Source organism: Phyllobates terribilis, unplaced genomic scaffold (assembly GCF_046119375.1).
Source record: "Phyllobates terribilis strain yellow unplaced genomic scaffold, ASM4611937v1 Scaffold_2__4_contigs__length_985480577, whole genome shotgun sequence".
In the NCBI taxonomy this organism is placed as follows: Eukaryota; Metazoa; Chordata; class Amphibia; order Anura; family Dendrobatidae; genus Phyllobates; species Phyllobates terribilis.
In genome coordinates, this window is record NW_027362762.1 from 327,584,467 (window position 1) to 327,656,555 (window position 72,089).

Genomic DNA, 72,089 nt, shown 5'->3' on the forward strand with positions numbered 1-72,089 from the left:
GCGGCCTAGCCGGCTGGGCCAACCACCGTCTGCCCCATCTTGTGCATCCGCAGCCTCTTCATCCTCTGTGACTGGGGGGACAGCAGTCACACATGTTTTTGGACGCAGACCTGCCACCTCTTTACCCACAACAGCCAGTGTGATTGGCAGGTCGTCAGTTCATTGGGAAGTGGAAACACCTGCTAGTGTTGAGCGCTCTCCGATATCGAGAGCACCACTTTTGGATCAAGGCAACCTAACATGTCCGCCTACATCTTCCTCACAGACCGGCAGTTGCCGGGGACACCCTACTCAACACCGTCTAAGCACAACAGCCAGCCCTCGGTCCCTCAGATGTGGAAAAGTAAAAGACCATTTCCTCCTAGCCATGAGAAAGCTAAGAGGTTGAATTTCACCATCTGCAAGCTGTTGGCTACAGAAATGCTGCCTTTCCACCTGGAGGACACAGAGGATTTTCAAGACCTTATGTCCGTCACAGTGCCCCAGTATCAGATGCCCAGTCGGCACTACTTCTCAAAGAAAGGTGTGCCTGCGCTCCACTAGCATGTCGCACACAACATCACCGCTTCTTTGAGAAACTCTGTGTGTGACAGGGTGCACTTCACCACAGACACTTGGACGAGAAGGCATGGACAGGGGCGTTACATGTCGCTGACTGGGCACTGGGTAACTATGGTGACAGCAGGACAAGGGGCTGCTGTCCAAGTCTTACCGTCCCCACGAGTTGTGTGTTAATCCTCTTTATCTCGAACTTGCTCCACTGCTTCTGCCTCCTCAACCTCCTCTCGGTCCTCCACCTGCACCCAAAGCCTGTCTGGTAATGCCACCTGCTTTCTAACTGCGCAGAAGGAATCCTGCACACCTCCTTACTATGCTGGCAGCAGGGCTCAACGCATCAGTGTTTACTTTGAAATGTCTGGGAAATGTGAGTCACACAGCTGAGGAGTTTTGGTCAGCTCTGGAGACCCAGTTTCATGAAAGGTTGTCTCCACTGGACCTGCAACCAGGGAAGGCCATGTGCGACAATGCTGCAAACCTGGGTGCGGCACTTCGCCGGGGCAATGTCACACACGTGCCTTGTATGGCTCACGTGTTGAACCTGGTTGTCCAGCAATTATTAGCCCACTATCCCGGACTAGATGGCCTTCTGCAGAGTGCACGGTCGCTGTGTGCTCACTTCCGCCGTTCGCATCCCGCAGTTCAACGACTTACATCTCTACAGAAGTCGTTGGGCCTGCCAGTTCACCGGCTGAAATGCGATGTGCCGACACGGTGGAATTCAACTCTGCACATGTTGCAGCGACTGTGGCAGCACCGACAAGCCCTGGTGCAATACGTTCTGACGTATAGCCTGGGCCAACGAGATCCAGAGGTGGGGCAAATCACGCTGGAGGAGTGGTCTCAGATCAGGGACCTATGCACCCTTCTGCACAGTCTTGAAATGGCGACGAAGATGTTTAGTGCTGACGATGCCATTATCAGCATGACTATTACGGTGATTTACATGCTGGAGCACATGTTAAACAGAATTCGGAGTCAGGTGGTGGGACAAGAGGAGGTGGAGGAAGTAGAGGAGGAGTCGTATGCGGAAGGGATAACATCTCCAAGGTCCACACGGTTGGCAGCACCAAGGCGGCAGGCATGGGAGTGTGGGGGAGAGGGATTAACCAGGGCGCATGGTAGCAGCCAAACTGTTGAGGAAGGTGCAGGAGCCGAGGAAGAAGTGGAGGACGAACTGGCAATGGGCATGGAAGACTCATCAGATGAGGGAGACCTTGATCACATTTCTGTTGTGCAAGGTTGGAGGGAGAGGGCAGAGGAAGGAAGCATGATTCTTACCTCGCTACCAACACAACAAGGACTTGGTCCTTCTGGATGCGCAAGACACATGAGTGCCTTCTTGCTGCACTACCTGCAACATGACCCCCGGATTGTCAGAATTCGAAGTAATCCCGACTACTGGGTTGCCACACTCTTAGATCCCCGGTACAAAAGTATATTTGCCGAAATAATTCCTGCCATAAAAAGGTATTGACGAATGCAGGAGTATCTGTTGCAGAATCTTACATGTGCTTTTCCACAAAACACCAGTGGTGCACGTAGTGAATCTCACAGTTCTAACTTGCCAACGGTGGGACTGTCGAGTCTTCATCACTCAAACAGTAACAGTAACACAGTATCTGCTGGTAACAGCAATTTTGTGGAATCGTTTCACCACTTTTTTAGACCATCCTTTGCAAGGCCACAGGAGACAAGAAGTCTGACACATAGTCAATGCCTAGAGAGGATGGTACAGGAGAATCTCCAAGTGAACATCGAAGCCATGACTGTGTCACTGGACCCTTGCTCATTTTGGTATTCCAATCTTGAAAAATCGCCGGAGCTCGCCACTCACGCCTTGGAGATCTTGTCATGCCATGCAGCCAGCGTTCTCTCTGAACGTGTGTTCAGCGCTGCTGGTGGTGTGCTGACAGATAAGCGCACGCGGCTGTCCACTGAGAATGTAGACAGACTCACGTTCATAAAGATGATCAAATCATGGATTCGCAAGGACATTTCTACCCCTGTGTCATCCTTGGGAGACTAAAAGCTTGGGGATTTGGTAAAATCACCTCACCAACCGTTTTAAGCAACAGTGGGGCAATTGATGCCACTTAACCCTAGAACGCATGACCATAAAAATCTACACTTTCACATACCTGGGGCCCTTTAGGCCCGTGTGCAAATAACATGGAATAACTCAAACTCAAATGACAAACAACTATATACATGAAGAATACCTAGAGTTTCAAAATTCTAACTAAAGCAATCTTGCAGAAAATAGAAAACAATTAACTGGGCGGGCCTGCAAGGCCACAGGTATGCGTTCTAGGGTTAAGTGGTGTCTGTGCCACAATTTTGGGAGTCCCCTTGCTGTGTCTTACGTGACGTTGGCATCGTCAATTCCAGGTGGGTTGGGTCGCACCCCCCCCTTTTAACTGTAAGAAACTACATACACTATGGCTTGGGGTAACACAGATGGTTGAGTCTGAAGAGCTGTTTACTCAGAGGTCTGCTCCAAATCTTCAGTGTCTGCTAGTCAGCGTAGAATTTTTAACTGCATCTAGCCTAGGCAATACTTTGGGCGTAGTAGCCCAGCTGCGAAGCAAGCTGCACCGCCTGTGTATCTAATAAGAATTTTTAAATTAATCTAGCCTAGGCAGACTGTGGGGACCCCCAACCAAACCCAGATGCTCAGCCCCCCTACCGCCCCCCTTTCATGGACAACCCAATAATGTAACTCTTACAACTGGATGGGTGAGGATCGGTCACAGCTTTATTAACTCTTTATACTCATTCCATTAGAAAGGCATTTTATTTCTAAAATAATTCAGCTTGTTGCAGCATGCCCTGGGTCCCCACTCCGGCAAGTTGGCCAACAAGTGTAACTCTCCAACATGTCCTTTCTATTTCCAGGCCACGGAGGATCCAGCGTACTCGTATGCAGGACTCTGACCCCCACCCATCACTCTTAACGCTTGTTCCACTCCGTCCTGGAGTCCTGACAGGAATATGTCCAGTCCAATATCTATTAAATGAACACCGTCGGGCCGTATGAGGCCTGCTTTATCTCCTTCCAGTTGTCGGTGTCGTATCACTACACCACCTCTGACTCTTCTAAATTTTTGCCATCCGAATATTTATTACCCGCCTTGTCCATTCGATGGCCGTGATGTCTCGCGCACCTTGCCATACCGCTATCGGCACAATCTCTGACCATACTATAGCTAATTTTGTGAAAAATTCTCTGAAGCGCTCAGTGTCTAGTTTCATTATTGCCATTAGTTATGCGCTCTTGTGATAACCTAGGTTGTTTCCCCCGGCCTGTATAACTAAGATGACCGGACCTCTTGCCTCTCTCCCTACCTTGATTACCTCCTTTAGTACCTGTGGCCATAGCAGGCCTCTAATACCTCTCCAGTTGAAATATGTGTTATGAAACTGTAATTTCCTCCCGCCTGGGCGGACTTTCGCCCTTTTCTGTGCCCAATATGTATACGAGTGGCCTATCACTCACACTGTTGGCTTAGCGTCACCTGTAAAAGAAACAAACCACGTTAGGATAACAAGTCCGGTCTTATGTATCTCGCCAAACACGTGGATCGCCATCTCCCTATCCTCTGAACTTCCGTTTCTGACAGTCCTGCTCTTGCTGCTTCCGTGGCCGCACCTATGCGGAATGAGTGTGTCCCGTAATCTTTGGGGTGGTTCCCTGCCGATGTTATGCATTTATTAAATATAGCTTGGAACAGGTATCTTGATAATGGCGTTCCATCAATGTGTGATACGAAGAAATTACTTTGTGATCTGATGGTTAGATATGTTTTTACTATTGTTACCCGACTCAGTGTACCGTTTGTGGGTTGTAGAAGTACCCAAGTACCCCTGCCCGCTGGAACCGTTTTCGATTGGTGTATGCGTACACGTATTGCATTATTGGCTATGACTACTTCCTGGTGTAATAAGCGTCCACTGGTGGTAATATTGGATTGAGGGACTAATTCGCTTATACATAGCGCCCCGAAGAAGGCGATCACAAATGCAGTAGACATTAGTGTTGCTTCAAATTGTGAGTGTCATGTTAATGGTGTTAGGGATAAGATGTGAGAAATCAGTTTTAGTGACACGGGACGGGACGTCTACATTCCTGACTTGGCTGACCCCTTTTCCACCCTTTTATGGATTGTCTGATGATGAATCTTTGTCACATCTCCCCAATTCAGTAGTTGGAAGTGAAATGCTACTCCGGTCAGACACCGCTGTGCTGACGCCCCTGATATGCCCCTCATCATTAGCTGGTGGAGAAATTCTATGGTGACTTGTGATCAGGCTTGTTCACATTGGTCAACCCGTCTGCCTGCTACTAGTCGTGTCCACTCTTCCCATGCCTTACCGTATGCTTGCCACGTTGACGGGGCAACTGACGCTCTGATTAATGGCATCAACTATTCGCCACTAGATCCCATAGGGAGGGTGGGCAACTGTTGCCCGATGGGTGGGCGTTGTGGAAGACCTCTGTGAAAATCTGCCAATTGAATTGTTATAAAGCGTTAGCAGCAGCTTTAGACCCCTCAGCATAGTGGCTAGCGCGGACCCATACATTGTGTTTTAGGCACAGGAATACTAGCCTGCGTAGTAGGCCTAGCACTTGGAGAGACGATGATGCCATCTTATTAATGCAGTGCGCTAGGCTGGTGTTTTGTGTTATGAAGCGTATATTTTTGTTAGCCAGGCGCGCGCCCCATATTTCTATTGCTACCACTATTGGGAAAAATTATTTTCAGGGCTAGATGCAGCTAAAAATTATTATTAATTTCAAAGCTGGTGGAGCTTGGTATAGATGGCCTAATACAATGAGTCCCACACACTGCTAGAAGCCCAAATATTTTTTCAGAGGTAGATGCAGATAAAAATTATTTTTAATTTGCAACCTGATGGAGGTCAGTATAGATGGACTAATAGAGAAAGTCCCACACACTGCTAGAAGGCCAAATATTTTTTCAGAGCTAGATGCAGATAAAAATTATATTCAATTTGCAACCTGATGGAGGTCAGTATAGATGGACTAATAGAGAAAGTCCCACACACTGCTAGAAGGCCAAATATTTTTTCAGAGCTAGATGCAGATAAAAATTATATTCAATTTGCAACCTGATGGAGGTCAGTATAGATGGACTAATAGAACAAGTCCCACACACAGCTAGAAGCCCAAATATTTTTTCAGAGGTACTGTAGATGCAGATAAAAATTATTTTTAATTTGCAACCTGATGGAGGTCAGTATAGATGGACTAATACAACAAGTCCCACACACAGCTAGAAGCCCAATATTTTTTCAGAGCTAGATGCAGACAAAAAATTATTTTGAATTTGCAACCTGATGAAGGTCAGTATAGATGGACTAATAGAGAAAGTCCCACACACTGCTAGAAGGCCCAATATTTTTTCAGAGGTAGATGCAGAAAAAAATATATTCAGTTTGCAACCTGATGGAGGTCAGTATAGATGGACTAATACAACAAGTCCCACACACAGCTAGAAGCCCAATATTTTTTCAGAGGTAGATGCAGAAAAAAATATATTCAGTTTGCAACCTGATGGAGGTCTGTATAGATGAATTAATAGAACAAGTCCCACACACAGCTAGAAGCCCAATATTTTTTCAGAGGTAGATGCAGAAAAAAATATATTCAGTTTGCAACCTGATGGAGGTCTGTATAGATGGATTAATAGAACAAGTCCCACACACAGCTAGAAGCCCAATATTTTTTCAGAGGTAGATGCAGAAAAAAATATATTCAGTTTGCAACCTGATGGAGGTATGTATAGATGGATTAATAGAACAAGTCCCACACACAGCTAGAAGCCCAATATTTTTTCAGAGGTAGATGCAGAAAAAAATATATTCAGTTTTCAACCTGATGGAGGTCAGTATAGATGGACTAATACAACAAGTCCCACACACAGCTAGAAGCCCAATATTTTTTCAGAGCTAGATGCAGACAAAAAATTATTTTGAATTTGCAACCTGATGGAGTTCAGTATAGATGGACTAATAGAGAAAGTCCCACACACTGCTAGAAGGCCCAATATTTTTTCAGAGGTAGATGCAGAAAAAAATATATTCAGTTTGCAACCTGATGGAGGTCTGTATAGATGGATTAATAGAACAAGTCCCACACACAGCTAGAAGCCCAATACTTTTCAGAGGTAGATGCAGAAAAAAATATATTCAGTTTGCAACCTGATGGAGGTCAGTATAGATGGACTAATACAACAAGTCCCACACACAGCTAGAAGCCCAATATTTTTTCAGAGGTAGATGCAGAAAAAAATATATTCAGTTTGCAACCTGATGGAGGTCTGTATAGATGGATTAATAGAACAAGTCCCACACACAGCTAGAAGCCGAAATATTTTTTCAGAGGTAGATGCAGATAAAAATTATTTTCAATTTGCAACCTGATGGAGGTCAGTATAGATGGACTAATAGAGAAAGTCCCACACACTGCTAGAAGGCTAAATATTTTTTCAGAGCTAGATGCAGATAAAAATTATATTCAATTTGCAACCTGATGGAGGTCAGTATAGATGGACTAATAGAACAAGTCCCACACACAGCTAGAAGCCCAAATATTTTTTCAGAGGTACTGTAGATGCAGATAAAAATTATTTTTAATTTGCAACCTGATGGAGGTCAGTATAGATGGACTAATACAACAAGTCCCACACACAGCTAGAAGCCCAATATTTTTTCAGAGGTAGATGCAGAAAAAAATATATTCAGTTTGCAACCTGATGGAGGTCTGTATAGATGAACAAGTCCCACACACAGCTAGAAGCCCAATATTTTTTCAGAGGTAGATGCAGAAAAAAATATACTCAGTTTGCAACCTGATGGAGGTCAGTATAGATGGACTAATACAACAAGTCCCACACACAGCTAGAGGCCCAATATTTTTTCAGAGCTAGATGCAGAAAAAAATTATATTCAATTTGCAACCTGATGGAGGTCAGTATAGATGGACTAATAGAATGATGCTATGCCCAAAAGATTTTACTTCACTAGGTGCAGTAAAAAAATTGGTATTCTATACACAGGTGGTATATCTTGCAACACAGATAGGCTACTCCACTGAGTAACACACTCTGCAATAGGCCAAAAAGGATTAGCTTTGCTAGATTCAGCCAAATGCTGTGAAAAAAACTTGCACAGCACTGGCACAGACCTGCCAGGCAAAAACTGATAGGAACTGATGTAACCTAGTCCTGAAAAGGACTCCAATTACAATTAGTCTTTACTCCCACAACCTATCTATTTAAGAGCACAGACCTGCCTTATAAAAGTCATAGGAAATGCTGTAACCTAGTCCTTAAAAGGACTGCAATCACAACTATTCCCTACTCCCAAGCTATCTGTAGATTTGTGCGAAAATTGGCTTGAAATTAACAAGGTATAGTGCACACAGCAACAGCGGTGCCGTCTAACACGCAGCTGCAGCAGTGAGAAAATGGTGGCGACGGGGAAAATGGCTTGGTTTTATAGGGCAAGGACATGTGACATACACTGCTAATGACACATGCCCTTGCTTGTGTGAAAAAAAGCACTTCGCTCCGTATGTGCGCTGCTGATAGGCTGACAGATTGCACCCCCCACTGTAAATGCGGGAAAGAGAAAAAAAAAATGGAGATCTTCATTGTTCCTGCAGAGATCCATCCCCTGCCCCTCCCCCCACCCCGCTGTACACTCAAACTGCGTATTAACATTAATTTTCATCATTACTGAGAAAAAATCCAGTTATGATTTTGGTGCACGAACATTTATCGAACATAACCTCGAACAGCCGAATTTTTCTCAAATTGTTCGTGTTCGCCGAACGGCTCGAACACCACCCAAAACAGCTCGAATTTGAGATTGGCGAACAGTTCGAGTAGAACAACGCTCATCTCTATTAATGATTGAGTATGACGATTTGAACTTATGGGTATTTGCAAATAATATTGCTATTTCTATTTTTTAGATCTTGAATCCTGACTGTATGATGAATCAGTATAAATGAAGAAAATACCTTTGAAGCAACAAACAATACACGATATATATATATAAGTCTCCTGTCACTTCCTTGTATGTAATGTACTGTATGCGGTCATAAATGGACACTGGGGTAACGTTGCCCTAATGGCGCCTTGTGACTTCTCATATGGTGCGTGTGTGCGCCTCGTCATCGTGACCTCGCCTCCACCGCCCGGCATCCATTCGGAACTCTGGCTTTGCGGACATGCGCAACTGGACTTCCAGGACGCCGGCCGCGGGAGTGCGACAGGCGGAATACACGCGCCCGTGATCATGGGATGCTCCAGGTGACCTGAATTCATTCACTAGATAAAAACCCGGGTATGGCACTGCCTCAGTACCCCCCGACGAAGCAGAACGCGAAACGAGCGTTGGGGTACGAGGCAGTGTGGTTTCCAATAAGATGGCACATGGTCTGTATATTTACTGCTGACTAAATAGATCTTCATAAAGCTGTGGGGGGTCACAGCAATTTTCTTTCCTGATCTATCTCTGGGTGGCTTCTTATATCTTATAACTATATGACCCATATGACTCTATATGACTTCTCGACCCATTGAAATAATGATCATGATACAAAATTTAAATTATATGTGATACATTTACTAGTTTCAAAAATCTATTCTAGAATCATGTATTGCAACTATAATCACTGTTATAAATGGTTGTTATCACTAAGCTGTAAATATATGTAATTTATAATATATGTTATCTGTGTAACCCTATCTTTGGAATATATGAATTGAACTCTTGTATCATGTTCACCACTTAATTTTTGATGACATAATCATGATGCCAAATAATACTTTCATCTAGAACCACACTGCCCAAGTCTTTTAAATGGGTCTTATTAGGTGCTATTTTATATAAGGGTTTTGTCTGTTGGCTGTGTAATTTTGTATTCTTTGATGTAATAAACTTTCAAATTTTGATAGCATAAGAATTACTATTTTTTTATTTATTCTAATGAGGTATGAGAATTAATATATGTAATATTGGGTACCCTCATTATCTTCTTAAATAGAATAGTATATTGGAAATGAGTCTGATTATCCGTTTATGCATATTTATATTTGCTCTATATTAGAACCCTGTAGGATTTCTTTGGGAACAGTTTATGCACGCTGATGGTTTGCGTTTACCCTCTACCTATCTTTTCCATGTTGCACTCGCCACTTCAATTCTCTTTCGGAATTGTGAACATCATATACATACCTATATGCCAAATTTCTGAACTTTGTACGTATTCAGGTGTTGATTTAATATTTCAGCTGAAATATACTGAGTGTACAATCCTGATGCACTTAACACTTTATTTGTTTAGAATCATGGACAACAATGTATACACCTGTGTGTGTGTTAAACCTATTTAATTATTTACCTTATGATAACATATGGTTTTTCTTTGCACTTGCACTATTTGGCAGTCCATTTAGATTGTGGCATAATTTTGTCTAATCGACTTTTTACATCCTTTGTATTGGTTCTGGATGTTTACTTGGGCATAATCTTGGTGTCGGGATTATCTTGCTCAATATTTACTTATATTATTACTTGATTGACATCATGGTATAATATTCTTGCAATTTTTTAAATATTTTAAAGAGTATCAATAAAGCATTTCTGTTTTTACAAACCAATCAACTGACTGCAGCACTACCGGCCAGAGCACTGCAGGAATAATTAGATTTACTTACCATTAGATACACTGCTAAACTTTTGCACTGAAGTAAGAAACTACATTTAAATGACTATCTACGGATGATCTCTATTCCTTATCGATTAACCCCTTTACCCCCCAAGCCTGTTTTCACCTTCATGACCAGGCCAAATTTTACAATTATTCCCAGTGTCACTTTATGAGGTAATAACTTTGGAACGTTTCAATGGATCGCACTGATTCTGAGAATGTTTTTTCATGACATATTGTTCTTTATGATAGTGATAAAATTTGTTGATATGACTTGCGTTTATTTGTGAAAAAAATTGAAATTTGGCAACAATTTTGAAATTTTCAAACTTTTAATTTTTATGCCTTTAAATCAGAGTTATAGCAAAAAATAGTTAATAAATAGCATTTCCCACATGTCTACTTTGCATCAGCACAATTTTTGAAACATATTCTTTTTTTTAGGATGTTATAAGGGTTAAAAGTTGACCAGCAATTTCCCATTTTTCCAACAAAATTCACAAAACCATTTTTTTTAGGTACCACATTACATTTGAAGTGGCTTTGAGGGGCCTATATGACAGAAAATACCAAAAAGAGACACCATTCTATAAACTGCACCCCTCAAGGTGCTCAAAATCACATTCAAGAAGGTTATTAACCCTTCAGGTGCTTCACAGGAATTAATGTAATATGGAAGGAAAAAATAAGCGTTTAACTTGTTTTCACAAAAATTTTACTTTAGACCCAATTTTGTTTTACTTTCACAAGGGTAACAGGAGAAAGTGGACAGCAAAATTTGTTATGCAATTTCTCATGAGCACGCTGATACCCCATATGTGGGGGAAAACCACTGTTTGGGCGCACATCAGGGCTCAGAAGGGAAGCAGAGCCATTTGACTTTTTGAATGTAAAATTTGCTGGAGTAATTAGTGGATGCCATTTTGTGTTTGGAGAGTCCTTTATGTGCCTAAACAGAGGAAAACCTGAAGTGAGCTCCTTGAACACCCAGGTGCTTCACAGAGGTTTGTAACATTGAGCTGTGAAAATACAGAAATCATATTTTTCCATAAAAATGTATTTTTTTAGCCCCAAATTTTGCATTTTCAGTAGAGTAATAGGAGAAATTGCACCACACAATTTGTTGTGCAATTTCTTCAAAGTAAGCTGATACCCAACATGTGGAAAGGACCACCATTTGACTTTTTGAATGCAAAATTTGCTGGAATAATTAGCGCACTCCACGTCGTGTTTGGAGAGCACCTGATTTGTGCCTAAACAGTGGAAACTGCCCACAAATGACACCATTTTGGAGACTAGACAACTCAAAAATGTATTTTAGCCCAAAACATTGCATTTTTACTATCGTAACAGGAAAATGTGCACCATACAATTTGTTGTGCAATTTCTCCTGAGTACGCCGATACCCAATATGTGGAGGAAATCTACTGTTTGGGCGCACAGCAGGGCTTGGAAGGGAAGGAGTGCCATTTGACTTTTCAAATGCAAAATTTGCTGGAACAATTAGTGAAACATGGACCACAAAATTTGTTTTGCAATTTTTCCTGAGTATGCAGATACCTCATATGTGGGGGAAAACTTCTGTTTGTGCACACGGCAGGGCTCAAAAAGGATGGAGTGACGGTTTGGAATGCAGACTTTGATGCAATGGTCTGCAGGTGTCATGTCATGTTTGGAAAGCCCCTGATGTGCCTAAACAGTGGAAAACCCCCACAAGTGATCCCATTTTGGAAACTAGACCCCTCAAGGAAATTATTTAGATGTGTTATGAGCACCTAGAACCCACAGGTGCTTCACAGAATTTTACAATGTTGATCTGTGAAAATAAAAAAATATATATTTTCCCACAAAAAATGTTGTTTTAGGCCGAAATTTTTTCATTTTCACAAGGGTAGCAGGAGAAAATGGACCTCAAAATTTGTTAAGCAATTTCTCCTAAGTGTGCTGATACCCCATATGCGGTCAAAAACTACTTTTGAGGCACAGTGCAAAGCTCAGAAGGGAAGAAATGCCATATTGGAGTTCAGATTTTGTTGGACTGGTTTGAGGGGGTCATGTCACATTGGCAGAGCCCCTGAGGTGCCAGAACCACAGAACCATCTATAAGAGACCCCATTTTTCAAACTACACCTCTCAATAAATTCATCTAGGGGTGGAGTGATCATATTAACACCACTGGTGGGTCACAGAATTTTATGCCACTTGGCAGTGAAGAAAAAAACAATTACACTTTTACCACCAAAATTTTGTTTTAACCCCTGATTTTACATTTTCACACTGGCAAATGGGTAAAATGGCACCAAAATGTGTCCCACAATTTCTGCTGAGTGTAGAAATACCCCATATGTGGCTGTACAGTACTGATTAGCCACACAGTGAGACTCGGGAGGGACGGAGCAGCATATGCCTCCTGGAGCGCAGATTTTCCCAGAATAGTATGCGGACTCCATATCCAGAGCCCCTAAGTGCTAGAATAGCAGAATCACGCCTCAAGTGATCACATTTCTGAAATGATACCCCTTTGGGAATTTATCTACAGGTGTAGTGACGATTTTGATCCTATGGGTGTTTTCTAGAAACAAGCAGCAGTGGATGTTAAAATTGCAAACTGCCATTGTAGTGACCAGCATGTTGTAGTGACCAGTACATTGCAGTGACTAGTACATTGTAGTCATCAGTACGTTTTGCCCAGCTTGCTCTTGTAGAGACATGCACCCGTTAATTAGGCGAGCTCTCATCGCTACAGAAATGCCAAACATGAGAACACTAACTGCTGTTTAGGCACACTGTGGGGCTCAAAAGGGAGGAGGCATTTGGATTTGGGCGTGCAGAATTCGGTGGATTTATTTTTGGGGGTTGAGGAGCAATAGTACTTTTGCAGAGACTTTGTGCTACCAGTAACGTGGAAACCACCTATATTTCCATTGACAGTTGATGGACCAGAGTGGGGACTTTCTTTTTTTTGTGGATTGATTTGAAGCTTTTGTTAGGAATATTTTACATAACGTTCTGGGATCACATTTATCCGTCGCTCTACGCTGAGCACTTATATTGGGGTTTCCATCTAAATCTCTGAGTGACATGATTCAGATGAAACCCCCAGGGATCCATTCACTATGATGAGGCAGCAGAGTTACTCTGGACTGACTCCGTCTAGCCTCTGTTTAGTGGTGCTCTTTTTCTCCAGAGGCACACAAAACTGTGGCCGATGAGACTTTTATGCACGCTTAAAAAGACAGACACTGCCGGAGCACAGGTCAGAATCTTTCGCCGGGGCCTTTGTCTGAATCACGTATTTCAGAAATTTACACCGGTGTAATCACTCAGCGTAGAGCCCAGGATAAATGTGCGCTGAGCTTTACTGCAATATTTGGGAGGCAGCATGAATAAATCAACAGCAAGTGAAGAATTGATTTTATTTATTTTTTACGCCGTTCCTTGTGCGGTATAAGTGATTAGGCAACTTTATACTTCGGGTCGGTACGATTTCAGCAATACCAGAGCAATATAATTTTTTTATCTTTGGCTCCTGTCACAAACTGAAAGACATTTTTTTTGCAAAAACTAATTTTGAGAGCTATAATTTTTCCATATTTCTGCCAACATAGTCATGTGAGGGCTTGTTTTTTGCGGGACAAGTTGATGTTTTTATTATATAATTTTTGGGCACATGACGTTTTTTGATCGCTGTTAGTGTTTTGTTAACCCTTTCGCCGAGTATATTCGGTCGAGCACTGAGTATTTATAGCGTGCTCGGGCTTTAAGTTTTCGTCGCTCCGTGAACATGATTTGCAACTGTTCGAAAGATTTAATACATGTGAGGAATGCTGGAAAAACATGTCGCAAATCATGTTCATTGGGCGACGAAAACTTAAAACCCAAGCACGCTATAAATACTCGGTGCTCGCCTGAGTATACTCGGTGAAAGGGTTAACAAAACATACTCGCTGATCACTAATCGCTTTCTATTGTGATTTTTTGCAATTCAGGATTTTTTTATGCCATTCTACATGTGGTAAAATTGATAAGCCAGCTTTATTCTTCGGGTCAGTACGATAACAGCGATACAACATTTATATCATTTTTTAATGTTTTGTCGCGTTTACACAACTATTTTATAGTAAAAATAATTATTTTTGCATCATTTTATTCTGAGAGCTATAACTTTTTTAATTTTTTGCTGATTGAGCTGTATGGTGGCTTGTTTTTTGCGGGGCAAGATTATGTTTTTAGTGGTACCATTTTTATTTACATTGGTCATTTTTATTGCGTTTTATTCCACTTTTTGTTCTGCAGTATGATGATAAAGCATCTTTTTTTGCCTCGCTTTTAATATTTTTTTTACGATATTCACTAAAGGGGTTATCTAGTTGGACACTACTATAGTTCGAGTCGTTACAGACACTGCGATACCAAATATGTGTCCTTTTATTGTTTTTTTTTCACAAAAATATTTATTTATGGGTACAATACACATATATTGTGGTAAAGTGACAAGCTCGTCTGTATGCAAAGGTAGAAAAGGAACACTGTCTCTTTAAATTTCAGGTTAGTTTATTAAGCGTTATAATCTAACCTGGAGTCCATAAAGAAAAGAACAAAGCCCATTCGGCATTTAGGCAAAACAAAATACAAAGTTGCAGCACAGTCCGTATATCGGCCAAGGTCTGGCCACTCCGGGTTAACCACACATGGTCCAGCACAATACTTGCAAGCTCCTCTATGGAGCAAGCATTTCCAGATACTGACCACACCTGAGTGTAAGGGCTGGCTATTTAAAGCCCAGACCACTCCCTGGACTGGAGATATGGTGGATGGCGCCCTGCTCCACACTTCGCCATCCATTAAAAAACATGTCCTTGTAAACCTGGGTCGTTAACCCTCTTTCCACCTGATGTGCAGGAAAAACTTCCATGTTTCACATAACTGAGGCTAACAGCCTCATTGACACATATATCTCTTCTGACACACTGCCAGTGACTTTGCTACATATTCCCCCTCTCTGCCCAAAGCAGGGGGTTTTGGCACCTTCACTCTTTAGACAGGGAAGTTTGGACAGGGCATCTGCATTAACATGTAATTTCCTGTGCCTGTGCTCTACCGAAAAACTAAAGTCCTGGAGGGCCAGGAACCACCTCGTCACCCTGGCATTCTTCCCCATCCTTTCCATCATTCACCTTAGGGGAGCATGGTCTGAGACTAGTCTGAATTTGCGGCCTAACAGGTAGCACAAACTCTTTATGAAAGTCAGGAGCTATCTAGACCGGCTGGTTACACAGGATGTGCTTCAGTTCTTGGAAAACGACCTCCACCTCAGGTCAGTTAGGGGTACCACTATTGTGGCGAAATTCAGGATAAATCGCCTATAATATCCCACTATTCCCAAATAAAATGAATGAAAGACCCATACCTGTTTCTTGGAGGCCGGTTGTGGGCAATTCTGGATTACCTCCACCTTGTTCATTTGTAGTTTTATTTCACCCCTTCCAACAACAAGTATTTCGCCTGTTCTCGTCCTATGGTGCAATTTCTTGGGCTTATGGTAAACCTGGCATTTCTCAAGGCATCCAGTACCGCCTGGACCTTCTGCAGGTGGGTTCCCCAATCTGGGCTAAAAATCACGATGTCATCTAGGTACAGTTATATGAGAAACTTTGGGCACCCCTATTAATCTTAAGCTTAATGTTTTATAAAAATTGGTGTTTTGCAACAGCTATTTCAGTTTGATATATGTAATAACTGTTGGACACAGTAATGTTTCTGCCTTGAAATGAGGTTTATTGTACTAACAGAAAATGTGCAATCTGCATTCAAAAAAAATTTGACAGGTGCATAAGTATGGGCACCCTTATCATTTTCTTGTTTTAAATACTCCTACCTACTTTTTACTGACTTACTAAAGCACTTTTTTGGTTTTGTAACCTCATTGAGCTTTGAACTTCATAGCCAGGTGTATGCAATCATGAGAAAAGCTACTTAAAGTGGCCACTTGCAAGTTGCTCTCCTGTTTGAATCTCCTCTGAAGAGTGGCATCATGGGCTCCTCAAAACAGCTGTCAAATGATCTGAAAACAAAGATTATTCAGCATAGTTGTTCAAGGGAAGGATACAAAAAGCTGTCTCAGAGATTTAACCTGTCAGTTTCCACTGTGAGGAACATAGTAAGGAAATGGAAGAACACAGGGACAGTTCTTGTTAAGGCCAGAAGTGGCAGGCCATGAAAAACATCAGAAAGGCAGAGAAGAAGAATGGTGAGATCAGTCAAGGCCAATCTTCACACCACCTCCAGAGAGCAGCAGCATCAACTTGCTGCAGATGGTGTCACTGTGCATCGGTCAACTATACAACGCACTTTGCACAAGGTGAAGCTGTATGGGAGAGTGATGCGAAAGAAGCCGTTTCTGCAAGCACGCCACAAACAGAGTCGGCTGAGGTATGCAAAAGCACATTTGGAGAAGCCAATTTCTTTTTGGAAGAAGGTCCTGTGGACTGATGAAACCAAGATTGAGTTGTTTGGTCATACAAAAAGGCGTTATGCATGGTGGCAAAAAAACACAGCATTCCAAGAAAAACACTTGCTACCCACAGTAAAATTTGGTGGAGGTTCCATCATGCTTTGGGGCTGTGTGGCCAATGTCGGCACCGGGAATCTTGTTAAAGTTGAGGGACGCATGGATTCCACTCAGTATCAGCAGATTCTTGACAATAATGTTCAAGAATTAGTGATAAAGTTGAAGTTACGCAGGGGATGGATCTTTCAGCAAGACAATGATCCAAAACACCGCTCCAAATCTACTCATGCATTCATGCAGAAGAACAATTACAATGTTCTGGAATGGCCATCCCAGTCCCCAGACCTGTATATCATTGAACATCTGTGGGATAATTTGAAGAGGGCTGTCCATGCTCGGCGACCATCAAACTTAACTGAACTGGAATTGTTTTGTAAAGAGGAATGGTCAAAAATACCTTCATCCAGGATCCAGGAACTCATTAAAAGCTACAGGAAGCGATTAGAGGCTGTTATTTTTGCAAAAGGAGGATCTACTAAATATTAATGTCACTTTTCTGGTGAGGTGCCCATACTTATGCACCTGTCAAATTTTGTTTGAATGCAGATTGCACATTTTCTGTTAGTACAATAAGCCTCATTTCAAGGCAGAAACATTACTGTGTCCAACAGTTATTACATATATCAAACTGAAATAGCTGTTGCAAAAACACCAATTTTTATAAAACATTAAGCTTAAGATTAATAGGGGTGCCCAAACTTTTTCATATAACTGTAAGTGGCAGTGTATTTCTTATGTGAGCCAAGGATCCGGTCCATGGCCCTCTGGAAGGTAGCTGGGGCTCCCTGTAGTCTGAACGGCATCCTGGTGTATTGAAAACACCCGTCAGGTGTAGAGAAGGCTGTGTTCTCCTTGGCACCTGGGGACAGGAGAATTTGAAAGTACCCTTTGGACAGGTCCAGGGTAGTGATGTACCTGGCAGGCCCCAGCGTCTCAATAAGTTCATCAACGCGGGGCATCGGGTAGGCATCAAACTTGAACACTTCATTTAGCTTCCTGCAATCATTATAGAAGCGCCATTCTCCGTCCAGCTTGGGTACAAGCACAATAGGGCTGGACCAGCCGCTCTTAGACTCCTCAATAATGCCCTAGGCTTAACATTCTCCGCACCTCTTTGGAGATCACCTCGCGGCGGGTTTCGGGCATTTGATATGTTCTCTGGTTCACCTGTACATGTGGTTCTGTAAATATTTCATGCTCCACAACTTGTGTACAAGAGGCCAGTTCTGAGAACAGGTCTCGGTTTCTCTGCAGGAGTTCTCGGCACTGTTGTTTTTGGGCCGGTGATAGTGTCTCTGCCACTGTGATGTCCTCGACCCTGGCTTCAGGATTGGCCCCTAGACACATAGCTTCCACTGGTTCCCTGTGGTATGGCTTTCTTCTACCCGGCTGGTGGACTTTGTAATTAACTTCACTCAGCTTCTCGACCACCTCTTACGGCCCTTTCCATTCAGCCAGAAACTTGCTCTTGACCATGGGTAGTAACACTAACATGCGGTCTCCCGGCTGAATTGTCTCAGCCTTGCAGCCCGATTGTAGACCCTCGCTTGGGCTTCTTGAGCCTGTAGAAGGCTCTCTTTCACAATTGGCATCAAACTCTCTATCCGGTACTGCATCTGGGACACATACTCGATGGTGCTCCGGTGGGGTGTAACCTCTGTTTCCCAGGTCTCCTTGCCTTTGTCCAGAAGTCCCCGAGGGTGTCATCTGTATAGCAGCTCAAATGGCGAGAATCCCGTAGAGCTCTGGGGAACTTCCCTAATGGAGAACAGCAGGTATGGCAGTAGGCAATCCCAGTCTCATCCATCCTTCTCCATGACCTTCTTCAACATTGACTTCAAGGTCTTGTTGAATTTCTCTACCAGTCCATCCGTCTGCGAATGGTATACTGACATCCGGAGTTGTGTAATTTTTAGTGCCTTACACAACTCCCTCATCACCTTCGACATAAAAGAAGTTCACTGGTCCATCAGGATCTCCTATGGCAGACCCATCCAGGAGAAAATATGCACCAGCCCTGTGGCGATACTTCTGGCGGAGGAATTTCTCAATGGTACCCCTTCCAGATATCGAGTTGCATAGTCCAATACTACAAGGATGTATTGGTGCCCCCGGACAGACTTCACCAGGGGCCCGACAAGGTCCATGGCAATCCGGTCAAATGGGACCTCTATGATAGGTAATGGTACTAGGGGGCTCGGGAAATGGGACACTGGAGCTGTTAGCTGACAGGTGGGACAGGACCGACAGTAGTCCACAATCTCATGTTGACATCCAGTAGAACCTCTGTAGGACCCGCTCCCGAGTCTTGTCTAACCCTCGGTGCCCACACAAGATGTGAGAATGGGCCAAGTCTAACACTCTATGCCTATAGGGTCCCAGCACCACCAACTGCTCTATGACTTCCCCTTTTGGGTTAGTGACCCGATAAAGATGTTCCCCATTGAGTGAAAGATATGGGAGCCTGGTGTTAGCCCCCGGGTTTTGAGCAACCCCATTGATTACCAATACATTGTCAAAGGCATACTTCAAAGTAAGATCCCACATCTCCGCAGTACCAAAGTTCCCCACAGACACCCCCAAATCCGGAACCTTGGGTCACTGTCTTGATTTCATCACCCACAAGGACACACAGGGGGAACTCATCTGCCTCTGACTGTGATAGTGATGCATCATGGTGTAAGCGACTCCTGGTCGAGACACTGGGCACCCCTGCTCTCCGCCACAAGTCCCAGAACAGACTGAAGTCCCGCCCTATTGTCACCGGGTGAAGCAGATCCTTGACCACTCCAACCTCATGGGACTCAGCTCCACAGTAAGTGTGTATAGTCACTCTGGATATAGGGTAATGTTTGGCATCCCCGTGAATGCACTGCACACCCATGTTTTTCCTCAAAAACTGGTGTGGGAGCGTGGCCCATATGAGAGTCACCAAGCTCGCTGAGTCCAGGAGTCCAGCCACTAGTACCCCATTAAGGGTCATGGGACACGACCGTGGCCCCTCACTGGGCTGATAGTCCACACTGCAGGTGAGGTAGACATAGTAGGAACAGCAACGTCCCAGGAGCAACAGTCATCACTTTGGAGTGGTCAATGATATGTAGAGGCTCATCCTCTTGGTCGGAAGACGGGAATAAGCGGGATAGAGTGTCAGCTTTAATGTTCTTGTCCGCCGGGCAGCAATGCAGAGTGAAGCAGAATCGGGCAAAGAATAGAGACCACCTGGCCTGATGTGGATTTAGTCTTTATTTCACCACTCCCCCTCACACCACACTCCCTGACGAAGCAAGGAGCGAAACGGCATTGGAGTGGTGTGAGGGGGTCGGGGTATGTCTCCAAATCTACTTTTCATATAATCATGGTCTCCTTTATGTGAGATAACATTCAGATGATTCCCTGATTAGGGGGTTTATATAGTATAGGACTAATTTTTCTGCAGCCAATATCTCTCATTAGCATTTTTCTCATAGCAGCAGTGAATTAGTGATCTTTTTCTTTTTCCCTTCACCAATTAATATTTGGCAAATAATCACATATGTATGTGTATATATATTTATTGCACAAGCACTTTATATTTATTTATATATATTAATTTTGGGACATATTATTATGCTGCTATTTAGAGGTTACTATATATATTTAATCAATCACTGTGAATCAATTTTGGCTGCCAATTGAATACATATATACCCCTTTTCTATATAGGTGATCCATGTTTAATAATCATTGCGAGCATCCCCCTCCCCCCTCCTGAGCTGTATTTTAATCATGTTTTATTTAATTTTTTAAATTGGTGTTTTGTTGTCTGATTTTTATTTATTGTTCCTGTATTTAATAAAATTTATGAATTCAATTTGTCAATATTGTAGTTTCTTTATACCTTTTTGTTTGGTTTGAATTGTGAGTTTTGAGGTATTTAGATACATTTATCTTTTTGAAACTTGTGGTATTTCCTTATTTTATAGGATTTATTCTATTGTTTGGTTCAGAAGGACCCGTTAATATGGATTTGAAAAATCGAGACACAAGCTGGTTGTCGCAAATTTCCAGTATTTTTAAGGACAGTGGTCCCAGTGGTGAAAGTCATATATCTGATGACATATATGAGGATAAAGTATTATTGAAGGATTTACTATATAAAAGGACGAGATATTGGTGGAATAAAGTCACTTTGGAACAGTATTTGCAGCAAAAATTGATTCCTCGTGGCTTACGCATTCCGATGTTTCCTTCTTTTCAGGTTGAGGATGTGGAATTGACGAAAAAATGGGTTGAGGCATGTGATTCATGCTCATTTACTTTTTTGAATATTTTGATTGATATTGACAAAAAAAGTCTTCAGGACTTGGAAGAGAGGATTAAAAACCTCCAGGATAAAATTAAAAATAATCTTACCAAGGATCAATTAACGAAATTTGAACATGAATTGGAAGAGGCTTTGAGCAAATGGGATAAGGATATTCAACAGGTTAAAATCACTAAGTATCAAAGGGATGTAACGGATTATCAGACTGATAAAGTATACAAGTGGAAAACTCGTTCTTTTGGAAAGAGGACAATATCCATATCATGATCTACGAGTAATGGTACAAATGAATCAGTGAGCAGGGATTCTAACTCAGGGGCTGATTCAGCCCGATATTACACCAGGAATACAGCCCATAAACGGAAGGCCTTCTTGGACCATGATAATGATGACAATGGATCCCTAAAGGTAATTAATTTATCCGGGACTTATTTTTCTGCCGAACAGATCGCAGTGCTATCTTTGGGTCTAGGTTTTAGTCCTACGGCTAAATACGATAGTTTTGTGGTCATAAAAGATGTCTTTTTATTTGCCAGAAAACTCCTTCTTCATAAATTCCATGAAAGTAAATACTCCTCTCATCCTTTTTCTTCAGAAGAAGAATTGGAGGCGCTTCAAGCGCTAGAAGATCTTTTGGCGGAACAAATGGGATGTGCTACTGGTAAGACACCAACGTTTTTGGAAAAGAGATCTAATTGCTTTCCCTCTCTGGGTCTCAGCTCCTCCATTGAAATATTTGTTCGCATGGTATGTGAGGGATTGGCCCACATTCCCCCATATAGACCCTTTGATAATCTCACAAGGGGCGAACGGCGAGCTTTGGAGGAGCTGAGCAAGATGAGGGATATAGTGCTCAAGCCAGCTGATAAGGGTGGGAACATTGTGGCATGGCCGATAGAACTCTATGAAAGAGAGGCATTCAGACAATTGGGAGATGCTGAATGTTACACATGCCTGCCCAGTGATCCCACCCTTGTCTTTCAAAGTGAGCTCTTTCATATATTGGACTTAGCCTTTGAGCAGGGGACAATTTCAAAAGGTCTTATGGAGGGGCTCAAGGTACACTCCCCATTAATTCCTTCATTATATTTACTACCAAAAGTGCATAAGGATTTGAAAAACCCACCAGGTCATCCAATATTATCAGGCAATGGCAGTCTAACTGAACCTATATCAAAGTTTTTGGATTTTTATTTAAAACCTATGGTCAGTGAATTGCCCTCCTATGTTAAAGACTCTACGGAAGTGTTGCAAAGATTGGATGGGGTTCACATGGAGCCAGATATGTTTCTGGTTACATGTAACGTCGAGTCCCTGTATACAAATATCGAACATCAACATGGTCTAAGGGTTTGAGGTTCTTTTTGGAAAGTCAAAATTTGAATGGATCCTTATCTGAATTTATCTTAACTTTGATGGAGTATGTTCTCACCCACAATAATCTTTTGTTTAAAGATCGTCATTTTTTGCAGAAGAGTGGAGTGGCGATGGGGGTGGCTTGCGCACCCTCGTACGAAAACCTCTTTCTGGGATGGTGGGAGAGAGAACATTTACAAAAGGATGATGATATTTTTTCTGGTTCAGTTGTATCGTGGATGCGATTTATAGATGATGTATTATTTATTTGGCAGGGCTCCTGGGAACTTTTGGATCTTTTTCTGGTACATTTGAACAACAATGCATTTAACATCAAATTGTCTTTGACAATAAGTCAAACCACGATCAACTTTTTGGACCTGTGCATCAGGATCGACACAAATGGAAGAATAAATACTGATATTTACCGGAAGGATACGAGTGTAAATGCCTTTCTGCATGCCAGATCAGCACATCCGACACATGTGATAAGAGCTATTCCCACAGGTCAGTTTATTAGGGCAAAACGGATTTGTAGTCAGGAGAATGATTTTGAACAGCTGGCTAGAGATCTTGAGCGTAGATTCATTCAACGTGGGTATAAAAAACAGAATGTCGATAGGGCTTATGTACGGGCTAAACAATTAAACAGACAGTCTCTTCTTGTCTCAATCAAAGATAAGAAGGGAGATCCAAGGAGTTGCACGAGACTTATTACCAATTATAATTCGAGATAGAAGGAGATGACTGAGGTAGTAGCCAAATATTGGCCAATTTTGAGACAAGATACAACTATATCCTCTTTTATATTGGATAGACCAAATTTGACGGCTAAACGGGGAAAACCGATTAAGGATATGTTGGTTCACAGCCATCACAGAATGCCACCTTCTAAATTTCTTTTTGATTCTAAGGGCCCGAAATGGGGATGCTGGCAATGTGGGAGCTGCATGGCATGCAGACATTTGGAGAAGATCAATACCTTCTCTGATTCCAAAGGCACTCGTGAATACATATGATCTTGCATCACATAAATTGTCGGACATCGTATGTTATCTATTTGGCCATCTGCCCCTCCAGATTGTATTATGTTGGAATGACAACGCGAGAATTGCGAGTCCAGATTTTGGAACATATGAAGGACATCAAATCAGCCATGAAATTGCAACCAGAGGATTTGGAAGCCATTGCCAAATTAAAACCTGTGGCTAGACACTTCAGAGAGTATCATCCAAATCAGGAACATCTATTGAAATTTAGAGGAATTGACCGACTTTATCCAAATATCAGAAGGGGAAATCTAGTTAAAAAATTGTTGCAGATGGAATGCAAATGGATTACTGCACTGAAAAGTATGAGACCAGATGGTCTAAATGATCAATGGGGTTTCGGAAGCTTCCTATAAGTGAATTGTTCTTCACCTTGGCATGCTAGGTGCTCACACTGCGACATCTGTCCTTGATGTATACATGTTTTTTATTTTTCTTGTTTTTCTTGTTTTTTGCTTTTTTGCATTTTTTGGCTCTTTCCTTTTTCCTGTATGGGCGGAGTGGTGTGTGTTCTGCCATATCTTTTCCGATATATTTATTTTTGGGTTTCTGTATTGCGGTATGGGTAGGGACTCCCATATGTTTAGATTTTTTTCATCCATGGCATGATTGTTGTCTTTGGTACATGGATATATGTGGTTGTGGTTGGGATGATTTTCAGGTCTGTCATCTGTCTTTCTTGTGTATGTCTGGGTGTATGAGCTTTATTTGGGTTATGCATGGTTCATATCTCCCCCTTTTTTTTTATTTTTATATTGCACTTCTTATATTTTCACTTTTATCACTGTGCCTATTTTCTTTGTAGGCATGAAGTTTTTTCTTCTTTTTCATGGATAAATTTATTGTCACAATTTTTACCCTTTTTCTTCTATACTAGTTTTTTATTTTCTTATTTATTTGATTTTATGTCCACATTTATTTTCACAGATGCACATGTGATATATGATTTACACTTTTTTCATATATTCATTCACTGTTGCACTTTATTTATCAATAGTATATTTTTTATATATTTTTTATAAACTACTGATAATAAATTTTTAATGCTTTTATATTATATATATTATTATTCACTAGCAGCATTTTCTATTTATTGTTATTCACCCATCATTATTCATTATTATTGATTCATTATCTTTTTTATCATTATTTATATATGTCTCATGGTTTTCACTTTTCCCTTTTTTCCTTTTTTTCCCCCCTTTTTTCTTCTTCTTTTTTTTAATTTATTTTATTTTATTTTATTATTTTTTTTTATTTTTTATTTTTTATTTTCCTTCTCTCATTTTCCTTTCTCCTCTTTTTTCTCCCCTCCCCCCCTTTTTTCTCATCATATTTAATTTTCTTATTTTGATGACACTTATCACACATTCTTGCCTTTATTCATTTCTTTTTAGTTTTCATTAAGGTTCTCCTGTTTCACTCCACATGTTTATAATAGCATATCCATGTGTGTCTTACCTCTTCTTTTCTTCAGTATGCGTGTGTAGAATCCGTTGCTGGCAAACTTCAGGGCTAAATACCATACCTCAATATGGCTGCTGCGAGTGTCGTGCGCCGCAGCGCGCATGCGGCTTGGGGACCTCTGGAGTGGCTGGTGTCGTGGACGCGTCATGAATGGCAACACGCCCTTCAGTGACGCGCTCCGGACCTTCTGCCCCGGAAGTGTCGGTGGGGCGCAGGCGCGGCTAGCGGCGCCCGATAGTAAGGCACTCGCAATTACTAATTATGTTTGGCAGCTGTTTTTTTCGTATTTATTTCACCACTCCCCCTCACACCACACTCCCTGACGAAGCAAGGAGCGAAACGGCATTGGAGTGGTGTGAGGGGGTCGGGGTATGTCTCCAAATCTACTTTTCATATAATCATGGTCTCCTTGGAGATCTACTAAATATTAATGTCACTTTTCTGGTGAGGTGCCCATACTTATGCACCTGTCAAATTTTTTTTGATTGCAGATTGCACATTTTCTGTTAGTACAATAAACCTCATTTCAAGACAGAAACATTACTGTGTCCAACAGTTATTACATATATCAAACTGAAATAGCTGTTGCAAAACACCAATTTTTATAAAACATTAAGCTTAAGATTAATAGGGGTGCCCAAACTTTTTCATATAACTGTATGTGTATATATATTTATTGCACAAGCACTTTATATTTATTTATATATATTAATTTTAGGAAATATTATTATGCTGCTATTTAGAGGTTACTATATATATTTAATCAATCACTGTGATTCAATTTTGGCTGCCAATTGAATACATATATGCCCCTTTTCTATATAGGTGATCCATGTTTAATAATCATTGTGAGCATCCCCCTCCCCCCTCCTGAGCTGTATTTTAATCATGTTTTATTTAATTTTTTAAATTGGTGTTTTGTTGTCTGTTTTTTATTTATTGTTCTTGTATTTAATAAAATTTATGAATTAAATTTGTCAATATTGTAGTTTCTTTATACCTTTTTGTTTGGTTTGCATTGTGAGTTTTTTCCTTCTTTTATAGGATTTATTATAATGGTACTAGGGGGCTCTGGAAATGGGACACTGGAGCTGTTAGCTGACAGGTGGGACAGGACCGACAGTAGTCCACAATCTCATGTTGACATCCAGGCCAGTAGAACCTCTGTAGGACCCGCTCCCGAGTCTTGTCTAACCCTCGGTGCCCACACAAGATGTGAGAATGGGCCAAGTCTAACACTCTATGCCTATAGGGTCCCAGCACCAGCAACTGCTCTATGACTTCCCCTTTTGGGTTAGTGACCCGATAAAGATGTTCCTCATTGAGTGAAAGATATGGGAACCTGGTGTTAGCCCCCGGGTTTTGAGCAACCCCATTGATTACCGATACATTGTCAAAGGCATACTTCAAAGTAAGATCCCACATCTCCGCAGTACCAAAGTTCCCCACAGACACCCCCAAATCCAGAAACTCGTGTCACCGTCTTGATTTCATCACCCACAAGGACACACAGGGGGATCTCATCTGCCTCTGACTGTGATAGTGATGCATCATGGTGTAACCGACTCCTGGTCGAGACACTGGGCACCCTTGCTCTCCGCCACAAGTCCCAGAACAGACTGAAGTCCCGCCCTATTATCACCGGGTGAAGCAGATCCTTGACCACTCCTACCTCATGGGACTCAGCTCCACAGTCAGTGTGTATAGTCACTCTGGATATAGGGTAATGTTTTCCTCAAAAACTGGTGTGGGAGCGTGGCCCATATGAGAGTAACCAAGCTCGCTGAGTCCAGGAGTCCAGCCACTAGTACCCCATTAAGGGTCACGGGACACGACCGTGGCCCCTCACTTGGCTGATAGTCCACACTGCAGGTGGGGTAGACATAGTAGGAACAGCAATGTCCCAGGCTACAGTCCATTTGTTCAGAGGCCAGGGGGCATCGATCACCTAATCTCTCACACAGGGACATTGGGCATCACCTCCCCTGCCCCTTTGGACCTTGGATGCCCCACCCCCTTTTGGGCCTCCACCCCAGATTGGGACCCCCAATATGGAGTGTGCTGTTTACCACAGAACCCTTGACCCCTGGTACCTCTCAACCAGTCCGTCTAGTTCATCAGCATTCCAGGGATCACTACGGGCAACCTAAATCTGTGTCGGCCTCGGTAAGGAATGCAAAAATCGATCCATCATTACACGCTCTACCATCTACGCCGGGGTAGAGGACTCCGGTTGCAGCCATTTTTGAACAAGATGCAATAGGTCAAACATTTGAGACCGTGGGGGTTTCTCATGGTGATAAGCCCAATGGTAAACGCGCTGTGCCCTGACAGTCATTGTTACCTCAAGCATGCAAAAACCTCAGTTTTTAGCTTTGCATACTCTTAGGCATCTTGCAAGGTATGGCGCCAACACCTCTGCTCATCGCTCTGGCGGAAGCTTCTCCCTCTCAGTGACTCTCTCGAATGCCGTCAGAAAAGCTTCTACATCATCCCCCGAGGTCATTTTCTGCATAGCTCCCCTTACAGCCTTTCGGATAGCAAAGTTGTCCACTGACCTTATCGTTGGAGCTGTTGCCGTGCTACGTATCGCCTCTGCGAGCAAATCGATCTGCTACTGCTGTTGTCGGCACTGAGACTGCTGGGCCTGCTGCTGTAGCTGGAGCTGCTGCATAAGCAGCTTAGTGGTCTCCTCTTGTGCCATCTGCTGTTGCTATAGCATCTGCTGGTGCTGCGCTTGCTACTGCTAGTGCTGTGCTTGCTGCGTCTGCTGTGCCCTCAAAAGATGCTTAAGCAGGTCCTCCATTTTGTCAGGCATCACTTGGTGGCTTATGGCTGACTTCACCCATTACCTCGTGTAACATGTGTGCATTGGGAGTTTTGCCCACAATTCTACCACCACTTGTGATAAAGTGACATGCTCGGCTGTATGCGGAAGTAGAAGAGGAACACTGTATCTTTAAATTTCAGGTTAGTTTATTAAGCATCATAAACTAACCTGCAGTCCATAAAGAAAAGAACACAGCCCATTCGGCATAAAGGCAAAACAAAATACAAAGTTGCAGCACAGTCCGTATGTCGGACAAAGTCTTGCCACCCCGGGTTAATCACACATGGTCCAGCACAATACGTGCAAGCTCCTCTCTGGAGCAAGCCTTTCCAGATACTGACCATATCTGAGTGTAAAGGCTGGCTATTTGAAGCCCAGACCACTCCCTGGGTTGGAGATATGGTGGATGGCGTCTCGCCTCGCACTTCGCCATCCACTAAAAAACATGCCCTTGTAAACCTAGGCCGTTAACCCTCTCTGCACCTAATGTGCAGGAGAAACTTCCATGTTTCAAATCACATATCTCCCTTTTGGCATACTGCCAGTGACTTTGTCACTATATATATATGTTTTTATTATTTTGTGATTTTTTAAATATTTTTACAATTTTTTTTTCACTTTTTTTTTACTTAATTTTATTTTTTTACTATGTCCCACTATGGGACTTTCACTTTTTGTTGGTTGATTGCTTATAAAGTATAGCAAAGCTATGCTTTACAAGTTGTCAGCACTGCACTGACAGACAAACTTGCTACGCAGTGCTCTGAGCATGGTGTAGCAAGTTTGCTAGCTCTTGTGACCCGGGCACGATGGCATCGATCGGGCATTGTGGGGTGGCAATAGTGCAGTGCAATTGACTTTGATCGCAGTATTTAGGGGGTTAAAGTGCTGGGAGCAGTGCAGGCACTGCTTCTGCACTGAGTGCCAGGTGTCAGCTGTCAGAATCAGCTGACATCCGGCGGCGATCACGTGATCATGCACAACTTCTGTGCGTACAAAATCGCCTGGATGTATCCATACATCCAAGGTCGTAAAGTAACAGATCCAGTGGACATGCTATTTGTGGTTTTTGATTACTGCATCTTTAGGTAGGAACCATTTATTTAATCTTTATTGCACTACAATGCAGTTTGCAATTTTAACATTTTATTCATGCTTTTTGTACCAGGCAAAACTTGCAGCAGATTTTTTGCCGCTCATTGCAACAGTAGTGTAGTACGTCGGGGGGAGCACCGTTATAACTACATCAGAAGAGTTGTCCAAGAGCCAAGGACCACCTTTAAAGAGCTACAGAAAGGCCTGGAATCAGCATGTACAATTGTTTCAAAGAAAATTAAATAATGCACTCAACCTCCATGGCCTGTATGTACACTCACCATGAATTCATTTCTGAACAAAAAGTTCAAGCACGTTTAAAGTTTGCTCAACAACTTTTAGCCTGTGAAAATACTGGGAGAATATAGTCTGGTAAGATGAGATCAAAATTGAACTCTTTGGATGCCATAATACACGCCATGTTTAGAGGCCAAAAGGCACTGCATATTACCCCAAAAACCATACCAACAGTGAAGTTTGGAGGTGGAAACATCATGGTGTGGGGTTGTTTTTCAGCATATGGCAATGGCAAACTTCATATAATTGAAGAAAGGATAAATGGACAAATGTACTAAGATATTCTTGAAAAAATCTGCTACCATCTGCCAGGATGATGAAGATGAAATGAGGGTGAACATTTCTGCAAGACAATGATCCCAAAGACACAGCCAAGGAAGCAAAGTAAAAGCTGCTAGAATGGCCCAGCCAATCACCTGACCTGAATCAATAGAAAATTTATGGAAGGAACTAAAGTTCAAAGTTCATAGAAGGAGCCCATGGAACCTTCAGGATTGAAGAGTGTTTGTGTGAAAGAATGGGCCAAAATCACACCTGAGCAATGCATGGCACTAGTTTCTCGACATGAGGCATTTTAAAGGTGTTGTCACCAACAAAGGCTTTTGTACAAAGTATTAATTGAATTTCAGTAAGCGTGTCCAATACTTTTTCTTGTATAATTTCTCATTATTACATATAACTTAATTTATGGACATCTGTGGTTTGATTTCTTTGACTGTGTGGATTGGATGAGTTGTTATCGACAACTGGTGAGAATTTCATGCCAATAACACATTTAGAAATATACGTATTTACTTAGAAAATTGGTGAGGTAATCAATAATTATTTCACCTGCTATATGTGTATACTGATGTTCCCATTATACTTGAAGATGAATCCCTATCAGTATTTTATTATTTTATTTTATTATTCTTTCTCCCTCTCCCAAATCTCTATTCACTGGGGCTTTGCATGTTCATTTTCTTGACATCATGCATGAAGATCTTTCTGCAAATCAACTCGTAATCATGTGATTGGGAGATGATCTTGCAGTATAAGGGAGCTGCCGTAGAACCACATTGTTTTCATCTGGCCACTGCCGCAGTAGAAACCAGTTGATCAGTTGGGATACCAGGTGTTTGACCTCCACCGACCTGGTTTTGATTACCTTTCTTACATCAATAAAGTATCTAGACAATCCTTTAAACTGTTATAACTGTTGTACCCCGAATTTCATTATTAAGTCCCAGGTATCTCATTTATATTATCTTCCCTTCCAGGTTGGTGACGTGGTTCAATACTTATTTGAATACTTTTACAATCAGTGATATGTTCAATACTTATTTCACCCGGTGTATATTATTTTTTTTCTCCCATCCGCCAAACAACACAATGTTTTTATGCCATTTTGCCTAATAGTTTAGAAAACCTTTCCCCATATTATGCTACCCTTAGCCCCATCCTGATCTTGGACGTACCCAGTACGGCATGGTTGGAAAGTACTTTCCAACATTGGATGTACTGGGTATGTTATGTAAAATACAGCATTTTGACCACATCACAGTGATCACATTAAGGTGCCTGCTGTTTCTAAAAGAAGGGCACCTGGGCTCATTGCCACGGGGGGTTTCAGCGCCACACCCCTCGCAACTACGAGCGCTGTGATTGGCTGTTCAATTCTAAACTGCCAATCACAGCGTTTTCAGTGTTTCAGGCACTGAAATTGCCTGAAACACTGATGCCCAGCCTACCATTGGTGCTGTAACAGCACCGATAATAGGCTGGAGCATAGCAACGGCAGTGTCACCTGGCGCAGCTCTGATTGGTGCGATCAGACTATGACATTGATTGTGTGTCACCCTGGCCTGGATGCCACAAGTGTAAATAAAGCTGTGTCTGAGAGCAAGGGGGAGGTTCTCTAGTCAGGGGAACATTAGCATGCAATGCCTCCTGTCTCAGGCCAGTAGGGGGAGCAGGCTGCCCCTATAAAAGCTGGTGCTGGGGGCAGGGTTAGGGAGAACTTGATGGCCTGTCTCAGGACTGAGACTTGTCCCAGAGCAGAGCAGGGACAGACAGTCGTATTGCACCTAAGAGGAAGTGTGGCAGGAGGAGAGCCACAAGCCAGAGACAAGAGGCGAAGAGAGCCTGTCTTGGCAGATAACGGACTTAATTTACCAGACTTTGGTGTCTGAGGCTGGGAGGATTCTACATCCCCCAGCAGAGAACCAGTCCGCAAGGGACTGTATATTCCTTGGCCTAAGAAGCCTGGAGGCCCTGCCACAACCGAAGGGACCAGTAAAGCCGTACAAGGCTGGGAGCAGAAAGGAACCCACGTCGCAGGCCATACAGGCGAGAATACACGGAAAGCTCGGAAACGTGCGCTGTTACCCTATAACGAGGAGACAGCCAGAAGGAGCACAGAAAGCACGGTAGGCCTACACCCTCACCCTGACCAGGGCCAATTTCCCCGTTGCTCTCAGACATCCAGGTCCCCTCCTAGCTGGGACTGTTTGTGGGTCAATTTACCTGTTCTAGTAAAGGCCCTGGACTGCAACCTGTTGTCTGCGTGCTCCTTCGTGCCTCCAGCACTACCGGTACTGGGACTCTCACCACCATCACTCCCACCATCCACTACACTGCCCTGGGGCCGCACTCTTCCCGTGGGGAGTCACACCATCCCAGCTGCACACATCATCAGCCCCAGCGGTCTGCCTTGCAGCGGCGGTACCTAATGACCGCAAATCCACGGGTGGCGTAGTCGGACATAATCAATAGCACATAACGGACTACCACTGGCCTGACCACCCTGAGCCACGGAACCGGGTTGCCACTACTACTCCCATCGTTCCCTATTGCCCGGATCCGTGTGCCCCTCGGCCCAGGGGGCGAGTCAATTGCACTAATCAGAGTGCATAGACACGATCTGACTTCAGTATGACTGCCCTGCATTTCCTCATTCTAGCTTCAGATGTGTGAAGAGTGGCCATACTCATTTTCTGTCACACTGTGCTGGGCCTACTGGTGCCACAGACTTTTTAAGGCCGGGGCCATCACTGCTGCTAGTGTTCCTGCGATTCCTGAAAGAAGAAAGATGACGTTCCTGATCCCTAGCTTTTTCCTAATCCACCCCATTCCCCTTCTTCACCCTTTCCCCCTTCTTCCCTCTCCCTAACCCCCTCCCCACCTACCCTTCTGCCACTGAGCACTGATCAGTACTTGATTGCTCAATTTTTGGCATTTTTTTTGTTCGTTTGTCTTGCAGCCGACGAGCGCTGATCAGTGACGCAAATCACTGATCAGTGTCTGTGCTCGCTGTTTTCCAGGACGTTTTTTTTAATTCCTGTCTCTTTCCCTTCCTTTGCAGCACCTCTGTGCGTGTGTCCTGCAGCCGCTGATCACAGATCAGTGACACAAATACTCGCTGTTCTCCAAGACTTTTTTTTTCCCCTAACTAATTTTTCTCCCCTGCTTTGCACCACTCCATGCGTGTGTCCCACATCCATCGAGCCGCTGAAAAGGCGCAAATCACGGATTGACATCCCTGCTCCCTGTTGGCCAGGACGTTTTATTCCTGTCTATTTTTTTTTTTCTACTTTTTGCACCACATCCGTGCGTGCGTCTTACAGCCGTCAAGAGCTGGTCGGTGACACACATCACTGATCGCCCTCTGGTTGTTGTTTTTTTTGTGAAAAATATTGAATAAAAAATAATTTAGATTAGTTGATATGACTAGATTTGGGACAGTAAAAATATATTGTAGTAATCTGTGTCTACTACAGTAATTTTTTACTGGATTTAGTCAGGGTTAATGTAAGGTAGTAAAGTAGAAAAAACGAAGCAAAAAAATAATTTAGATTTGTTGATAGGATTAAATTACAGATAGGAAAAATATACTGTAGCAATCAGCGACTACTGCAATATCTTTCACTGAATATAGTCAGGATTAGTATTAGATAGGACGGAAAAAAAGACTCACATCCGTGCATGCGTCCTACAGTAGTAGAGCGCTGATCAGTGACACATCACTCAATGGCATCTGTGTGTGTGTGAAAAAAGGATAAAAAACTAAATTTAGATTAGCTCATAAGACTATATTAGGGACAGTAAAAAATACCATAGTAATCAGCGACTACTGTAGTATTTTTACTGAATATAGTCAGTGTTAGTGTCAGATAGCTGCAGATTCTCAGTAATTTTTTTTACTGATGTCCATTTAGTAAGTTTGTTTTTATTTTACCAAATTTCTATATTCTTTTTATTTTATTTTTATCTATTTCTTTCTAGATTTTTTTTAGCTCTGCTAAATAAAAAAAGTTTACACCTAACACTCACACACCTGAATAAAATTTGGTACACACGCAAACACCGCATACGTGAAAAAATGTCCCGCTTGTCCCAATCATGTTATTCAGTGGTGGAGGCATACGTTTTCCTTGCCTCTGACACTGATAGTGAGGAAGAGGATGACACCTTCCTTTATTTTTCATCCTCCTCCTCCTCTTCTTCAAGTGATACCGAACTGCCACGCAGTTGCCCCAGGACAGAAAATGAAGCAGCACCCACTGTTTGTGACCCCATATGGACCTCTCCAACCGTAGATTATGAGCCACAGATTCCTGATTTTGTGGTGCAATCAGGAATCCAATTTCACACCACAGTCCTCACAGAAATTGACTCTTTAAAAGTTTTTTTTCTCTGAGGATTTTGTAAACCTCATAGTGGCCGAGACAAATTTGTATGCCCAGATATTTTTGGTCCAAAACCCTACTACTTCATTTTTTAACTAGACCCTAGTAGACACAGAATAAATTAAGATGCTTTGGAGTGTTGATGATTTATACAACACTCCCCTGTTTTGCATGGCTATGACCCGTAAACGTTTTGAGTCCATCCACAAATTTTTTCCTTACGATAATGCACGATGTCCTCCCTGAGATGACCCCAACTTTGACCGACTTTCCAAAGTTTGGCCGGTCATTGAGCACTTCAGCAACAAGTTTGCTAAGGTGTACGTTCCTCAAAGGGACATCTGCGTGGATGAGTCCCTAATACATTTCTAGGCGAGGTTCAAATTCCGAAAAATACCTACCCACTAAGAGGGCCTGGTATGGCATTAAACTCTACAAGCTGTACGAGAGTACCTCAGGATACACCCACAGGTTTAACCTCTTTACAACCCAAGGTGGTTTGCACGTTAATGACCAGGCCAATTTTTACAATTCTGACCACTGTCACTTTATGAGGAAATTACTCTGGAATGCTTCAACGGATCCCCCTGATTCTGAGATTCTTTTTTTCTGAAATATTGTACTTCATGATTGTGGTAAAAAATTTTCTATATCACTTGCGTTTATTTTTGAAAAAAAAACGGAAATTTGGCAAAAATTTTGAAAATTTTGCAATTTTCAAAATTTGAATTTTTATGCCCTTAAAACAGAGAGATATGTCACACAAAAAAGTTAATAAATAACATTTCCCACATGTTTACTTTACATCAGCACAATTTTGGAACCAAATTTATTTTTTATTAGGGCGCTATAAGGGTTAAAAGTTGACCAGCGATTTCTCATTTTTCCAACAAAATTTACAAAACCATTTTTTTAGGGACCACATCACATTTAAAGTCACTTTGAGGGGTCTTTATGACAGAAAATACCCAAAGTGACACCATTCTAAAAACTGCACCCCTCAAGGTGCTCAAACCCACATTCAAGAACTTTATTAACCCTTCAGGTGCTTCACAGGAATTTTTGGCATGTGGAAGAAAAAAAAGAACATTTAACTTTTTCACAAAAAATGTTACTTTAGACCCAATTTTTTTTATTTTCGCAGGGGTAACAGGAAAAAATGGAACCCAAGATTTGTTGTGCAATTTCCCCTGAGTACGCAGATTCCCCATATGTGGGGAAAAAACACTGTTTGGGCGCATGGCAGGGTTCGGAAGGGAAGGAGCGCCATTTGACTGATTGAAAAATTTGCTTGAATAATTAGCTGACGCCATGTTGCGTTTGAAGAGTCCCTGATGTGCGTAAACGGTGGAAACCCCCAACAACTGACATCATCTTAGAAACTAGACCCCTCAGGGAACTTATCTAGATGTGTGGTGAGCACCTTGAACCCCCAGGTGCTTCACAGAAGTTTATAACATTGAGCCGTAAAAATGCAATTTTCACATTTTTCCCACAAAAATGTTTTTCAGCCCCCAATTTGGCATTTTCATAAAGGTAACAAGAGAAATTGCACCATACAGTTTATTGTGCAATTTCTCCTGAATAAGCAGATACCCCATATGTGGGGGAAAACCATTGTTTGGGCACACGGCAGGGTTTGGAAGGGAAGGAGCGCCATTTGACTTTTTGAATGTAAAATTTGTTTGAATAATTAGCAGATGCCATGTTGCGTTTGGGGAGCCCCTGATGTGCCTAAACAGTGGAAACCTCCCACAAGTGACACCATCTTGGAAACTAGACCCCTCAGGGAACTTATCTAGATGTGTGGTGAGCAGCACCTTGAATCCCCAGGTGCTTCACAGAAGTTTATAACATTGAGTCGTAAAAATAACATTTTCACATTTTTCCCACAAAAATGTTTTTCAGCCCCCAATTTTGCATTTTCATAAAGGTAACAGGAGAAATTGCACCATGCAGTTTATTGTGCAATTTCTCCTGAGTAAGCAGATACCCAATATGTGGGGGTAAACCACTGCTTGGGCATACGGCAGGGTTCGGAAGGGAAGGAGCACCATTTGACTTTTTGAATGTAAAATTTGCTTGAATAATTAGCGGATGTGCCCCTGATGTGCGTAAACAGTGGAAACCCCCCACAAGTGACACCATTTTGGAAACTAGACCCCTCAGGAAACTTATCTAGATGTGTGGTGAGCACCCTGAACCCCCAAGTGCTTTACAGAAGTTTATAACATGGAGCAGTGAAAATAAAAAAATCTAACTTTTTCCACAAAAATGATGTTTTAGCCCCAATTCTTTTATTTTCACAAGGGTAAGAGGAGAAAATGGACCCCAAAAACTTTTGTGCAATTTCTCCTGAGTATGACAATACCCCATATGTGGGGGAAATACAGTGTTTGGGCGCACGGCAGAGTTCAGAAGGGAAAGAGCACTGTGTGACTTTTTGAACGCAAAATTGGCTGGAATCAAGAGCGGATGCCATGTTGCATTTGGAGAGCCCCTGTTGTGCCTAAATACAACACAAGTGACCCCATTTTGGAAACTACACCCCTCAAGGATTTTATCAAGGGGTATAGTGAACATTTTGAACCCAGAGGTACGACACAGAATTTGATAACATTATGTCATCATATTGAATAAGTTGTCATTAGTCTTGAGCGCAAGTGCTTGTATCTTGAGTTTGCATCGGGTACTCAGGTATGCACCATATATCGTGGATGCTCGAATGACATGCTCGAGTCCCCGTCCGCATGTTTCACCGCTATTAGACACCCAAAAAAAAACATGCGGGGATCGCTCGTGCATGGCAGGCAATCCCCGCAAGGTTTTTTTGGCCGTGAAGCATATGGGGCGGAGACTCAAACATGTCACTCGAGCACCCGCAATACTCAGTGCATACCCAAGCACCCGATGCAAACTCAAGTAGCGAGCACTTGCGCTTAACACTAGTCTCCATATCATCATCTTTTTCTTTTACTTTTGAAAAAAATCCCAACCCTAACCCTAGCCCAACCCTAACCCTAGCCCAACCTTAGCCTAACCCCAACCCTAGCCCAACCCTAACCAAAACCCTAGCCCAACCCTAACCCCAACCCTAACCACAACCCTAACCGCAACCCTAACCCTAGCCCAACCCTAACCCTAACCCTAGCCCAACCCTAACCCCAACCCTAACGCTAGCCCTAACCCTAGTCCAACCCTAAACCTAGCCCAACCCTAACTCTAGCCCAACCCTAACCCTAACCCCAACCCTAACCCTAGCCTACCCTAACGCTAACCCCAACACTAACCCTAGCACAACCCTAACCCTACCCTGAGAGTTTATTTTTTACGCTGTTCCTCGTGCGGTATAAGTGATAAGACGACTTTATTCTTCGGGTCGGAGCGATTACAGCGATACCAGAATCATATCGGGTTTTTATGATTGACAGCTGTCACACTAAAAGACGCATTTTTTTGTAAAATCTAGATTTTGCATTGCCATATTTTGGGAGCTATAAATTTTCCCTACTTTGGCCGACAGAGTCGGGTCTTCCTGCTGTCTGGTGACCCGGATGTTGTCATGGCAACATCCGGGAAGCTGCGGCAGATAGCGCCTGAGGTCGGCAGGAGAGGTGAATATCCTGATCACCTCCCCTTGCAAACTGCAATGCTGCGATCGACTTCGATCACAGCATTGCGGGGGTTAATGTGTCGGGAGCGGTGCGGGACTGCTCCCAGCACATAGCACCGGGTGTCAGCTGTGACAATCCGCTGACACCCGGCGGCGATCGCGCCCGCACAGCCTGTGTGCGGGCGCGATCACAAAGACGTATTAATACATGTCAGGCTCTTAAAGGCCAGGGCGCAGATACATATTAATATGTTACATAGTTACATAGTTTATAAGGCCGAAAAAAGACAAACGTCCATCCAGTTCAGCCTATTTCTTGTGCACTGCAGCTAGTCCGCAGCGTTGATCCAGGGGAAGGCAAAAAAAAAACATGCGGTATAGGCCAATTTACATCATTGAGGAAAAATTCACTTCCCGACACCAATATGGCAGTCAGATTAAATCCCTGGATTAATTAACTAAGCATAAGATGCAATTTTATTGTTCTCAAGAAAGGCGTCCAGGCCTCTCTTGAACTCTTTAAGTGAGTTGGACATCACCACTTCCTCTCCCAGAGAGTTCCAGAGTCTCACGGCTCTGACCGTAAAGAATCCCCTTCTATGCTGGTGCAGGTACCTCCTTTCCTCCAGACGCATAGTGTGCCCCCTCGTCTTTGTCACCATCCTTGGTATAAACAGGTCATGGGAGAGATCTCTGTACTGCCCCCTGATGTATTTATACATGTTTATGAGGTCTCCCCTAAGCCTTCTCTTTTCCAACATAAATAGGCCTAATTTTGACAACCTCTCTGGGTATTCTAGTCCCTCCATTCCCTTTATTACCTTAGTCGCCCTCCTTTGTACCCTCTCTAGCTCCAATATGTCTTTCCTGGGCACCGGAGCCCAGAACTGTGCACAATATTCTACGTGCGGCCTTACCAGCGCTTTATACAGAGGAAGAACAATGTTCTCATCATATGCCCCTATTCCTCTTCTGATGCATGCCATGACTCTATTTGCCTTCGCAGCTGCTGCCTGACACTGGGCACTCCAATTTAATTTGCTATGAACCAAGACGCCCAGGTCCTTCTCCATGTCAGATTTCCCCAATGGTTTCCCATTTAATATGTATGCGTGACTGCTGTTTTTCTTTCCCATGTGCATGACCTTACATTTATCGGCATTGAACCCCATTTGCCATTTTTTGGCCCAACTCCCCAATTTATCTAAATTCTCCTGTAGCTGTGCCCTATCCTCATCTGTATTAACTACTTTACAAATTTTAGTATCATCTGCAAATATTGCTATTTTACTATGCAACCCTTCCACTAGATCATTAATAAATATATTAAATAATATAGGGTCCAAGACAGACCCTTGAGGCACCCCGCTAGTAACCCTGACACACCCTGAGCTTACTCCATTGATAACCACCCTCTGCTTTCTATCACTCAGCCAGCTATTTACCCACTTGCACACATTATCCCCCAGACCAAGCATTCTCATTTTATATACCAACCTTTTGTGTGACACGGTATCAAACGCTTTGGAGAAGTCAAGGTATACAACATCCACTGACTCTCCCCGGTCCAGCTGTGAGCTCACCTCCTCGTAGAAGGCGATCAGGTTTGTTTGGCAGGAGCGATCCCTCATGAATCCATGTTGATATGGAGTTAGACAGTTATTATCATTAAGATATTCTACAATAGCATCTCTAAGAAATCCTTCAAACAATTTACCCACAACAGTCGTTAAGCTGACTGGTCTATAGTTCCCAGGGTCACTTTTAGACCCCTTTTTGAATATTGGTACCACATTTGCTTGGCGCCAGTCTAGTGGGACAGTCCCTGTCCATAAAGAGTGCTTGAATATAAGATACAGCGGCCTGTCTATCACATTACTTAATTCTTTTAGTACCCGGGGGTGTATGTCATCTGGGCCTGGTGACTTGTCTATTTTGATATTATTTAGGCGTTTCTGAACTTCCTCCTGGGTTAGGTGGGTGATATTTAGCGGAGGGTTTACTTTATCACTCTGCATTTCCTCCGATAAATTGTTTTCTTTTGTGAAAATAGTGGAGAAGAAGCTATTGAGTAGGTTTGCTTTACCCTCATCGCCCTCTATGATTTTACCCAGGTTATTTTTCAATGGGCCAACTCCATCAGTTTTAATCCTTTTACTGTTTATATAGTTAAAAAACAGTTTGGGATTCGTTTTACTTTCCTTGGCAATTAGTCTCTCTGTCTCCTCTTTTGCTATTCTTATTTGTTTCTTACAGATTTTGTTTTTTTCCCTATAAGATATTAGCGCTTCCTCGCTGCCTTCTTGTTTAAGTTTACCGAAAGCCCTTTTTTTGTTTTTCATTGCCCTCTTGACTTCCTTATTTAGCCACATTGGCTTCCTCCTATTCCTAGCCCTTTTATTCCAATATGGTATGTACCTTCTACAGTGACTATGTAGGACTGTTTTGAAAATTTCCCATTTTCTATCCGTGCTCCTATTACTAAAGATACTATCCCAGTCTATAAGGTGAAGGGCATCTCTTAGCTGATCAAACTTTGCCCTCCTGAAGTTCAGTGTTTTTGTGACTCCCTTGTTGGGGACCCTACTGAAGCACATGTGGAATTGTATAATGTTGTGGTCACTATTTCCCAGGTGCCCCCCGACCTGCACGTCAGTTATTCTGTCTGGCCTGTTAGTTAATATTAAGTCTAAAAGGGCCGTCCCTCTAGTTGGTTCCTGCACAAGTTGTGACAAATAATTGTCTTTGATAATTGACAGAAACCTGTTTCCTTTCTGAGATCTACAGCTTTCGGTTTCCCAGTCTATATTGGGGTAGTTGAAGTCCCCCATAATAATCACCTCGTTATTTTTTGCTACTTTATCTATTTGTCTCATTAATAGACTTTCCGTGGCTTCTGCTATATTTGGTGGTTTATAACAGACTCCTATGATAATTTTATTATTGTTTTTTGCCCCATGTATCTCCACCCATAAGGACTCGACCTCCTCATTTCCCTCCCATACATCCTCCAATATTGTAGGCTTTAGACACGTCTTTACATATAGACAGACTCCACCCCCTTTCCGACTTCTTCGATCCCTTCTAAACAGACTGTAACCCTGTAAGTTAACTGCCCAGTCATAGCTTTCATCTAACCATGTCTCGGTTATTCCCACTATGTCATAGTTACCTGTAGATATTTCTGCTTCCAGTTCATCCATCTTGTTTGTCAGGCTCCTGGCATTTGCTAGCACGCAGTTTACACGATTTTGTTTTGTTCCAATCTTCTCCCTGTGGATTGTATTAGAAATTTTACCTCCCTTCCAAGTATCTTGTCTTGGACCTTCTTTGTCGCACTTCATATCTTTCATTAGTATGTTCTCTGGTTGCATGTTCGTGTCCGGCGTTTTTCTTCCCATCCCCTCTTTTTCTAGTTTAACGCCCTCCTGATGAGTGTTGCGAGTCTCCTGGCGAATGTGTGTTTCCCGGGTTTGTTGAGGTGTAGTCCGTCTCTGGCAAGGAGTCCGTCATAGAGGTAATTCACACCGTGGTCCAGGAATCCAAATCCTTGTTGTCTGCACCATCGTCTCAGCCAGTTGTTCACATCAAGGATCCTGTTCCATCTCCTGACGCCATGCCCGTCTACTGGAAGGATAGAAGAAAAAACTACCTGCGCATCCAGTTCTTTTACTTTCTTCCCCAATGCTTCAAAGTCCTTGCAGATTGTCGGTAGGTCCTTCCTTGCCGTGTCATTGGTGCCAACATGTATCAGAAGAAATGGGTGGACATCCTTGGAACTGATGAGCTTCGGTATCCTATCGGTAACATCCTTGATCTTCGCCCCTGGGAGGCAGCATACTTCTCTTGCGGTTATGTCCGGTCTGCAGATAGCTGCTTCTGTTCCTCTCAGTAGTGAGTCTCCCACCACCACCACTCTTCTTCCCTTCTTGGCTGTCCTTTTTCTTGTCGCTTCTGGGTGTTTCTGGGTGCTCTTTTCTTTTTTGCTTGCTGGTAGTTCCTCATCCTTAGGTGTGCCATCTTCGTCCTCCACAAGTCCTTGGAATCTGTTTCTCAGTTGTGTGGTTGGTGGTGTCTCCATGGTCTTCTTGCTTCTTTTGGTCACTTGCCTCCACTTGTCTGCCTCTGGAGGTTCTCTGACGCTTCCTTCACTTTCCGTGACCAGTAGTGACGCTTCTCTTCTGTCCAGGAAGTCTTCATTTTCCTTGATGAGTTTTAATGTCGCAATTCTTTCTTCCAGTCCCCGCACCTTTTCTTCTAAAAGAGCCAGTAGTCTACACTTCTGGCAGGTGAAGTTGGTTTCAGCTTCTGGTCGATCTGTGAACATGTAGCACATGTTGCAGCTCACCATGTAAGTTATCACATCTGCCATGCTGCTCCTTGTCCCTGCTGACTTGATGTCTGTCTTCTTTCTTGTGATATCCTAGGATAAACAAATTAAACAAATTCGTGTGCCATCAGGCGCCATCAGGAGACTCTTCGCTTTTCCCAGAAGGCACCTGGAATATGCAAATTGTCCTCTTCAAGCTTCAATCCCTGGTTTGGCGATGCTTTCCAAGCAGCTGGTCCCAGCTGTACCCAACGATCTTCTAGCTGAAGGAGACTCTTTGCTTTTCCCAGAAGGCACCTGGAATATGCAAATTGTCCTCCTCAAGCTTCAATCCCTGGTTTGGCGATGCTTTCCAAGCAGCTGGTCCCGGCTGTACCCAACGATCTTCTAGCTGAAGGAGACTCTTTGCTTTTCCCAGAAGGCACCTGGAATATGCAAATTGTCCTCTTCAAGCTTCAATCCCTGGTTTGGGCTTTAAAGGGGTTAAAGTTTATTAAGGAAATTACATCCGGATTCAACCCCCTGAATGCCTCACTGTCCTTTGAGTGAGTGAAAAAATTGTGTGGGATTTAGTGCACCCACTGCTGTGTCAAGGTTATCACCTCTATGTAGATACAGTGAGGGAAATAAGTATTTTATCCCTTGCTGTTTTTGTAAGTTTGCCCACTAACAAAGACATGAATAGTCTATAATTTTAAGGGTAGGGTAATTTTAACATTGAGAGATAGAATATTCCAAGAAAATCACATTGTATAAATTAGATAATTTTTTTTGCATTTTGCAGTGAGAAATAAGTATTTCATCCCCTACAAAACATTATGAATTCTGGCTCCTACAGACCAGTTAGACTCTCCTAATCAACTCGTTACCTGTATTAAAGACAGCTGTCTTACATAGTCACCTGTATAAAAGACTCCTGTCCACAGACTCAATTAATCAATCAGACTCTAACCTCTGCAACATAGAAAGGCCAAAGAGCTTTCTAAGGATGCCAGGGACAAGATCATAGACCTGCACAAAGCTGGAATAGGCTACAAAACCATAAGTAAGACGCTTGGTGAGAAGGAGACAACTGTTGGTGCAAGAGTAAGACAATAGAAGAAATACAAAATGATTGTCAATCGACATCGATCTGGGGTACCATGCAAAATCTCACGTCATGTGACCACAGTCACCAAGAAAACCATTAGTAACACATTACGCCTTAAAGGTTTAAAATCCTGCAGTGCCTGCAAGGTCCCCCTGCTCAAGAAGGCACATGTGCAGGCCCGCCTGAAGTTTTCCAATGGACACCTGGATGATTCTGTGAGTTATTTGGAAAAGGTGCTGTGGTCAGATGAGACAAAAATTGAGCTCTTTGGCATTAACTCAACTCGCCGTTTTTGGAGGAAGAAGAAGGATGAGTACAACCCTAAAATCATTGTCCCAACCGTGAAGCATGTTGGGGGAAACATTATACTTTGGGGGTGTTTATCTGCAAAAGGAACATGACGACTGCACCGTACTGAAGGGAAGATGGATGGGGTTATGTATCGCGAGATTTTGGCAAGCAACCTCCTTCCCTCAGTAAGAGCATTGAAGATGGGTCGTGGCTTGGTCTTCCAGCAAGACAATGACCTAAAACATACAGCCAAGGCAACAAAGGAGTTGCTCAAAAAGAAGCACAGTAAGGTCATGAAGTGGCCTAGCCAGTCTCCAGACCTTAATCGCATAGAAAACTTATGGAGGGAGTTGAAGCTCCGAGTTGCCAAGCCATAGCCTCAAAATCTAAATGATTTAGACATGATCTGCAAAGAGGAGTGGACCAAAATTTCTCCCGACATATGCATAAACCTCATCATCAACTGCAAAAAACATCTGACTGTTGTGCTTGCCAACAATTGTTTTGCCACCAAGTATTAAGCGTTGTTTGCCAGAGGGATCAAATACTTATTTCTCACTGCAAAATGCAAATAAATTTATCTAATTTATACAATGTGATTTTCTTGATTTTTTTTGGATATTCTAGCTCTCAATATTAAAATTAACCTACCCTTAAAATTATAGACTTGTCATGTCTTTGTCAGTGGGCAAACTTACAAAACAGCAAGGGATCAAATACTTATTTCCCCCTCTGTAACTTTTATACCAGTATCCCACTCTTCAAGTCCCTCTCTTTGCGAACTACCGCAGCCTGCGGGTATGGTCTGAAAATATCAGAAAGACCTCCCTAAGATGCTAATTGGGCAGCTGCTCAGAGAGGGTCAGAGCAGAGCCCAATGTAGTGACATCATGCTGGTGGTCAAGGACAAGGACAAGAGGGATGTCTTTTTCTTGATCACTATACATGGCGATGGCAGCACCCCCACCACTGTACGAGATACATCTACAAAGGTCCACAAACCAAACTGTGTACTGGGGTACAACAAGAACATGGGAGGAGTTGATCTCTCTGATCAAGTCCTCCAGCTATACAGTGCCGTCAGAAAAGCCAAGGTGTGGTACAAGAAGCTGGTTGTTTACATTGTACAGATGGCAATGTACAACGCTTTTATGCTATCATGATGTGCAGGCCAGACTGGTACATCGTATCTTCAGTTCCAGGAGGTAGTGATCAAGGCCCTAATTTTTGGCAGTCAGGAAGAAGCGGGCCCCATAATTTCTGGAATTGAAGGTGCTCATATTGTACCAGGCCAACATTTCCCCAGTGAGGTCCCTCACTCAAAGAAAGGAAGGTAGCAAAAAAGGTGCCAAGTGTGTTACAGAAGGGGGATAAGAAAAGACACCATTTGGCAAAGGGACACCTGCCCCGACAAACCTGGCCTGTGCATAAAAGAATGCTTCAAACTGTACCACACATTCATGGACTACTAAATTCATTTCTGACTTATACAACTCACGTATGCCAACCTGACGTACACTACACAACTCACGTATGCCAACCTGATGTACACTTCACAATTCACGTATGTCAACCTGACATAAATTACACAACTCATCTATGCCAACCTGATGCACTCTACACAACTCACGTATGCCAACCTGATGCACTCTACACTATTAACGTTAGCCAACCTGATGCACTCCACACTACTCATGAATGTCAACCTGATGCATGCTATACAACTCATGTATGCCAACCTGACATATACTACACAAATCACATATGCCAACCTGATGTACACTACATAACTCACATATGCCACCCTGATGCATTCTATACTACTCACATTAGCCAACCTGATGCTCTCCACACTACTCATATATGTCAACCTGATACACGTTACACAACTCACATATGCCAACCTGATATACACTACACAACTCACGTATATGCCAATCTGATGCACGTTATACAACTCAAGTATACCAACCTGAAGCACTGTACACAACTCACGTATGCCAACCTGATTCACACCACACAAATCACATATGCCAACCTGATGCACACTACACAACTCACGTATGCCAATCTGAAGCACTCTACACTCTACACAACTCACGTATATGTCAACCTGATGCAGCCTACTGAATGCACGTATGCCAACCTGATGCACTCTACACAATTTACGTATGCCACCACATTATTAAATTCATATACCAGGAAAACACTAGATCAAATCCAATATAGGGCTACTTGTGGGGGGTTTCCATTGTTTAGGCACATCAGGGGCTCTCCAAACATGACACCCGCAGACCATTCCATCAAAGTTTGCTTTCCAAGCCATCACTTCTTCCTTTCTGAGCCCTGCCGTGTGCCCAAACAATAGTTTTCCCTCACATAAGGGGTATCAGCATCCTCAGGAGAAATTGCACAAAACATTTTGGGGTCCATTTTCTCTTGCTATTCTTGTGAAAATGAAAACAATTTGGTGCCAAAACAAGATTTTAGTAAAAAAAAAATAAAATCAAACTTTTTCATTTTTACAGTTCAACGTTGTAAAATTGTGGGAAGAACCTGTGGGCTCAAGGTGCTCACCACATATCTAGTTAAATTCCTTGAGGGGGTCTAGTTTCCAAAATGGTTCATTGTGTGGGATTTCCACTGTTTGGGCACACCAAGGGCTCTCCAAACGCGACATAATGACCCCACACCATTCTATCAAAGTCTGTGCTCCAAACCGTCACTCCTACCTTTACGAGCACTGCTATACACCCAAATAGTAGTTTTCCCCCACATATGGGGAATCAGTGTACTCAGAAGAAATTGCACAACAATTCATGTGGTCCATTTTCTCCTGTTACCCTTGTGAAAAAAAAAAATTGGGGGCTAAGATAATTTTTTTTGTGGAAAAAAATGTGATTTTCTATTTTCACAGCTCAACTTTATAATTTTCTGTGAAGCACCTGGGGGTTCAAGGTGCTCACTATACATTTAGATAAGTTCACTGGAAGGTCTTATTCCCAAAATGGGGTCACTTGTGGGGGATTTCCACTGTTTAAGCACATCAGGGGCTCTCCATGGCGTCAACTCTCATTTCCACCCAATTTTGCGTTCAAAAAATCAAACGGTACTCCTTCCCTTCCAAGCCCTGCTCTGTACCCAAACAGTAGTTTTCTCCCACATGTGGGGTATCAGCACACTTAGGAGAGATTGCACAACAATTTTTGTGGTCCATTTTCTCCTGTTACCCTTGTAAAAATAAAAAAAATGTGGATTTAAAGTAAAATTTTTGTGAAAAAAAGTTAAATGTTCGTTTTTTCCTTTCATATTGCTTCACTTCCTGTGAAGCATCTGAAGGGTTAATGAACTTCTTAGATGGGGTTTTAAGCACCTTGAGGGGTGCAGTTTTTAGAATGGTGTCACTTTTGGGTATTTTCTGTTATATAGGCCCCTCAAAGTCACTTCAAGTGTGATGTGGTCCCTAAAAAAATGGTTTTGCAAATTTTGTTGGAAAAATTAGACATTGCTGGTGAACTTTTAACCCTTATAACTTCCTAACAAAAAAAAATTATGCTACGGATCACATATATGTTGTCAGTAAATACTGCCATTTCTGGCCTCCATTAAAAATTTCTTTCTGTGTGTCAGTGAAGCAATTCACACCAGTTTGCTGTTCAAACTAGCTACCTACAGGCCAGGTATTTAAAACTCTGTTTTAGTGTTGAGCCACCCCCGTAGTGTTCGAGTTCGGTTCGTCGAACACCCATATGTTCGCCGAACTGTTCGTCGAACTGTTCATCGAACACCTTCGAACACCGTTAAAACCAATGGCAGGAACATAGAAACACATAGAAAACACCTTCAAAGGTGGCGGTCCACCGCAAGGCGTCCTACCCCCAGTCCCAGCCCCTATGACTTGGGGTGCCTCCTGATGCTCTTCACTGAGTATCCCGGGGTCCCGAAGCATTTCCTTTGAAAAAATTAAGCGTCCAAACTACAGGTGGTGTAGCTTGCTTAACAGCTGGGATAATCCGCTCACTAGCAGACACTGCTACTAGGCACAAAGTGTTTCCTGGGCTAGATGCAGTTAAAAATTTGTAATTAAATACTCTCGTTGGATGCTGAGAAAGCATTCCGTAGAGTCTCCTGGCACGCCATATATTATTCTCTTAAAAAGCTTGGGGTAGGGGTCTAGGGGACCCTTTTATAGCCAAAATCACGGCCCCGTATCGCAATACGTCACCTAGGCTGAAGATAAATGGAACTGTAGCACCCCGAGGGCTCGGTTGCTACAGAGGTATTGCATCTCACCCAGAGGTGTGATATCTCACTCTCAGGTAAAGATGGAGTGTGGATCAGGACCCCAACACCTGCATGCATTACACCACATTGCCGTGGGGCAGGGCGACCAATATGCCCCTGAGATGGACACGACAGTCCCTGTCCCTGGCTGGAGTGGGGGGAGGGAACACCAAGGAAGGGGAACCCTGTAGTGCAGGAGCAGGGAGGAAGCAGTTCCTGGGTGCATTGAGAAGGGAGTATAAAAGGTGGGCACCATCTTAGTTCAGTGCAGAGAAGTCTGAGCAGAAGTGACAGGCAGCAGGGGTTTTGCATGAGCTCTGCTCCGGAGGCGGGCCTAGTAACAAAGGCCCAGGCCTGGAAGAGGGAGAAGGAAGGAAGAGGAGAGGAGAAGGCTCCAGGAACGAGGAACGAAGGGATCACAGGGGTGCGGACGGGCGAGTCGATACCGCACGCCCAAATCCACCTGCGTGGAGGGGTCAATCCAAAGGGGGAGACCGGTCCCCGAAACTAGTGGAGGCGGGAAACGACCCTCAGCTAGAAACCGGAGGCTGTGAAATTTTATGTGGCGCAGCCCCTCGCTACACCCGCTAGGAAGGCACCACATAGGGTCAGGGAAACTGGCGCCAAGTTTACCAAGAGGAGGCCCGAGGTAGCCGGACAGAAGCGTTGGTAAGAAAGGCCAGACAAAGGACACACAAAGGGGTCCTGTGAAGCGCTCCAAAGTTATCTGGGAGTTGTCTGAGCCCCTCACCTGGTGAGCACAGTACGACGTGGGCAGCCGTTACCTGCAGAAGTGGTGTGGATAATAAGAACTGTGAGTAAAGGCCCTGGACTGCATCACTGACTCCGTGTCATTACTGCTGCTGCCCTGCACCATCACCCCCATCCTCCGCATACACTGCCCTGAGGCTATACTCCTCCTGCAATCCACGGGTGGTTTAGTCGGACATTTAAACATCAAAACCACATAAATAGTTCCGCCACTGGTTTGACCGCCCTGAGCCATGGAACTGGGTCGCCGCCACGGAGACTACAACCACCAGCATCCACCAAAAAGGGTCCGGCTCTGGGTGTCCCAAGGCCCAGGGGGCGTGTCAGAACATTTTAATCACCTTTCATAATCACCAATGGGACAAGGCAGGGATGTCCTCTGTCCCCTCTCTTATACATCCTAGTGACGGAGCACCTGCTCTCATCAATTCGCCATAACCCCAATATTGGGTGGATTGAGGTGGGAGGCACCGAGTACAAGTGCTCTGCATTTGCTGATGATGTCCTAGTATATATCACTCAATCACATATATCCATCCCTGCTGTTATGGCTGAAATAGATCACTTTGTTACATGGTCAAATTTTAAAATCAATGCAGCGAAGTCTGAGGCCCTCGATGTCTCCCTCCCCAAATCCATACAGGATTCCATCCAGTCCAACTTTCCCTTTGCCTGGCCCTCACAGGGTATCAAATACTTAGGAATTCCTATTCATAGAGACCTCTCCCGTCTATGTTATCTTAATTTTGGGCCCTTTATTGAACAACTCCATACAGACCATTGTTGGCAAGTTAGAACTGTATGATTCACTACGTGAACCACTGGTGTTTTGTGAAAAAGCACATGTACACTGTGTTCCAAATTATTATGCAAAAAGTGTTTAGGAGTGATAAGGGAAGAATTTGTTTGTCAGTTAAACTCATTGATGGTGATGTGTGTCAGGGCTCTTTATATCACTGTAAGCAATTGCAGACACCTGTGCTAATTAGTTTGGCAGGTGTGTCCAATGAAAGGCAAGACTACTTAAGAAGGCTGTCCCACATTATTAAGCAGCCTACATTTTCTGCCAAAATGGGAAAGAAAAAGGATGTGTCGGCTGCTGAGAAGCAACAAATTGTGGAGTGTTTAGGTCAAGGCATGACTACAATCAACATTGCCAAGACACTTCATCCTGATCATCGCACAATCAAAAAGTATGTAGCTGATTCACAGTACACACGTGTGCGTGCTGATAAGTCCTTCAGAGGTTTGCAGCTGTGCGTAAGCCATCCTGTCGACCTCCTCTATCCACTGCACACAAGCAGAAACGGCTCCAGTGGGCCAAACAATACATGAAGACTGACTTCAAAACTGTTTTGTTCACCGATGAGTGCCGTGCAACGCTCGATGATCCAGATGGATGGAGTGGAGGATGGCTGGTTGATGGACACCCCACGCAAACACGGCTACAGCGCCAACAAGGAGGAGGTGGAGTAATGTTTTGGGCTGGAATCATTGGGAGAGAGATTGTCGGCCCCTTTAGGATCCCTAAAGGGGTAAAGATGAACTCCATAATGTATGTGGAGTTTCTCAAACAGCACTTCCTGCCATGGTTCAAGAAGAAGAACCATGTATTCCACAGCAAGATCATTTTCATGCATGATAATGCACCGTCTCATGCTGCACATAACACATCTGCATCTCTGGCTGATATGGGCATAAAATGGGACAAACTTATGGTGTGACCCTCATGCTCCCCTGACCTCATCCCCATTCAGAACCTCTGGAGCATCATCAAAAGGAGTGTCTATGATGGCGGGAGGCAGTTCACATCTAAGCAACAGCTCTGGGAGGGTATTCTGTCCTCATGCAAAACAATTGAAGCAGAAACCATCCAAAACCTGACAAATTCAATGGACGAGACAGTTCAGAAGCTCCTTTCGAACAAGGGGTCCTATGTGGAATTGTAACATCACCTAGAATAAAGTTTTGAGTTGAAAACTGTTTGATTTCAGTTTCTAATAACCTGCTAATGCTTATAATTTCAAAAATGACAATTTTTTTGTTCTTTATTAAAATGAAAAGGTTGATCGAAGAGTGTGGGGGATCTAAGAGTGTGGCAACCCAGTAGTCAGGATTACTTCTATTTCTGACAATCTGAGGGTCATGTTGCAGGTAGTGCAGCAAGAAGGCACTCATGTGTCTTGCGCATCTAGGAGCCCCAAAATTATTTTCCGGGCTAGATGCAGCTAAAAATTATTATTAATTTGAAAGCTGGTGGAGCTTAGTATAGATGGCCTAATAGAATCAGTACTGCTCACTGCTACAAAGCCCAAATTATTTTCCAGCCAAGATACAGATAAACATGATTAGTAATTTTAAATCTGGTGGAGCTTAGTATAGATGGCCTAATAGAATCAGTACTGCACACTGCTACAAAGCCCAAATAATTTTCCAGCCAAGTTTCAGATAAACATGATTAGTAATTTTAAATCTGGTGGAGCTTAGTATAGATGGCCTAATAGAATCAGTACTGCACACTGCTACAAAGCCCAAATGATTTTCCAGCCAAGATACAGATAAACATGATTAGTAATTTTAAATCTGGTGGAGCTTAGTATAGATGGCCTAATAGAATCAGTACTGCACACTGCTACAAAGCCCAAATTATTTTCCAGCGAAGATACAGATAAACATGATTAGTAATTTTAAATCTGGTGGAGCTTAGTATAGATGGCCTAATAGAATCAGTACTGCACACTGCTACAAAGCCCAAATTATTTTCCAGCCAAGATACAGATAAACATGATTAGTAATTTTACATCTGGTTGAGCTTAGTATAGATGACCTAATAGAATCAGGACTGCACACTGCTACAAAGCCCAAATTATTTTCCAGCCAAGATACAGATAAACATGATTAGTAATTTTAAAGCTTAAAACGGTTGGTGAGGTGATTTTAACAAATCATCAAGCTTTTACTCTACCCAGGATGACACAGGGGTAGAAAAGTCATTTCGGATCCATGATTTGTTCATCTTTATGAACGTGAGTCTGTCTACATTATCAGTGGAGAGCCGCGTGCGCTTATCTGTCAGCACACCACCAGCAGCGCTGAACACACATTCAGACAGAACGCTGGCTGCGGGGCATGACAAGATCTCCAAGGCGTAAGTGGCGAGCTCCGGCCATTTATCCAGATTGGTAGCCCAAAAAGAGCAAGGGTCTAGTGACACAGTCATGGCTTCAATGTTTACTTGGAGATACTCCTGTACCATCGTCTCTAGGCGTTGACTATGTGTCAGACTTCTTGCCTCCCGTGGCCTTGCAAAGGATGGGCTAAAAAAGTGGTGAAATGATTCTGCAAAATTGATGTTACCAGCAGATACTGTCTTTCTGTTACGGTTTGAGTGCTGAACACTCGACGGTCCCACGGTTGGCAACTTGGAACTGTGAGATTCACTACGTGCACCACTGGTGTTTTGTGGAAAAGCACATGTAAGCTTCTGCAAGTCTCTGCTGATACTCCTGCATCCGTGCATCCCTTTCTATGGCAGGAATAATTTCTGCAAATTTACTTTTGTACCGGGGATCTAACAGTGTGGCAACCCAGTAGTCAGGATTATTTCTAATTCTCACAATTCGAGGGTCATGTTGCAGGTAGTGCAGAAAGAAGGCACTCATGTGTGTTGCGCATCCAGGAGCACCATGTCCCTGTTGTGTTGGTGGCGAGGTAACAATCATGCTTCCTTCCTCTGTCCTCTCCCCCCAACCTCGCACAACAGAAATGTGATCAAAGTCTCCCTCATCTGATGAGTCTTCCATCAGTTCGTCCTCCACTTCTTCCTGGGCTCCTGCACCTTCCTCACTAGTTTGGCTGCTACCATGCGCCCTGGTAAAACCATCTCCCCCACCCTCACATGCCTGCCGCCTTGGTGCTGCCGACCGTCTGGACCTTGCAGATGTTAGCCCTTCCGCATACAACTCCTCCTCCTCTACTTCCTCCACCTCCTCTTGTGCCACCACCTGACTCCGAATTCTGTTTAACATGTGCTCCAGCATGTAAATCACCGGAATAGTCATGCTGATAATGGCATCGTCAGCACTAAACATCTTCGTCGCCATTTCAAAACTGTGCAGAAGGGTGCATAGGTCCCTGATCTGAGACCACTCCTCCAGCGTGATTTGCCCCACCTCTGGATCTCGTTGGCCCAGGCTATACGTCAGAACGTATTGCACCAAGGCTTGTCGGTGCAGCCACAGTCGCTGCAACATGTGCAGAGCTGAATTCCACGGGGTAGGCACATCGCATTTTAGCCAGTGAAGTGGCAGGCCCAACGACTTCTGTAGAGATGTAAGTCGCTGAGCTGGGGATTCGAACGGCGGAAGTGAGCACACAGCGACCGTGCCCTCTGCAGAAGGCCATCTAGTCTAGTCCGGGATAGTGGGCTAAAAATTGCTGGACAACCAGGTTCAACACGTGAGCCCTACAAGGCACGTGTGTGACATTGCCCCAGCGAAGGGCCGCACCAAGGTTTGCAGCATTGTCACACACGGCCTTCCCTGGTTTCAGGTCCAGTGGAGAAAACCATTCATGAAACTGGTTCGACAGAGCTGACCACAACTCCTCAGCTGTGTGACTCACATTTCCCAGACATTTCAAATTAAAAACCACCTGATGACGTTGAGCCCTGCTGCCAGCATAGTAAGGAGGTGTGCAGGATCCCTTCTGCGCAGTTAGAAAGTTTGTGGCATGACCAGACAGGCTTTGGGTGCTGGTGGAGGACTGAGAGGAGGTTGAGGAGGCGGAAGCAGTGGAGGAACTTTGAGATAAAGAGGATTGACGCACAACTCGTGGGGACGGCAAGACTTGGACAGCAGCCCCTTGTCCTGCTGTCACCATAGTTACCCAGTGCCCAGTCAGCGACATGTAACTCCCCTGTCCATGCCTACTCGTCCAAGTGTCTGTGGTGAAATGCACCCTGTCACACACAGAGTTTCCCAAAGAAGCGGTGATGTTGTGTGCGACATGATGGTGGAGCGCAGGCACACCTTTCTTTGAGAAGTAGTGCCGACTGGGCATCTGGTACTGGGGCACTGCGACGGACATAAGGTCTCGAAAATCCTCTGTGTCCACCAGGCGGAAAGGAGGCATTTCTGTAGCCAAGAGCTTGCAGATGGTGAAATTCAATCTCTTAGCTTTCTCATGGCTAGGAGGAAATGGTCTTTTACTTGTCCACATCTGAGGGACCGAGGGCTGGCTGTTGTGCTTAGACAGGATTGAGAAGGGTGTCCCCGGCAAACTGCCGGTCTGTGAGGAAGATGCAGGCGGACATGTTAGGTTGCCTTGATCCAAAGGTGGTGCTATCGATGTCGGACAGCGCTCAACACCAGCTGGTGTTACCACCTCCAAAGAAAATGATGACCTGCCAATCACACTGGCTGTTGCGGGTAAATAGGTGGCAGGTCTGCGTCCCAAAACAGGTGTGACTGCTGTCCCCCCAGTCACAGAGGATGAAGAGGCCGCAGATGCACAAGATGGGGCAGACGGTGGTTGGCCCGGCCGGCTAGGCCGCATTGTAGCACAGTGAGCTTCCCACTGCAACTTATGCTTCATGTCCATGTGCCGGTTCATGCATGAAGTATTCAAACTATGTATTTTTTGGCCTCTACTTAGCTTTTGCTGACAAATGTTACAGATAACACGAGTTGGGTCATCTTTATCTATCTGAAAAAATGCCCAGGCTATGCAAGGCTTAGCACCCATGCGACCTGAAGAGCCACCGCGACTTGTGGTCAGAGGCAGAGTTGTGTTTGAGGAAGCAGTTGTTGACGTGCTTCCAGTATTACGTCTCTGTCCAAGAAGGCAAAACCTGACCTCATCGTCACTAGCATCCTCCTCCACCTCCTCTGCTGACCTCATCTCTTGGCTGACTGTTGGTTGACAGTAAGTGGGATCTCCAACCTCATCATCATCACCCTGTGTGTTATCACACCCGTCGTCCTCAGAGCCAACCTGTTCCTGCCCTGACAAAAAACTAAAGTTGTCGCTCCAATCAGGTATTTGAGTCTCATCATCATCTTCCTCATTGTCTCCACAAACAGGAATTACAGTTTGGGAATTAGGGTCTACATTATGGTCAGAACCTTCTGCGTCTGGTCCTGGATCCGACTCATGAAGATTCTGGGCATCAGTGCAGATCATTTCCTCGTCTGGATTCACAGAAGCTCTGGAGATGACCTCTGATTCCCAGCTATAGTATGAGTAAACAGCTCTGCAGACTCAACCATCTGTTCTACCCCATACTCAGATGGGCAGCTGGAGACTTGGGAGCTGTGAGGAAGCAAGTGCGATTGGGGTGACACCTCTGAGGACTGGAGTATTTGTGATGTTGAAGTTGAGGTGGAGGAGAGCCCACTTAAAGGAGCACTTGATATCTGTTGAAGCACCCACTGTTTTTGTGCCTCATCTGGAATTTGTAGCGATTGGCGTGGCCGTAAGAAAGGGATCTTATCACATTGTCCGCTAAAAGAAGTAGACATTTTAGTTTGGATGGAAGATGGTCTTTCTTCTGCAGATGTTACTGTTGCTTTAACACCTACCCCACGGACACAACCTTTTTGCCCCTTCCCAACACGCCTATTCCCCTTTCCGCCAGCAGCAGGCCTTTTTCCACTCATTTTGGTGGTTAACTAATTCACAACTCTGGAGTTGTTTGCACAAAAAAAACAATGGATGGGAACCGAGCAGAGCTGAGTGGCCAAACTGTGGTATTAGGCCAAAAGTATTGGCTGGGTTAGATGCAGATAAAAATTATATTGAATTTGCAACCTGATGGAGGTCAGTATAGATGGACTAATAGACCAAGTCCCACACACTGCTAGAAGCCTAAATATTTTTTCAGAGCTAGATGCAGAAAAAAATTAGATTGAATTTGCAACCTGGTGGAGGTTAGTATAGATAGACTAATAGACCAAGTCCCACACACTGCTAGAAGCCTAAATATTTTTTCAGAGCTAGATGCAGAAAAAAATTAGATTGAATTTGCAACCTGATGGAGGTCAGTATAGATGGACTAATAGAACAAGTCCCACACACTGCTACAAGCTGAAATATTTTTTCAGAGCTAGATGCAAAAAAAAATTATATTGAATTTGCAATCTGATGGAGGTCAGTATAGATGGACTAATAGAACATGTCCCACACACTGCTACAAGCTGAAATATTTTTTCAGAGCTAGATGCAGAAAAATATTAGATTGAATTTGCAACCTGATGGAGGTCAGTATAGATGGCGTGGCTGTAAGAAAGGGATCTTATCACATTGTCCGCTAAAAGAAGTAGACATTTTAGTTTGGCTGGAAGATGGTCTTTCTTCTGCAGATGTTACTGTTGCTTTAACACCTATCCCACGGACACAACCTTTTTTCCCCTTCCCAACATGCCTATTCCCCTTTCCACCAGCAGTAGGCCTTTTTCCACTCATTTTGGTGGTTAACTAATTCACAACTCTGGAGTTGTTTGCACAAAAAAACAATGGATGGGAACCGAGCAGAGCTGAGTGGCCAACTGTGGTATTAAGCCAAAAGTATTGGCTGGGTTAGATGCAGATAAAAATTATATTGAATTTGCAACCTGATGGAGGTCAGTATAGATGGACTAATAGACCAAGTCCCACACACTGCTAGAAGACTAAATATTTTTTCAGAGCTAGATGCAGAAATAAATTATATTGAATTTGCATCCTGACGGAGGTTAGTATAGATGGACTAATAGAACAAGTCCCACACACTGCTAGAAGCCTAAATATTTTTTCAGAGCTCGATGCAGAAAAATATTATATTGAATTTGCAACCTGGTGGAGGTTAGTATAGACGGACTAATAGAATGATGCTATGCCCAAAAGGTTTTACTTCACTAGGTGCAGTAAAAAAATTTGTATTCTATACACACGTGGTGTAGCTTGCAACACAGATAGGCTACTCCACTGACTAACACACTGTGCAATAGGCCAAAAAGGATTTGTTTTGCTAGAGTTAGCCAAATGCTGTGAAAAAAACTTGCACACCACTGGTACAGACCTGCCTGGCAAAAAGTGATAGGAACTGATGTAACCTAGCCCTGAAAAGGACTGCAATTACAATTAGTCTTTACTCCCACAACCTATCTATTTAAGAGCACAGACCTGCCTGATAAAAGTCGTAGGAAATGATGTAACCTAGTCCTTAAAAGGACTGCAATCGCAACTCTTCCCTACTCCCAAGCTATCTGTAGATTTGTGCGAAAATTGGCTTGAAATTAACAAAGTATAGTGCACACAGCAACAGCGGTGCCGTCTAACACTCAGCTGCAGCAGAGAGAAAATGGTGGCGACGCGGAAAATGGCTGGGTCTTATAGGGCAAGGACATGTGACATACACTGCCAATGACACATGCCCTTGCTTGTGTGAAAAAAAGCAGTTCGCTCCGTGTGTGCGCTGCTGATAGGCTGACAGATTGCACTTCCCCACTGTAAATGCGGGAAAGAGAAAAAAAAATGGAGTTCTTCATTATTCCTGCAGAGATCCATCCCCCCGCCCCGCTGTACACTCAAACTGCGTATTAACATTAATTTTCAGCATTACTGAGAAAAAATCCAGTTATGATTTTGGTGCACGAACAGTTATCGAACATAACCTCGAACAGCCAAATTTTTTTCAAATCGTTCGTGTTCGCCGAACGGCCCGAACACCGCCCAAAACAGCTCGAATTTGAGATTGGCAAACAGTTCGAGTCAAACACCGCTCATCTCTACTCTGTTTTCTCCGTCACACGGATCACATATACGTTGTCAGAAAATACTGTCATTTCTGGCCTCCATTAAAAAATTTTTTCAGTGTGTCAGTGAAGCAATTCACACCAGTTTGCTGTTCAAACTAGCTACCTACAGGCCCGGTATTTAAAACTCTGTTTTCCCGTCACACCGATCACATATACGTTGTCAGAAAATGCTGCCTTTTCTGGCCTCAATTAAATATTTCTTTCAGTGTGTCAGTGAAGCAATTCACACCAGTTTTCTGTTCAAACTAGCTACCTACAGGCCAGGTATTTAAAACTCTGTTTTCTCCATCACACGGATCACATATAAGTTTGCTCCATAGTCAGTCATTTGTAGTGAGCGTGGAAAATACTGTCCTCCATTTAAAATGGGCAAGGCACGTGGCAAAGGATGGGGAACTGGATGTGATGGTGATGGTGCATGCAGAGGCCGAGGACAAGTCCGTTGGCAAGCTGAAATTGTGCCACAACAAACACCCACATCTTCTCGCCCGACCTTCCTGTCCCAATTCCTAGGGGACCGCAGCACACCACTATTGAACCCAGAGCAGTGTCAAAAGGTTGTTGGTTGGATAGCGGATAATGCTTCCAGTCACTTAGCTACCACCTTGTCTTCCACATGGTCAAGTCTTAGTAGCCGTGAGTCTGGACCGCATATTCCTCACCCTGATCCTCCTTCCTCCCACCATGCTTAGTCCCCGGAGACAACTGATCCCACACTTGGACACTCTTAAGAGCTGTTCACTTTTCCATTTATAGATTCGGGCCTCTCGCCCGGTCCACTTGAAGCGAGGCAAGAGGAGATCGCATGTAGTGATGCCAAAATATTTGAGTAGCCACGGTCACATGAAGGCGACGGTGGGAAAGTGTCCCAAGAGGTAGACGATAATGAGACACAATTGCCCAAAATTCAGGAGGAGGACCAGGGTGCGGAAGTGGAAGATGAGGTGGTGGATGATATAGTGACAAACCGAACCTGGCAGGAGGACATGCAGAGCGAGGAGAGAGGCACACAGGGGTAGGGAGGCAGAGCACCCCAACAGGCAGGAAGTAGCAGTGTGGTGGCCGTAGACAGAAGGAAGGCACCCGTTCCCCGTAGCACCAAGACGAAGGAAGTTGCCAGTACAACTATTAGGTCTTCCCGAGTCTGGATGTTTTTTAAAGACTGCCGATAACCCCAAAAAGGCCATTTGCACCACCTACCAGGCCAGCATCAGCAGATGTGGGAAAACGACCAGCCTGACCACCACCAGCATGATCAGGCACATGGCAGCAAAGCACCCGACTTTGTGGGCAAACCCCAGGGTCCAGGAACAGTGTCTGCGGGTGGCACCATTGCTTCTTCCTCTGTCATGCATGCAAGCCAATCCCCTGTCCATGGTGCATGCAAAGATGCCTCCTGCCCTACACCTGTCGTTGCACACTCTCAAGTAGCAGCATCAGGAAGCACATCCACGTCCTTGTCCCAGTGCAGCATTCAGTTATCCATACCCCAGTCCTTGGAATGCAAGTGCAAATACGCAGCCAACGCCCCACAGGCCAGACTATTAAATTCTCACATTTCATGACTGCTTATGCTCGAAATGTTGCCTTTTAGGCTCGTGGAGGCGGAAGCATTCCGCAACCTGATGGCGGCAGCCGTCCCTTGGTACTCGGTCCCCAGACACCACTATTTCTCCCCATGTGCCGTCCCCGCATTACGCAAGCATGTGTCACAAAACATTAGCCATGCCCTCAACAACGCAGTTACCGGGAAAGTCCACCTAACCATGGACACGTGGACAAGCGCTTGTGGGCAGGAACGGTATATCTCGCTGACGGCACACTGGGTTAGCATAGTGGAAGCTGGGACCCAGTCGGACCTCGGGACTGAACAAGTCCTCCTGATGCCAAAGATTGCGGGCCCTAAGTCAATCAGGGTTGCCCCCACGGTCTACAGCTCCTGCACCTCATCATCCTCAGCCTCCTCCTCCTCTTCAGCCTCCATCTCTGAAATGACCACATCAGTAACAAGCTAGAATCACTGCAGCACTGCCTCGGCCAAGCTGCAACAGGCTGTGCTGAAGCTAATATGCTTAGGTGACAAACCGCACAATGCTGAAGAGTTGTGGACAGCTCTGAAAGAGCAGGCAGATCTGTGGCTCACACCTCTGAACCTACTGCCAGGCGTGGTCATGTGTGAAAATGGCTGGAACCTGGTGGCGGCTCTGAGGCGAGGCGAGCTCACACACGTACCATGCCTGGCCCATGTGCTTAACCTCGTTGTTCAGCGGTTTCTCAAATCCTACACGGAGCTGCCGGATCTTCTTGTTAAAGTACGCCGCCTGTGTGCCCATTTTAGAAAGTCACCTACAGCTTCCGCCACCCTTGTCATGTTTCAGCAGCGTTTGCAGCTTCCGGCTCACAGACTGGTGTGTGATGTCCCCACGCATTGGAACTCTACACTGCAGATGTTGGGAAGGATTTGTGAGCAGAAGAGGGCAGTTGTTTAGTACCAGCATCAACAAGGCCATCGGTATTCAGTTACCTTTCAGGTACCATCCTCCAAAACTTTGAGAACTCCACCAAGATGGTGAGCAGCAATGACCATCGGCCATAATTAGCATCACTATCCCGCTTCTCTGTCTACTGAAATGCTCTCTGCTCACAATCAAAGAGGATGCATTGCAGGCGGAGCATGATGAAATGGAGCAAGGAACCATAGAGGGTGATTACACACAGCCCAGCCTCATCTCATCCCAACGTGGATTGGGTGACAATGAGGAAGAGGAGGAGGAGGAGGAAGGACAGAAGATAGTTTCATGTGCTATAGACGGTAATACCTGCACAGCTGTCATACCGTCTGTTCAGCGTGGTTGGCCAGAGGACAGAGAGGAGGAGGAGGAGAGCATGGCCAGTCATCCTCTTGGTGAGTAAATAGAAAATTAGCGTGCACACTGTCAAATTGAGTTGAGGTGCAGATGCAATGGACTGGAAATGTCCTCAAATCACGTAAAAATTAATTCATCGCACACTCATAGGAAGTTTTGCTTTTTAGTGCCAATTTATTCATACAAATGAAATGTAGGAAAAATAACAGTGGTGAAGGCGACAATAGGTAGACGTTTCGGCCACACTGGCCTTATTCATTAAGTCGCTATTGTATCAAGTTTGTTTTAGTAGGAAGGCACCATAGAATGTAGAGAGAAGTTACAGTCAGAAGCTTAACAAAAGACAGGGGTTCATCAGCCTGTGGAGAGCTGCAGTTCCTGTATCATGGGTGTCTCTAGATGGGGAGTTCCATAAATGGTAGAAGTGGAGGGTACAGGCAGCGTTCCCACGTTAGGCTCATTTTTTTAAATGAACTTATAATAATGCCTAGATATTCTATAGAACAAGATATGAGCAAATTGATTCAATGTGAATGGAATTCATGTTACATTTTTAGGAAATTGTTGAATTCAAACAATTTGCGATTGGACTTTTGCGATTCTACTCACCTCAAATGGCCATCAGCATTTTACGCAATACAAAAGTTTGCATCAGTCAGAGAAGGATCACTTGACCTCAGCCGCTTTCAGGTGGATTTCCCCATGATACCTTTTAGCTGTCTCATCACAAAATATAGTACAGCCCATTAATACAGAATATTGTAGCATGTATAAAGACAAAGGCCCTGGCCAGTGATGTTCCTGGTAAACATGTGTGTGTGAGTTCCTGGATCTGGCGTGTAATGTCACTTATTCAACTATATGGTAGCCTGGAGGATGAAAAACTGGGCCCTGATGAAGGAAAAGAGGATTTTCCACAACACGTTGGTATTTTGCCTCCTCCAGGCCACCGTACAGTTAAGTCAATATACACGGGAGGAGCCAGGATTGATGGATCTACATAGGTAAGACCGGACCACTGGTCCTTTGCCTAGTTTTAATTATTATCCTCTGCGTTCCAGCCCTATTTCATCATAGGTATTCTACTTTTTGGTGGGAATGGTCCAGATCATATTGAAGTTTAGCACTTACTACAGTTAGTGCAGTTTGATGCCTTTTTCTGCTAAAATTGAGCTTACAACTTGGTGAACAACAAAATATATGCGCTATAGTAGCCAGAAGCACCACCCAGGGCTAGCAGTAGGGAGCAACACAAAACAGAAGTTAATCCCAAACTAGTATGGACAGCACAAGTCCCAAAGACTTACACAGAACCACTGCATTGTCGCCTGGCATTGCATGAAAAGCGACCCATATGGTACATTTTATTTAGAATCATCTTTTTCTACAACAATCACATTCTTCCATTTAGCATATACAAATTTGGTTAAGGTTCACAGAAAATGTATTTAAGACATTCAATTGCTAACTAGAGGATATTGCGTACTACTCATTTATTTAATTAATTTAGTATGTCTTTGGAATGTGTGAGGAAACCGAAGCACCTGGAGGAAAACCATGCAAACACATCAGAAGAATATACAAGCTCATGTAGATGGTGTCCTTGGTTCAATTTGAAGGCAATTAAATCCTTCTATTGAATATATACATATTTGGATAAGGTTCTGCCAACATTTCCTCCATGCTCGGGGAACCTTATATAGAGAAATTGCAAAAAAGGAAGGTCAAATGACTATCACAAAGTTCTGCAATATAGGGACACAGTGTGACAATAAGCTTATTAGAAAATGTTTTGTTTTTAGAGGTTACAGTCAAGTTTTTAATTTAAGATTGTGATGGAAATTCCTTTAATTGTTTCCAGTTCTATTTTCTACTTTTAATTGTTTTCAGTATGTTTTGTAGAATATTACACTGTATCTCATTAGAAACAACAACAAAAATGGCAAGAACACCCATTATGGCAGAACGATAAAAATATATAATAAAGGGGGAAAAGAGACAGGAAAAATCACAGGGAAACACATATAAAGTGGGTATAATTAATTGTTATCAATTGCACAATAACAGAATTATAAGAATATGGTGAATCACAGTTAGAGGTAATACAAAAAATGCTTGTAAAATTAACACATATGTTTCTGTGGCTATATAAGATGTAACGCCCTTAATATGCACAGTGGCCTATACCTATGGGGTTATTACTATAACTATTAGTGGACCTACACAGTGACATATAATGCATATATATATTAGAAACCTCTTAAGCATGTATCACTATGCAGATTATCAATAAATAAGAGTTATAATATCAGATATAACTGTTTCAATGCTCCAACGTATGTTTCGCCAGGTGGCCACTGTGCATATTAAGGGAATTACATCTTATAGTTCCACAGAAACATATTTGTTAACTTTACAAGCATTTTTTGTACTACTTCTAACTCTGATTCACCATGTTATCATGTTATTGTGCAATTGATACCAATTAATAATACCCACTTTATATACATTTCCCTGTGAATTTTACTGTCTCTTTTCCCCCCTTTTTATATATTTTTAGCGTTCTGCCATAATGCAGTTTTATATTTATGATATAATATAAATATTTTTATTGATAATTTGGGTGTTCTTGCCATTCTTGTTATAATTTATATTTTCTGGGGATAGCACCCAAATATATATTTTGTTCTAATAACTGGTTATTTCTAGTGTTGTATATTAACTGTATATCATTAGACAGAACACGGAACTGAGCATGTACAAAATTAGGTTTCTTGTTGTAAAGTAGGAGTACATTTTTTATAGAGGTTGTTTGGAGGTAAAGAGCTGTTAACCATTCAAGCTCACAGGCTTAGTACAGTTTTTGACTAATTTCTATCATTGCAATCAGGTTAAATTACATTACAGCTTTAACCAGTTCATCAAGTAATCTGTGATCCTAAACAATCAGCTTGTCATGTAGTGTGGGAGCATGAAAGAAGTTAACAAAATGCTTTCCCTGTTTTGTTTTAAGGATGCTAATATTGCTGCTTTTGAGCCTACAGACCATTACAGCTAATATTTTTGTGGATAGTGGCTAAAATTTATTGGGTTTTGTCCAGCACATACAGTCCTCAGCATAAATTAGCACACCCCAACAGATTTGTCAGAAAACCTTTAGTTTACTTTCAGAATAAACAATTTCTATGGAATTCCCTACTGCAAAATGCTCCCACAAATGTGGGTCATAGTTTGCAAACAAGATCTGTTATTCTGCACACCCAAAAAAGTAAAGCGTACACCCCAATGACAGTCTTAGGAGCAAAGCTAAAGTTTAGACTACAAAATTGTAATTTCCAAGAATTTAAAGACCGGTAAGTCTAATTATTAATTAAACAGGTATCCAGACAGTTGACTATAAAAAGGCTTTACTTAAAGGGGTTGTCCAGTACTTTTAAAAATATGCCAATGTGTTTTAATGATAAATAGAAGCTTCTTTCTAATTACCTCCTGGTGCTGTTTCTGCCTATGAGCGGCGCTATCGGTGGCCGCTCACAGGCAGCACGTGACCCCCGGCTGCAGCCGGCTCTGACATCCGCTGACGTCACGACAAGATCAAGCTGTAGCCGAGGGTCCCTCTTCCACGTTCAACTGGTGGCTGCTATGTTGTGGGGTAACCTCGCCCACAACATAGCAGCCACCAGTTGAACGTGGAAGAGCCACCAGTTGAACGTTACACCCGGAATCCACCGCGCCCTCTCCCTGTCCCCATTCATTGGGAAAGCACACGGTGGATGCTGGGTGTGACGCGGGAAATAACCCTGCCCACAACCCAGCAGCCACCGGGGAGACCCCAGCGCTGAGTCATGCCTCACTTGACGTGACATCAACGGGGGTCTTGTGTTGCCTGTGAGCGGCTACGGATAGCGCCGCTCACAGGCAGAAACAGCACCAGGAGGTAATTAGAAAGAAGCTTCTATTTATCATTAAAACACATTGGCATATTTTTAAAAGTACTGGACAACCCTTTTAACAAAGAAAACCCCTACCTATTTCATGCTGAAAGCAATGGCACCACATGGAATAGACCTGAGAAAGAAAATTATTACTTTACACAAGATAGGTGAAGGCTACGAAAAGATCAGCAAAGCTGTACTTATCAGTCAGAATACTGGAGCAAAAGTGACACAAAAATTTAACAGAGATGAAACTGTAACCATCTCACAGAGATGTCAAGGCCGACCCAGTTAACACCTAATCAGAAGCATCTTCTGACGAGAAAGGATGAAGAAAGTCAGCATGCAAGTTCACTGCAGTTTGATAAAGAAGTAGAAAGCCAAACCGGGTGGGTGTTTCCTGTGATACAATATGGCATACACTGCAGACAAATGACATTCATGGGTGTCATTCACAAAGTAAGTCTCTCCTAATGTCCATGCACACAAAAAAAACACCTAAAATTTTCCAGGGCCCATGCTGAAAAATATGAAGACTATTGGACTCTGGAGTGATGAGACGAAGGTAATTGTTCTTGGAACTGACGGCTTCATATCTCTATGGCGTTGCAAAGGTGAGGAGTTCAAATAAAAATGCATGGGGCCTACAGTGAAAAATGGTGTTTGCAGTGTCCTTATGTGGGGCTGCATGAGTGCTGCTGGTGTTGGAGCCCTTAGAAAAAGCTGGCACCTCCGGCAAAACGCACGTCAGGGACGTCTATGTCCTGTGTGTTAGCATGTCAGCAATAATCCTAATGCCCCTTCCCTACTTACCAGTCATGCCTCCGTTGCGTGTAATGACATAGCGCCTTACTGGAGCCTGACAGCTCCTGGATACATAGACCGCGTGCATACCACGTGTACGCGGTCAATGTGTGAGACTGCTTGCCGGTGTCAGGAACGAAAGTGCAGCCTCGCGCTTAGTGGCAGAGAGCTGCCTGTTCCTTACACCATTGCGGGGGTCGAGATCTGCGGCGCCGCACACTGCATTTAACGGGGGCACAAGTGTATCCACATGATCCAGATTGGTCAGGATAATTTCCTGGGGGAACTTTTCGCGGTGATCCCGCTTGTTTCATATGTATGGTCACTTGTAATATAAGAGTGATCTTCATCTATGGTTTGGCAGTGGATGCTTCTGACCACAATAGTTGTTACACTGCACAGAGACCCATAATCAATTAATACATTGCATATTGACTTACACCTATCTTACCAATACAAATGTAGCGGTGATCCGCATGAGTATCCTATTGATTTTGGAGGATATCGGGGGGACAGACATATAAAAAGGGATATCTTTAGGACATATTTCCCCATCTTTAATTACAATTTGAGGGACATTGGTGGTGGAATTATACAAATTTATTGGCTGCAATATACAATCCAGGACTCATAGGGTCTAATTTATTAATATCGACCCCATATACATCCAACTGGATGTATGTAACAATTTGATTTTATAAATATGAATTTATTGAGATTTTAAATTAAATTAATATTAAAAGTTACATTTTATATTTATATTTATTCACACTCTTTTCTTCTCTTTTCCCTTTCCTTATGAATTATGGTGTTGGAGAGTTACATTTCATTGATGGTATCATGAATTCACAGATGTACTGCTCTATAGTGAAAGCAAAAATGCTACCATCACTCTGTGCAATAGGTAGACGTGGACTTTTCCAACATTACAATGATCCAAAACACACATATAAGGCGACTGAGGAATTCTTATGGAGAATTCTGAAGAAACAAGTTGAGCACTCTCTATTCAGCAACTCAGCTTTAAAATAGGTAATTCCAGAAGAATGGAAAAAGATAGATGATGTGATATGTCGCCAACTTGTTCATTCCATACCTAGAAAATTTGGTGCTGTCCTTAAAAATCATGGATTTCATCCAAAATATTAGATATAGTTGTTTTGGGTATACAGTAGGTGTATTCATTTTTACATCAACTAAATTGAAGATTTTGTAATGAACGTTATATTATTTAGCTTATTTTCAAGTTATGAGTTAAAAAAATGTTCTATGAATTTCAGTCTTGTCAAAATTTTGGAAATTGTTCTTGTGTTCAGTGAGATATTGATTAGAATCTTACTTTTTAACCCCTTCATGACTGGGCCATTTTCCAGTTTTTCGTTTGTCGTTTTTTGCTCCCCTTCTTCCCAGAGCCATAACTTTTTTTATTTTTCAGTCATTATGGCTGTGTGAGAGGTTATTTTTTGTGGGATAAGTTGTACTTTTGAACAACACCACTGGTTTTACTATATCGTGTACTGGAAAAGGGAAAAAAAATTCCAAGTACGATGAAATTGCAAAAAATAGCAATTTCACAGTTGTTTTTTTTTTACCATGTTGACTGAATACTAAAACTGACCTGTCAATATGATTCTCCAGGTCATTACAAGTTCATGGATATCAAACATGTATAGGTTTTTTATTTTTTTTTATTTAAGTGGTGAAAAGTAGTGTTGAGCCACCCCCGTAGTGTTCGAGTTCGGTTCGGTTCGTCGAACACCCGTGTGTTCGCCGAACTGTTCGTCGAACTGTTCGTCGAACACCTTCGAACACCGTTAAAACCAATGGCAGGCAAACAAAAACACATAGAAACACATAGAAAACACCTTCAAAGGTGTCCAAAAGCTGACAAACTGCTCAGAAGACACAACTAACACATGGAAAAGTGACAAGTACATAGTCATGCGAAAAGAAAAGAGGTGGAGGAGTAAAAGGAGGGGGAGACACAGATATAGGCATGTCATGCCCTTCTAAAATCCAAAAAATGAGAAGCCGACACGGCCAGTCCGTTCCTGCCTGTGCCACCTCTGTGTCACCGGGTTTGTGCCAGAGCCGCGGTGGACCCTGACGGCCAGCCCCCCTATCCCAATACTGGTGCCTGTCCGCCGGTGGGTCGTGGCCCCCCACGGTGGGGGGGGGGAGTAACATCTGCAGAAGAAAGACCATCTTCCAGCCAAACTAAGATGTCGACTTCTTTTCGTGGACAATGTGATACGATCCCATTCTTACGGACACGCCCATCGCTACAAATTCTAGATGAGGCACAAAAACAGCAGGTACTTCAACGGATATCAAGTGCTCCTTCAAGTGGGCTCTCCATCACCTCAATTTCAGCATCACAAATACTCCAGTCCTCAGAGGTGTCACCCCAATCGCACTTGCTTCCTCACAGCTCCCAAGTCTCCAGCTGCCCGTCTGAGTATGGGGTAACACAGATGGCTAAGTCTGCCCAGCTGTTTACTCATACTATAGCCTGGGAAACGGAGGTCTGCTCCAGAGCTTCTGTTAATCCAGATGAGGAAATGATCTGATCCGATGCCCAGAATCTTTATAAGTTGGATCCAGGACCAGATGAAGAAGGTTCTGAGCATAATGTAGACCCTTGTTCCCAAACTGTAACTCCTGTTGGTGGAGACAATGATGAAGACGATGATGAGACTCAAATACCTGATTGGAGCGAGAACTTGACTTTTCGGTCAGGGCAGGAAGAGGTTGGCTCTGAGGGCGACGGGTGTGATAACACACAGGGTGATGATGACGAGGTTGGAGATCCCACTTACTGTCAACCCACAGTCAGACAGTCGATGAGGTCAGCAGAGGAGGTGGAGGAGGATGTGACTAGCCCTGGGGATGGGGATGACTCGGTACCCGGGCATTTGCCTGGCCTTAGGGATGTCGCGGTGGTCGGCTCCCTGGCCCGTACCCTGGGGTCTCTCTTTAAAAGGGTGGATAATTGTTAATTTTATAAGAGTTCATGACGCCACCTGTGGTATCTGGTGACAAGCACCAGCGCTGCAGCAGTCCACTGAGGCCGGTGATAAGGCAGCTCGATGGTACAGCTCCCCACAGGTGGACCTAGGTCTCAGGGCAGCGTATGCAGGGGGAATGCAGGACAGGCGAGACCCAGCTGGGTCAGAGCAAGAACGGGAACGGACACGGTAGTCACTTCAGTACCTTTTACTGGTGGAAATTCAGGCACATCCCGGAACACTGTAGGGTGAAGGGTGCATATCAGGATCCTCCCCAATGAGCGGGTGTAGGGCCTCCTGTTTCTTGCCTCTGCGTAGTAAGTTTCTGACCTGCCTGGAGCTAGGCCTAACTTTGTCTCTGTCCTGCGCTGGCTGACCTTGTGGTAGGGCCTTCTCTTGGAGTTCACGCTCCCAGTATGCGGGGCCTAAGCGTCTCCTGGCTCTGTTACATATCAGCACCTTAGCGATCCTGGGACTTGTAGTTCTCCAGGGATTCCGGGTATGCCTTACTGGGTCATAGAGATACCGGTAAGCTCGGATCCTGTGTCCGGTAAATGCTTTGGGGTGAGCTGGTTAAGCTCCTCTGCCCCTTATGTACTAACTCGCCACTCGCCTTCGGCCTACTCGGGCCCTCAAAAGGCTATACACACTAACGGCAGCTTGCCGCGCTTCACTGTTCTTACGGCACCGGCACACCTTAAGCTCTATCTGGGCTCCCTGAATCTAGCAAGCAGGAGCCTCGTGCTCCACTGCTGAACTATTAACTGCGTTCTCTAGACTAGACTGAGCTCCACTGCAGACTGACCTCTCTTAGGCTTCTCTACTGCAGGAACTCTTCAGAGGAACTGAACTGCCTAGCTCCACCTTCCCTATTTATATCCCTAACGCGCTCCATCTGCTGGTCTGAGGTGGAAGGTGGAGATGTGTGAATGTTTATGGGGGCCTCTTGTGGAGGATTCCATCAATGCACTCTTGTAGGATCTGTGATACCAAGCGCAGCAGGGCATCACAGATGCTATTGACGACGAGGTTAGGTTGCGCCTTTCTGAACAGAGACGGAGTACTGGAAGCACGTAAACAACTGCATCCTCAACCACAACTCTGCCTCTGACCACAAGTCGTAGTGGCTCTTCAGGTCACATGGGCTCTAAGCCTTGCATAGCCTGGGCATTTATTCAGATCGATAAGGATGACCCAACTCGTGTTATCTGTAATATTTGTCAGCAAAAGCTAAGTAGAGGCCAAAAAATACATAGTTTGAGTACTTCATGCATGTACCGTCACATGGATATGAAGCATAAGTTGCAGTGGGAAGCTCACTGTGCTACAATGCGGCCTAGCCGGCTGAAGCAACCACCGTCTGCCCCATCTTGTGCATCCACAGCCTCTTCATCCTCTGTGACTGGGGGCCAGCAGTCACACATGTTTTTGGACGCAGACCTGCCACCTCTTTACCCGCAACAGCCAGTGTGATTGGCAGGTCGTCAGTTCATTGGGAAGTGGAAACACCTGCTAGTGTTGAGCGCTCTCCGACATCGAGAGCACCACCTTTGGATCAAGGCAACCTAACATGTCCGCCTGTATCTTCCTCACAGACCGGCAGTTGCCGGGGACACCCTACTCAACACCGTCTAAGCACAACAGCCAGCCCTCGGTCCCTCAGATGTGGAAAAGTAAAAGACCATTTCCTCCTAGCCATGAGAAAGCTAAGAGGTTGAATTTCACCATCTGCAAGCTGTTGGCTACAGAAATGCTGCCTTTCCACCTGGAGGACACAGAGCATTTTCAAGACCTTATGTCCGTCACAGTGCCCCAGTACCAGATGCAAAGTCGGCACTACTTCTAAAAGAAAGGTGTGCCTGCGCTCCACTAGCATGTCGCACACAACATCACCGCTTCTTTGAGAAACTCTGTGTGTGACAGGGTGCACTTCACCACAGACACTTGGACGAGAAGGCATGGACAGGGGCGTTACATGTCGCTGACTGGGCACTGGGTAACTATGGTGACAGCAGGACAAGGGGCTGCTGTCCAAGTCTTACCGTCCCCACGAGTTGTGTGTTAATCCTCTTTATCTCGAACTTCCTCCACTGCTTCTGCCTCCTCAACCTCCTCTCGGTCCTCCACCTGCACCCAAAGCCTGTCTGGTAATGCCACCTGCTTTCTAACTGCGCAGAAGGAATCCTGCACACCTCCTTACTATGCTGGCAGCAGGGCTCAACGCATCAGTGTTTACTTTGAAATGTCTGGGAAATGTGAGTCACACAGCTGAGGAGTTTTGGTCAGCTCTGGAGACCCAGTTTCATGAAAGGTTGTCTCCACTGGACCTGCAACCAGGGAAGGCCATGTGCGACAATGCTGCAAACCTGGGTGCGGCACTTCGCCGGGGCAATGTCACACACGTGCCTTGTATGACTCACGTGTTGAACCTGGTTGTCCAGCAATTTTTAGCCCACTATCCCGGACTAGATGGCCTTCTGCAGAGTGCACGGTCGCTGTGTGCTCACTTCCGCCGTTCGCATCCCGCAGTTCAATGACTTACATCTCTACAGAAGTCGTTGGGCCTGCCAGTTCACCGGCTGAAATGCGATGTGCCGACACGGTGGAATTCAACTCTGCACATGTTGCAGCGACTGTGGCAGCACCGACAAGCCCTGGTGCAATACGTTCTGACGTATAGCCTGGGCCAACGAGATCCAGAGGTGGGGCAAATCACGCTGGAGGAGTGGTCTCAGATCAGGGACCTATGCACCCTTCTGCACAGTCTTGAAATGGCGACGAAGATGTTTAGTGCTGACGATGCCATTATCAGCATGACTATTACGGTGATTTACATGCTGGAGCACATGTTAAACAGAATTCGGAGTCAGGTGGTGGGACAAGAGGAGGTGGAGGAAGTAGAGGAGGAGTCGTATGCGGAAGGGATAACATCTCCAAGGTCCAGACGGTTGGCAGCACCAAGGCGGCAGGCATGGGAGGGTGGGGGAGAGGGATTAACCAGGGCGCAAGGTAGCAGCCAAACTGTTGAGGAAGGTGCAGGAGCCGAGGAAGAAGTGGCAATGGGCATGGAAGACTCATCAGATGAGGGACAATCAGTGAATATGAATAGCGGTACCAGAGCGCCAATAACAGGGCAAAAATATTAAAAGGACTGATTTATTAATACACACATAACGCGTTTCGGTGGACACAGCCACCTTCATCAGGTGTGACAAGCAGCAAACCGATAAGAACTGTGTTTTAGACTTTAAAATCTTAATTGCTGGATCATTATGGACTTTTATGTGACCAATAGAGAGAAATTTAGATTATCTCTGATCAATACAGCCCTTAGTAAAGACTTTAAAGATGGCGACAGATGCATATATAATAATCCAACTATGCTGAATGATATAGATCAAAAAAGGTTACGTGGACTGTTTTTGAACTTAGAAAATAATAGCAAAATAGAAATAACTAATCACATAGACACGATGTTTTTAGAACATTACATTAAGGATAACATAATACCCAAGGGATTGAGAATGAATCTCAATTCATCCTTTCCTCAAGATATTGTTTTTACTGAAAGATGGGACAGGTGTATTTCTGATTGCTCAACAACACTGATCAGATTGTTGATTGATAAAAGGAATACTCTGGCTATGCATGCTTTAGAAACAATAGCTAAAATTAAAGGGGATTTGGAGTTCTTTTCTTCATCTACGGAATATTTTGCCACAGATAATGAGGTAAAACTAAGACTGGCTAAGTTTGAAAATGATTTAATAAATAAAAAAGCAAAAAAATATGAAAGAGATATAAAAGACTCTAAAAAAGAAAAAATCCAATCACCACTTCAAATTTCACCTGTTCCCATCATCTCTATGCAGAGAACAACTAGGGATAATCCATCATCCCCTATTCTAAGCAATGATACTGATAACCATACAAAACAAGTGAATAGTTTTCAAAAACAGTTTTTTATGAATAAAAAACAACAAGCAATATATGAGACTCATAAAAAGAAGTTATCCATTAACAATAATTACAAGAAAAATACTGCATTTAATTCTAATTTGGAAAAAAATAATGACCTTATAATAGAGGGAATGTGTATGGAAATTACTCCTCCCTCCATACTGATTACTGATCCACCTATTTTATCCACACAAGCAGCAGATGTAGAATTTATTGCTAATCCGCCTACTATTTCCACACAAGTAGCAGATATTGATGAACTGAACTTCACATTACATATTAACACACAGGAGATATCCCATAGTGGATCTAATATCTCAGAGCTTTCTAGTGCAATACAGATCCCTATTGCTGGGGAGTTATCTGGACAGATCCCGTTAGCGGATACACTGAATAT